The sequence below is a fragment of the Misgurnus anguillicaudatus genome, chromosome 21 (genome assembly GCF_027580225.2).
Source record: "Misgurnus anguillicaudatus chromosome 21, ASM2758022v2, whole genome shotgun sequence".
Taxonomy (NCBI): domain Eukaryota; kingdom Metazoa; phylum Chordata; class Actinopteri; order Cypriniformes; family Cobitidae; genus Misgurnus; species Misgurnus anguillicaudatus.
The window spans coordinates 2,016,343-2,077,290 of record NC_073357.2 but is presented as its reverse complement, the minus strand read 5'-3'; the positions used below and the strand labels follow the sequence as shown (position 1 = coordinate 2,077,290).

Below are 60,948 nucleotides of genomic sequence, written 5' to 3'. Positions count from 1 at the left end.
CATATTATCATAAATTTTAATTTCAAGTTTTTGGTTTATATTTAATATTTAAGTACATTAAACATCTAGTACATTTTTTACTTAAGTAAAAAGTACTTTCTTACTTCTACTCAAGAAAAGTAAAAGTACACAATTTTTATGTATTAAATCAATTTTAATAAAAGGAATACACAGTATGCTTTAGAATGTAGTGAACATTTTTTAGTAAAGTAAAGTAAATTTTTTCCCAAGACAAACACTCTGATAAAGCACAGATGCTCGGAGAATCTAACTAAAATACTCAAGTAGTGTCCGTCTCTGGGCAGATTTTTTTGCTTGTTTTAAGCACTAATTTACTTATATTTTTGTCTAAAAAGCAATCTATTTAATTAAAACCAGGCACCAGAATTCAAGAAAATGGCATCTTCTCCAGTAAATACCACCCACATTTTTTACACAATCAACCATAGATTGTAAAAATAGATGGACGACGCCCGTTCGCTCTCTTCCGTTTGTGAAAAGTAAAGCCGCCAGTGTCCCGATACGGCGCTTACATCTTGGGTCTTGAGTCTGCGCCGTAGCAATTTTGGGACCAGTCCTGCGCAGGACTGAAGAGGAAGTAAAGCCGCAAAATCAATGCCCCAAATTCGCAGAATGTGCATATCACAGCTGTCAATCATGATGTGACACCACTGTTTATACAGCATTAAATAACAAACTTATTTTAAAAACAAACACTTGAATTTATATCAGCGTGATAAAACTACAGTAAATGACAGAAATCAGCTTCGGAAAAAAGATAATTAAAGTGTAATTAAATTGTTTAGTTGGTCTCAAGTCACATTGAATAACATGGGGGAGGCGGGGTTTATGACCTATACTGGGACCAGTCAATGGGGGGCAGTCAACATGTTTTGGCTTCACTTTTCAGGGCTTGTGCGGCACGCTTACAATCAACAGACACATCTCTGCTACAAATGAACACTTAGGGCCCTATTTTAATGATCTGAAATGCAAGTGCAAAGCACAAAGCGCAAGTGACTTTGTGGGTGGATCTTGGGCGCTTTTGCTATTTTCCCGGCAAGAGAAAGAACTTTTGCGCCAGGCGCAAATCAATAAGGTGTTGGTCTGAAGTAGGTTCATTATTCATAGGTGTGGTTTGGGTGTAACGTCAAATAAACCAATCAGAACGTCATCCAACATTTCCTTTAAACGCAAGTGTGCAAGTTCCATGGCGGGTTGCTATTATTATGACGGATTTACCAGGCGCACGCCAGGAGCGGTTCACAGCCGAGGAGAAAGACGTTCTTGTAAGAGCAGTCAAAGACAGAGAAGTTGTTTTGTATGGGGATATGAGTAACCCGCCCAAATCAGCGTCGGTTAAACAGGCGTGAGAGGAAATAGCCACAATTGTCTCATCAGCTGGCATCTCCAGGACATTGTGCCGCAAGCGCTACAATGATGTCAGGAGACGGGGGAATCCCAAGCTTGCCAGCATAAATCGGGCACGGCGTGTAACGGGAGGTGGATCTGTCTCTACACAGGACCTGACGCCAGCAGAGGACATCGCTGTATCCACCCTCACCGCTGAAAGCCAAGAAACGCAAGCAGTCCAACCCCAAAGTACACTTACAAATCAAGTTCACATACATTAAGGTTTCTTATGAAAACATTTTAATTATTATTTACATAAAATAAATGTAATACAGCCACACAACAAACTTATGAAAATATTGTAATAGTTATTTGCATGAGAATTTTTTAACGCAGCCACACAATAAATAAAAACTATCGCCACAATGCTCACCACAATGATTTCCCTTATCTCATGTGTTAATATTTTTTATTGTAACAATTTATGATTTGCAAAAATAACTGTTGCATCTGTGTAGATTAGATAAGCAAAGTGTGTGCGCGTTGTGCACGCTATACATTATGGTCAAACATGCGCCCTTAAAATAGCATAATGAACTACGCGCAACGCGCCACTGACTTTAGACTAGTTTTTTTCTGGTCAGTGGCGCAATTGTTTTTTGAAACTGCAAAATAGCATCAGAGTTGGTTTGCGCCGGAACAGGCCTCCTTTTTTGCGCTGAACCGCCCAGGGAGCACAAGTTCATCCCCTAGTTTGCCGACGTGCATCTGTGGAGGGAAAAACCCGCTGTGCGCCGGTGCAAAATACGAATGATACATGCGTCACTGACAAAGTCAATTGCACTGGGTGCAAGATAGGGCCCTTAAAGTTTGTTTGTTGGACTTACAATTACACCGAAAGTGACAAGAGTGCAAACGTTACAACTTTTTTGGATGTCTTTGCTTAGTGGGTAAACAACGCTATCTTCATGGCAATTCGTACGTATTTTACGAGGTGACTAATTCGTACTAATTTGTATAACCACATTTGTCAGTGTGTTAAAATATAGGTAAAAGTGGTTTACAGTGAATTTAGAAAAAATAAGGGGCGTTGTTAGAAACAACATGGACTACATTCAGTGTAAAACAAGGCTTATTGCTTTTATAAAATGGATATTTCATATACATAGCAAGTACTTGCCAACCAACACAGATGCAGTGGTGCAGTAATACTGATGATATGCCGTAACCACAGCATAAACCACGCAGTAAAACCATCAAAGACCAGAACTAACTAGTTTGTATTAACGAGGACATCTACAGATCTAGCAAAGGTCTACACAGATTTGTCTCACTTAAGAATGAGTTTAGTACACACTATTTACACACATTTGCGATACCATTTTGGAACCTCTAAAGGGTTCTTTCTAAAGCATTTATTTGAATACAAAGAGCCATGTAAAGGGTTCTTCACAGACATGTAAATTCTTCATTGATTGTTTAAATCTATCACTGCAAAAATTTCAGTGAGAGAAGGTCTGCGCTGAACTTGCAGATTCCTAAAAGTAATTTGCCTTACAAATGAACTGGAACGACAGCTTCTTTGCATAAACTTGAAATGATCCATCAAGACAAGATAGACATTTCCATTTGGTCACGGACAGTAGCTGAGAAAAAGACACAGAGAAGGGCAGAGGAAAGAGGGGAACAACGAAAACAAAGGTAAGTTGTTTTTTTGGGGGGGCATACTTGTGGGTAAAGGAATGGATACAAAACTGTTAACAGACTGTTCTTCCGTATTCCTCTTTTGTCCAGTAAAATAAATAAATCAACATAAAATACTCCAACCTGAATTGTATATATTTTTCTTATCCCACTTTAATAATAATAATGCCAATAAAAATAATATTAATAATTAACATTTAGTATTTTAGCATTCTCTCAAATCTTTCTGATATAACATTTACTGTATTTGATCGTTTATGTTACAATACTGATGATGTAATATATATTATACAACAGTTCTTTCTGGTTCTCGAATCTGATTGGCTAAGAGCTATACGATATTGTGTTGATAACAGCACTGTAACCGCTTCACCTTTAGTATTATTCCGCCACCTAGTGAATGGAAAAACACAGACGCGCTGTTTGAATCACTCTCCGTGTGTCTCATTAGTTTACTAGCTCATAAATCAGTCTGTGAATCCCCAATCAGAAGTTATTATTCCGTCAAAGATCAGCGCTCTTGTATGTTACGTTAAAGTTAATGGGAGAAATGTCTTGTCACATCGTGTGGACGATTAACACTTGGAAAGAGGAATATAAACACTCGTTTTTTTCTGGAGCTATATCTTTTATCAGAACGCGATAACACCGTGGAACTGCAGGTAAACCCCGCAGCTTTTAAATGTGGACATTGATCATTTACTTTATCGTGACGTGACTATTAAAACATGTTATGAGATATCGCCACTGGTATATTTATAAGCAGCATGCAAAAACATTTCTCTGACACTAAAAAAACGTTTTGTATAGTACTGACAAGAACAAAGTTTAATAATAATAATCGAGTGCTCGTATCGCGTTAAGAATAAATGAGAAAGCAATAGTACCGTTATACAAGTATATTTTTATTAACTTTTACCTTGCGCCAAAACAATAACAACACAAAAGACACTAAATATGAATAAAAAACAAGTACTAGATTGATCATGACACCAAATACTGCTGATTTGATCTCATTTTGACGATCATAAACAAACAAGGCCAACATGAGAGCCAGGGAATCCCTGTCAGAGATGTAGCCCAGAGAGGGCGGTGGACAGCGGGGCGAGTGAACACTGACGTCCGCTCATGCTTTGGTTCTCATTTGTACCGAATCTCACTAAGCAAACGTTCAAACAGGCGCTATCTTTACTAATCGACTGCAGATTTAAATATAATACAGATACATTCTCGACTGAACTAATCTTAAAACTACACTTTGTGACCAAGAAACGGTAATATAAAGAAACGGCTTTTCCGTCCATTGAGTTGTTATGAGCTTAAAAGCAGCCGAAAGTGTTACCTGTCATTCTGGCCGCCCTCAAATCCGTGGCGGAAGAAGTAGTTCTCAAACAAAGAGGCTTTTAAAATAACTCCGTTGTTGTTTTCTAGTTTTCGTTTTTCAAACGTGTGCTGTCGAACTGTTGTATAAAAGCAATATCGCTCTGGGAGTCGTGTGATATAGCTCTATATCATCACGGCTGTGATTGCCTCTGGCCTAATCACAGCCGTGATGATATAGAGCTATATCACACTCCTATTGCTTAATTATGTTTAACTCATATGTGTCTTACATGTTAGAAGAAGGCATCTGTGTGAGATCGTGATCTGAACAGTAAGATGTGGATGTTGAGTTGTCTATATGTCCTTTTCGGTAAGTTATACTGATTTATTTTATTTAAAAAATCCCATTTCTCATTTGACTTATTTACATGTTAAAATGACATGATCTTAATAACGTTATGTAAGGAATAATTGACGCCAACCAATTGATAATGCACAACCACGGTGTTCATGTGGCAAGACGCACTGCCGGAGTTAATTATTCCTCTTATACCAAAAACATTGCTCTGGTGACTATTTTTAAGACATTTGACAGGTTAGGTGTGCGGTTTACAGAAAAATACATGAAACATTTCTCAGCCAGAATACAGCATTTAACAGACCCGTGGTATAAGATGTTGTAATGTTATTTGATACCATATACGTTGCTCAATTATACTTCACAAGTCATTCTTTGCACATCCTTTTGTCTGTGTTGGGGGAGAGCAGGGGCAAAACATGTAAACACGTCATTTTAACATTTTTACACAGATATATATTCAATTACTCACAAATGTGCTCTATCAATACCAGGTGGAATTTTGAACAAATGTGAAATGAATTCAGTATAATTTCACTTTGAACATAAGTAGTGCATTGTTACTTATAAAACGGGCAGTTCTGGTTCTTCATTCTGATTGGTTGAAATGCGTTCTAAACCGTGATAAAATACCCCGGTAAACCCACGGTTCAGACCGCATTACATAAGTATCACTGCGCCACTGTTGCTGCGTACTGATTTATGAAAATAAACACCACAGTCTTTAATCATATTTTTAATTTGTCTACAAAAGTAATACCATAAAAATGCACAATTAATGGCGATATCCAGATAAATTTCAATATGTTGAGTCATCTCGTCAATAAAGAGAAAACGCTCCCTGAGGAGTTTATAAATCAACTCTGTATTTCCGATATTATCCACTGGGTGGCGATCTTACCCAACTTAAACACTGACGCATTCACTCAACACTAAAAACATTGTGTTAGTTTTGATCAGGCTCTGAATCTGATCTCTTACAAAAGTTCTTCACAAAAATGGAATTATCTCCGCTTCTAGCTGAAAATTTGAGAGGTGATAAGAGAACAAATGAAGGTAGGATGAAACAGGTTTTTTTTCAAACGGAGAGTCTGTTCTTTACTATTACTACATGATTTCAGCGCATAGCTGCAATGTTTATAGCAATTGTCTTGTGGACTGAATAAAGTCTAAGATTGGCATTTCTTTTCACAACAAACCCCAACACCATGTTTTTATTTTTGAGGTGATCTTTATAGGCTACTGTGATTATAAGTTCAAAGTAGACCGGATTGCCACCTTGAACTTGAAAGCACGACGCGCATCATACCCACCGATAGCACGCGTGCACAGCCAGTGTCACGTACTCTAACTAATACAAAATACACCAACGATGACGAGGAAACAGGATTCTTAATATATAAACTCTGGAACTTTATTCAAACACATAACGGAGACAAGGAGCAGCATCACACTGACATTCAACGACCGATAAAGGAATAAACACGAGGGCAGAATATAAAGGGTAGTGATAATCAAACATAGCAATGATCAGGTGTAAGAACTTAACTAACTTAACACAGGTGTGACTAATAATGATGAAATGAGTTACAAGGATAAGTAAATAAGATGATTAACAATGAACTGAAACAAATTCAATAACAAACACAAAACCCTGACAGCCAGAGATAAACAACTTTTTATTTGCGTCTTTTTGGCCTAAAATGCGCATATGTCAAAATAGTGATTTCATAGTAAACAATTTGTTACTGTATGTGTTACCAGCCGGAGCGGGCTACTAAATGCCCCTCCGGCACGTTCCACCTCGAGGAGGTCCCCAAAAGCACCCCAATGACCAATCAGACGAAACAGGTAAGTAAAGTTAAACTTTTTTAATTTAAGTTATTTAAAATGCTCTTGAGCAAGGGGAAAGGGAAGGGGGAAATTTTAAAGGGCCTCTGCTTCTGTCCTCACAGACTCTTCGGGGATGAGTGGCCAAGTGTCGGGCCAGGCACTACTTAGCGAGGGGGGGGGGAGACGGAGCTCCTCTCCTTGGTCCTTGTACCCGTGGCGCCCTCCTTGGCTCCTGGAGACAGAACAAACGGTAGTTAAAGGATTTAAAGGGGTTTGTGGCAACTAACTGCTCGGTATTCCTTCAGCTGTCCCAAGACTAGTTCCAGCGGTTTTCCCGTCAGGGAATCAGGTGAGTATAGGGGGATTTCTTCCACGTCCGTGAACTAACTCTCCCTTTCTTCTGCTCCTTTTATACAGGGCGACGAGAACACTCCTCTCCGTCCGTAGCCGGTTGAAGTCCACTCTCGTACCAAGCGTCTACAACGGTCACGTACACACAGGGGACAGGTTAGAGGGGAAACTCACTGTGTGGCAAGGCCTCTCGCTAGCACTGAAGAGTGGCGAGGACAGGTTGCTGTAGTGACCACCACTCTACTTTACCCTGCAGGTTACCTCGATGGCGTCACTCTCCTGGGCCTGTGGATGTGCCGGATGGACAGGGACTTTGCTCGGCATGCGGGACTGGACGTACAGTTTACTCAGGTAAGGTTAACTTTTGTTTACTCTAGAGTGGCTCGGCAATCAACAGAACGGTTGCAGTTCCTCAGGTAAGTTTAGCTCCTACTCACTCTGGGATGACTCGACAGACTGGACGGTTCAGGTATGTATGGCTCTCGATGGACAGCTCTGTGATGACGAGGCAGTTCAGGGGCATATAGCTTTTAGCTCGGACTCTGTAACTCAATGGCGTGCAGATACGTGTCAACAGGAAGGATCAGGTACGTATGCTTTTGCTTTAGGTTCTAATTCAACAGGTTCTTCAGGTAAGTATGAGTCTTAGCTTTACTTTTCCTCTCTCACTCTAGACACAACACAAGCGAGTATTACAGCGTAGGTGACAAAAGGATGTACATCACCTGACCTTGATCCTCAGCGAAAGTGGGTGGGACTGCGAGATGATGTCCGTGGCGGACCTGGCAACTTTGCTCCTTTCTCGAGGTCAACACAATACCTATACTGGTGAGACAGGCGGCTGGACTCTCTCTCTCTCTGCACAGGGTTGCACACAATAGGCAGTTGGTATCTCCACAATTCCTCTATTCCCCGTAATTTCCACTATGGTCTTTTCCACGACATGCAGATCCAGGACACGCAGGAGAGGGAAATAAGCAGGTACGTCCACGATGTTAATCACGCCCAGCAGCTCCACGGTGTGCCGCACGACAGGAGACACAGCACAGCAAATGCTTCAGGCGCACACATGTCAATAATGCACACTCACACACGGCACTTCACACTTCTATTAGTGAAAAATAGGGCCCATACCTCCATACTGGGTCAATACACTTTACTGGGGGAAAGGTGTTTACACTCGCGGCCACAGGCGCCCTGGACGGATGACACCGGTCCCCGCACAACGCTCCAGGTGTTTTCTGATCCACTGGCTCACCCACCGGCTTTGTTTTCCACGGTAGGGCCACTATACAACAACACACTCTTCACACAATAGTGACTGTCTGTAACTCCAAGTTTGCAAAGTAAATAAATGGGCCACTGGTACTCACGGTCTGTTAACGGTTACTTCTCCCCTTTAGTTACTTCTCCCCTTTAGGGTTGTCCTTTTTCCTCCAGCTCCCAAGAAGTCACCAGGCTGTGCACACTCTCTGCCACAGATCGTACTTCGTAATGGTCTTCAATGCAGATAAGTACATACAAGTGGACATGTACCGCTTTAATAAGATGTATTTTCTTCCAAACCTGTTTCCATAACTAGCTCCTCTGTTTTCGTTTTCTCCAACAGGTCCTCTCTTCAAATCCTCTTCGTCCACTTCACCACAACAACGCCACTTGCCGCTTCGACATACGTCAACAATGGGACAAACAATGCACCGGATGACTTCCTTACTTCTCAAACAACACGACTCCTTCCTTTCGTCTTTCTATGGCCCCGCACTCTTTCCGCTCGCTCTAGCGTCTGCCGGATCAACGGGGCTCGCGGACTCTTCAGCGGGGTCGTGTAGTTATGGTGCCCATGGTGGAAGTGAACTCGCCCGATGTCTCCCTCTCCTGTGTTACACACGCTTCTTTTATCCTCCCCAGCACATGTGAACTGTCCAATCAGCATTTGCCACCTCATCATGCACACCTGATGTGTATTTTCGTTGATTTTCGTCTCCCGGGGTTACCCGGAAGTGTCGGTGTTTGCAAAAATCCGTCCGGGCGGAACTTTTTTCCTGCCACTTTTAGTTCCGCCCTCCTTAGTCACTGGTGACATATGCCTTAAAAGAATAAACATTTTATTACATTCGGTCTTATAATAAAAGCCTAACCTCGTGAAGTCTATCATTAAAGTTAATTAAATAACAAAAGAAGAAAAGAAAATCACTCACTGCCCTAACTGGCTACTTCTGTAACTTCGTGAAAAAGATTAATCCATATTTACTTTAAAATTACTTTTTTGCCAAAAATCCTTTGTGTTGAGCTCTATTTGAAGGAGGTTTAAGGTTTATCGTTGAGTTTAGATTTCTTGAACAACTTTTACTGAAGGTTACTGCAGTTAACTTTAGATATTTTGCTTCATTAAAGGGATAGTTCACCCAAAATGAAAATTCTGTCATAATTTTCTCATCCTCATGTTGTTGTAAACCTGTATGAATTTCTTTTTCTGATGAACACAAAGGAAGATATTGTGATAAATGATGGTTCGCACACAGCTGATTGTAACCATTGACTTTCATAGTAGGAATAAAAAATACATGGAATTCAATGGGTACCATTAACTGTGTGCTTACCAGTATTCATCAAAATATCTTCGTCATTTATCACAATACTTCCATAATATTTTTCTTGCTATGGAAGTCAATGGTTATAATCAGTGTACCATCATTTATCAAAATATTGGTCTTAAAAAAAACTCGAACATTTTACAATAAGGTTCATTAGTTAACATTAGTTAACTACATTAGTTAACATGAACTATATAATGAACTGCACTTATACAGCATTTGTTAATCTTCGTTGATTTATTTTTTGATACATGATTACACATCATTTTCTTTCATGGACTATGTATCCCCTAAAGTAGCCATGGCAATCCCAGTTAAAAAATTCTAGTTTCGCCACTGGGCATACATCATCAAGACAGTCTTATTTCAGAATATTAACAATTATAAAGCTGACAATTATTCTTAGTTAATTGTAAATTGATGTAATATGCTTATGACTTGTAAAAGTAATGCTCAGTTAACTTAAATAAACTAGGCTTGATGACGTATGCAGCCTGCATATGCGACCTGTGTAGGCTGAAAGCCTTCGGATTGAACAATAGCCGCTCACAGTGAGGAACCCGCATTCTAATGCTTTGATTTGAGGCAGATTTGAAAGCCGGTTGAAGACTTATTCTTGAGGACATTAAAAAAAGTCACCAAGGAAGCGGATAAGAGATTCACGACAACACGGAAACGACAACGCGACAGGAAAAACAGCAAGACCAAAGTCAATATTGTAAACGTAAAGTAAACAATGACGTGGACTACTTTTCTTGGACTACAAAACACCCGGATTGTAGGCAACAGTTTACTTCCTGGGCCTGTTGACATGGACACGACGGTCATTATCATAATCCCACCCACTTCTGACACAGACTACTATGTTTTCAAATTTCAAGAATTTACTACTGACTAAACCATGACTTAAGCACAAGTTTTGTGCAGTGCAGAGTAGCGCTTGTTTGACGTTTCTACGATGAAAACATAGTATTAACATCCTTAGTATCCTTACCTTACCAATCTGTTACGTTCTGCTCAAGCCACGCTGGTAAAGTTGATCAATCAACTTGGTCATCTGCAAATTCGGCTCGTTTTGATAAGATAGTAAAGAAGATATTAACTCCTGTCAGCATTACATTGTGAGCAAGTCTTTCAAACATGATAAGGAGCGTCACATTTCTGGCTGACATCAGAGCCCATCACATCATACTGGTAAGCAAGCACACTCAAATATACACGCATCTGAAACAAAACTGGTGTTTAGAGCAAGTGGGACCGGTAGCAAAGGTGGACGGCGAGCACTTTGAACGACGAAACAATTCCCTTGGGGAAGAAAGAAATAGGAGGAGGTGAATGTTTACTGCAAGACGGAATTGATGTTCAGGATGACTGGGTGAAGAAGGAAAAGCAGTACGGGTTGACACGTGAGTAGAGTTGGAAAATTTGTGTACACACTGCAGAGGAGGAATTATTGTGCGTGTGTTTGGAATATCTATTTATAGTTCCGGGCCCACCGGAGGACGAAGCGTGGGTGAGCTGATGGACACTTAGTGGAGATAAATTACGAATTCCTACCGTTGACAGCAGCAACCAGCCACCTCAGCTTCACCCACGTTCCGCCTCTTTACCCATGTTTGGTTATTCGCGAGTGATGCGCAATGAAGCGCAGCCAAGATGAGGACGGCAGGTTCCGACAACTATTGGCTTCAAAAATGGTCTTCACAAACGTCCATATTTTTTTACAATCTATAGTCCTGACCCACAGTTTGAAAACCCCTGCGCTAGAGAACAGCAACATTTATGACTCAGAACCATAAGATAACTTCAACCATTTTGTGACAACTTCACCATGTGACAGTTATTTCCCTCCTAGATTAAGTGTTTACATGCCAGTTTATCATTTGCCTTTTGCTTTTTTAGGTGCAGTTCTCACTACAACACTTGCCACCACTGCTCAGGAGGAAGGTAACAACTACAACTCCTTAACTACTAAGACAAATCATTGCATTTCAGTGAAGATTCCTCATAAATGTTTCATGCTTAAAACATTGCTGGTTAGTTCAGATTTACTCTGTGAATTGTGAAGCAGAATTTAGATTTATAAGAAGAGTCTGTACAGTATGCTTTCATCAATTCAGACTGACTTTCTTTTTTCCTAAACTCATTCTAGGGAATCTGTCCTTAAAAGGAAGGGCTGCACAGTCATCCACAGCTCATAATTGGGTAGCAGCAAATGCCCTTGACACTTCAAACTTCACCTGCACCCATACTAACGTATCTGATAACCCTTGGTGGAGACTGGATCTTCTGGATTCTTACCCCATCTCTACAATTGTTATCATTAACAGAGCAGACTGCTGTGCGGATCGACTCGACGGAGCAGAAATTCGTATTGGAAACTCTTTGGTGAACGATGGCAACAACAATCCCAGGTAAAGTGATTTATGTAATTGTGTATTAGTATAAATTTAATGATTAATTATATAGGCTATGTTGCACCAACAAGGATTAAAGAATTAATTCACCCCAAAATGATCCCATGGGGTTTCTCATATAAAAAATAAAGTGTTCTTGAATGTACTAAAAATATACTTTAATATAGTGCTGGGTTTCGATTCAAATTTCAAGAATTGATTCCATTCTGATTCTCAAGATCTAGAATCGATATTTTTATTCGATTCAATTCGATCCGATTTGATCCGATCTTCAAAATTTAGATAAGTGTTTTTGAAAAAAGCATTTTTTCCAGCTGTTACCTGAATTACAGTTTTCAAAACAACTGCTTGCTCGGGGGCGTTTTTAGCATTGAAGGACATCCGGGGCTCAGCCCAGGCCATTTTATGTAAATACAGGAATCACTAGCCTAGATCACCAGCTCTAGCTAGCCTAGAACCAATTATAACTGCTGTGCATGTTTTATTATTAATTTTTTTTTAGAATTGTAATTAAATGATTTTTATTTTTGTGCGAACTATCCCTTTAAAGTGCACTTGCGCTTCCTGTACACATACAGTATTGCAGAACATTTAATGATGAAAGGGCAATAATAATGAAATGCATCTCTATTAAATTATTATATATTTCAGGAAGCATCTAGTTCTAGGTAACTAAAGCTTCTGGTTGCAAATCTGTTGGAGTTTTTGACTAAATCAATAATAATTTAGCACGAATTTGGCTTTATTCCCCATTTCTATCTCTCAGTGTCTTGATCAAAGGCAATTATTTCGTCCAGGAATCACAAATCAAAATGCTTTAAAATGTGTTATATCTACCGCATTCATGGGATCTTGCTCATCCAACTTCCACTCCATTAAATCCATGTTAGTAACAAACGTGCTTGCAGGCAGAATAATATCATTTAACCAGAAACAACTTCTCATTTCTTTCTGATTATCTGATAGGATGCATTAATATGTGTGTACGACTTCATGAGGCACTGCAAGAAACGACAAGTGGATGACATCAGTGTAACTCGAGCGATTTGAAATCAGCATCCTCTGGAAGATTTCTTGTGGCACTCTGATTTCATCTGCTTGTAAGTTCTTGCAGCGCTGCGTAAAGTTGAGTACACTTAAAAAACTCGAAGCAGCTGAACTCGACAGAACTGTCCTGCGTATGCCTGCGCCTCGTTCATTAATTGTATATAGCAGGACTATTTATCTCTTACCTCCCAGCGTGAGAAATACAAAGTGTGGCGTGTAAACTGACTGAAATGAGCCCAGGTCATGACGGAGTCACGGGGCTTGACTCAAAACATTCAGGGCTGAAGCCCCGGCAAAATCGGCTGGCGACGCCCCTGCGCTTGCTTAATGTTACTGACCGCCATGTTCGCTGTTTTAATGTCCTTCCATGCATGCGTGAATCCAATGACACGGCAAGTTTAAGTTATTAACTATTAAATCGATCCTCTTAGTTACGGGTCGATCTTTAGAAATGAATATCAAAATCGATTCAGAATCGGTGAATCGGTTTTTTCAACACAGCCCTACTTTAATACCAGCAAGTACATTTGTAGTATGTTATTTTTGTACTTAATAATAAGTCTACAAGGTATGCACTACAAATAACTTTGTGAATACGCTAACTATATTGTATGTATACTAAATACCAGTAATATTTAAATAGAGTTTTACTGGATTGTGAATAAATGGTGTCTCAAAATAGCAAATGCACTTAGATGTTCATAAATGTGCTATTGTAGCCTGTACACCGTAGGCTACGCTGCAGTTTTCATGTATACTTCTGTGTCATTGTTCACACTGACATGCAATTACAAATGCAAATTGCTAGTCGGCAATGTCCTCTGGCATGTTAGAATGTCAAGGCAAAAGCCAAAGAAGCAGAGATGCATCGGCAGTGATTGAGATAAATAGACAGCGTCTTTGTTGCAACTTATGTTGTGATCGCTCCTCAAATTGATTCATCTTTGTTTTTACTGTCGCAAGCAAAAATACCTCTATGAGGAAATGCAATGCATATTTTTTAACCTGATGGGAGGGGTTCTACCAATCAGAGCGCTTGAAGTCTGCAGAGAACCGATACGTTGTTACATTTTGGGAGAGGTGAACGCAGGGGCGTTGCTAGACATAAAGCTCTACTGGGGCATAGGCCCCCACTTTTTGCTGACTTTTTTTGAAAGCCTGCTGTGTGCAAGAAGTGTGCAACACTTCTAAACAATGTCCTTTGCTTAACCCACTATTCTACAGTGCAACAGTTACTGCGAAAGATACATATAGTGTAATCTTCATCATACCTAACATTATTAACATGTTTGGAGGCATAAATGGCATAGCATGTTTGGAAATAATGACAGCAGAGAAATATTTTCTACATTATACAATGATAGCAATGAATAATAACTTACTTTTACAAGAATATTTTAAGAAACCAGTTATTTTATGACTGCTATACTAAATAATCTCAGTCATAGTTACTGCGTACTGTTTATGTAGTGTCCTAGAGTTAAATATTAGTAAACTAAATATTAATTTCATATTTGAAAATACAGAACAGTATAACACACACATCTGTGGATTTTCTCAGCAACAATGCAATCCTATAGACATGACAAGAGGTTTTCCTGAGATTTTTCCTCTAATGTTTGAGACCTGACAGGGTGAGGATGTAGTTTGTCTTACCTCCCTTAAACTCATCATCTCTCCTTTCTTGTTCCCTTTCCCTGCTTTGCACAAAACATTTCTGTTGTCCATCTACAGAGCCAATAAAGATTGAGTCAAAATAAGATTAGCATTATTATTTAGAAACTTACTTTAGTCTCATCATGTTTTCATAAGCTAACTCACTCGCGTGGCATCACCTTTTGAATGGAGTTGTGCGCAAAGATGCGCGCAGACATGGATACATGTGTGCACGCGTCAATGCGAGTGCTTCGTCGCTTTTACAAACGCAAATTGGGTTTGCATAGAGTGCATTTGGGTGTGCACTACATTGCATATAGATCCGTTTTTGCCGCGATTGTCTTTGTAAAGGATTGCACTATAACTGCTAAAATTTAAACTTGAGATTTACACCGGGGCACAAAAGATTTACACTGGGGCACGTGCCCCAGTAATAGGGGTCTAGCGACGCCCCTGGGTGAACGTCAGTCTATGCTGTTCGCGTACAATCGACGCAAAAGTATAAATTGGACCTTAGACTAAGATGACCAGATGTTCCCGTTTCCCGGGGACAGTCCCGTTTTTTGGTGTTATGTTCCTGACTGGAGCTGTCCCTGTTTTACAGCATGTCCAAAACAACCAGCAAATACCAAAATAATTCTCCAAACGATATTTTTTGATCTTCAAATATCTTCATTGTATATGTTGCTCTGATTTGATTATAGTATTCTTCTAATACCATTTCTCTTCTCACTTGTACACCTTAAGCTAGACTCTTTAATGTCTTCATAATAGATCTAGAGTTTTTGTAGTTGATTTATTCAAAATTTCTGTTATAAAGCATTTCCTATTGAATTTTTCTAAGTCTATAATTCCGTAAGGCTTACATTTTCTTGTACTGTATCATTCTGAAATCTCTATCTTTCCTTTTTCTATGTTAATGTTTTTGTTAACATACTAACATTGACAAAAATTATCAAATTGTGGCCTACAAAATATATCTTTCAACTCAGAATTTCCCAAAAGACCTTAATATTCATCCCGACAAGTTGACCTTAACTTTTTCTCTAATCCATAAGAATTCCTGTTGAATTTATCACCTTTAACATATTTAGGTGGACTTGAAAATGTTATTACCTTATTAAAAGCTGATTTAGTTTAGAGCATAGAAAGCAACTTTGTAAACCTATTTCCTTGACTGTAAATATTGTCCATTTGTATCATTTGTCATCTTTGGGATGTTTCCCATAAAATGTCCACCTTATGTTCTCTGTTCAATGTGTCTGTGTTTTCAGTCTTTCTTTCAGATTATGTTCCTTTGAGATTGTTGCAGATCTTACACTGGGCCTCGTTTGAGGCAAAAGTCCATTGCCGAGAAGTTTGATTGACTGTGGCATGCAAATCTTCTGTAGAAATCAGCTTCGTTCTTTTCAATTTCTGTTGACAATTCCTCTTTTCCACTTTTCCTCTCGATGCTTAAAATTTTGTTCACCCGTCCGTCGGTATAGTTGAATTGCTTTTGATATGATTTTGATGTGTCTTCTTTCATATCATGTGTTTATCCTCCTCCTCAACTGCCATCCTACGAGCTCTGATGCATTGGTTGCTCCTCCCATTTGGACTTCCACATACAGTTGTGTTCAAAATTATTCAACCCCAACTGAAATTGATTGTTTTGGCCGGTTTGACATTGATTTTGATCATTCAGTCATCCTGCTTACAATTACTTCTAAGAGGCATGTTTAGGTCAGACAAATATAACATAACATTTATAATGAATTAACCACAAATGTCTTTTCTGTGCTCACATCATTATCAGTTTTATTCAACCCCCAAGTGACATTCAATCTTAGTACTTAGTACAACATCCTTTTACAGTTAAAACAGCTTTTAAACGTGAAGCATAGCTTGCCACAAGTGTCTTGCAGCGATCTACGGGTATCTTCGCCCATTCATCATGGGCAAAAGCCTCCAGTTCAGTCACATTCTTAGGCTTGCGCACTGCAACTGCTTTCTTTAAGTCCCACCAGAGGTTCTCAATCGGATTTAAGTCTGGTGACTGCGATGCCCACTTCAAAATGTTCCAGCCTTTTTTCTGCAACCATGCTCTAGTGGATTTGGAGGTATGCTTGGGATCATTGTCCTGTTGAAAGGTCCAACGTCTCCCAAGCCTCAGGTTTGTGACGGACTGCAACACATTGTCATCCAATATCTCCTGGTACTGAAGAGAATTCATGGTACCTTGCACACGCTGAAGTTTTCCTGTACCTGCAGAAGCAAAACAGCCCCAAAGCATGATTGACCCCCCACCATGCTTCACAGTAGGCAAGGTGTTCTTTTCTTCATAGGCCTTGTTTTTCCTCCTCCAAACATAGCGTTGATCCATGGGCCCAAACAGTTCTAATTTTCCACAGAACACTATCCCAAAACTTCTGTGGTTTGTCCACATGACTTTTGGCATACTGCAGTCGACTCTTCTTATTCTTTGGAGACAGCAAGGGGGTGCGCCTGGGAGTTCTGGCATGGAGGCCTTCAGTACGCAGGGTGCGCCGTATTGTCTGAGCAGAAACTTCAGTACCCACATCTGACAAATCTTTTCTCAGTTCCTCAGCAGTCACACGGGGACTTTTTTCCACTCTACGCTTCAGATAGCGCACAGCAGTCGCAGTTAGCATCTTTTTCTGCCACGACCAGGAAGCGTTTCAACAGTGCCCTTTGCCTTGAATTTGCGAATGATGCTTCCTATGGTGTCTCTTGGTATGTTTTAACATCTTTGCAATCTTCTTATAGCCATTGCCCTTCCTGTGAAGATTAATCACCTCTTCTCTTGTCTTCCTGGACCATTCTTTTGACTTCACCATGTTTGTAACCACACCAGTAAATGTTTAGAAGGAGTTGAGTATCACAGTCATTTTAAAGCTGCCTTATTGGTGCTTATTAGGCTTTATTGCTGTTCCCTGACATCCATAGGTGTTTTCAATACCTGATTGAAAACACTTCAATGAACCTCTGTTCTTCAGAGTGGTAGTTCTTTAAGGGGTTGAATAATTGTGTCAATGAAGAATTCACAAAAGATACATTTACTACTATATTACAAAACCAATTGATGTCATTTTAGTTGCATATGGTTCTTTAAGAAGTCATTGTAGGATTTCATTCTGAATACAATTACAAATGTACACTAAATTCCCTAAAACCCTTAACAGCATTGGGGGGTTGAATAATTTTGAACACAACTGTAGAGCTGCTCTCATCACTCTGCAGCCCCCTTTGACTGTGTTTGGTCCCTTTTGGCAGGTTCGCTCCTTCCGCATTCTCCTGCAGCCCCTCCGACCTTTTGACCCTCAGATAAGCTAGATCATCTCTCCCAACGAGGCATGTTGTCTCATCTCCTCCTCCTCAGCTCCTTTCAATTTTTTCTGTAAACAAATAGCTCAATAGATAGACAATTAGTTTCTTCATATAACACTTAATTCCAGATGGTTTTTACTATACGCATAGGTCGATCGGCGAACATTTCATGCAGTGTTAAAGGTGTACTTTTGTTAGTTTACATGCTCATTAATGCAAGAGGTAAAGCATTGATCCAGTTAAGATTAGTATTTTAACACATTTTGTTAAGTATGGCTTTGAGGATCATTTCTTTTATATACCATTTTGTCTAGCATCACTTGTGATTGTAGATGATAGTCAATTCTTCATTCTTATGATAGTCAAATCAAATTTTTCATTCTTATTACAAATTAAATTTTCGTTCTTATCACAAATCAATAATCACATTTTTATTCCAATTCTTTGTCCCATGTGCATCTATGATAACAGTATTTATGACAGATATTTTCACTTCTGTATGATCTAATAGGTTTTCCTTACACTCTGAGGCCCTTTTAGCTTCCACATATGTTATGTATTTGCCCATGCTGGCAAAATCTCCTGTTCTCCTGTGAGCCTACTTTAATGGAAACAAATCACTATACATTTTAGCAGCAATCAACCAGACTAACCTTTCAGCATATTGGAATGGTGTTTCATCAATTCTAAACCTGTATATTGTTTTCCTTCATAAGTAAATGCAAACAAGTATCTATTTCCAATGCAAATCAAAAACACAGTAAAAATGTTTATCAAATGGAGAAACATTTGTCAGCAAAGTATGGTTTTTTTGAAACATCAAATCTTCTTGTCACTAATTGCTCTCAAATTGTATACTAGATACAATTTAGATTTATTTGCTTTACTTATGGTAATGCTAAGTTTGTCACAATAATTAGTTATTTTCTTTTCTCTATTTTCCCATTTTTTTCCTATTTTCTTGTTTACCTTTTATAATAACCTTTGGTGTTATTTCAATTTATTTCTTTGAATCTATTTTATTTTCCTTTCTGCCATAGCTGTTCTATTTGCTTTTTAGCCTAATACAGTCATTCAAGTTCTAACTTCCTCTGTAGAACACCAAATTTAAAAACCCCAAATTTTCATCATGCATTTCTTCCTGTCAGATTAATAGGAGTCTGATTTGATTTCAGAAAAGGTAGTCACACCTAACATCATAAATTCTTTATAAGCCTTTAAATTTGTCTAACTGATTTCCCCCTAAAGATTGTCTGGGTCCCTATAGTTACACTGAAAAAAATGATTCATTGAATTTAATCAATTTTTTTAAGGTAAGTGGTTGCAATCAATTTATTTAAGCTACATTTAAACAAAAGTTTTATATTTTATTTTACGTTACTAATCTTTTTTGTTTAAATGTAGCTTAAATAAATTGATTGCAACCACTTACCTTAAAAAAATTGATTAAATTCAATGAATCATTTTTTTCAGTGTACAAGGTCCTAACTAAACATTGAACGGCTGTTTCCTCTTCTCCTCTTTCACTCAAATACTTGTATGAAGATGAAAAAGTGTTCAGTGTCCAGTTTTTCTCTTGTCTTCAAGAACAATATTGTCTTTGTGGGTCTCCTTCTGGATTCCACTCAGTCTTTTTGTTTTTCATCTTGTAATTGTCTCTGAACATATGCACAGTGCCCCCTTCACTGCTTGAGATCAATCATAGTCCCATTCAGATAGTATGTGTCCTCAGTCCAGTTTATGAGTTGCTCCTCTCTTTGCAACTCCAACACTTTGATGTCACAGAGTTTTTGCCATTGTCTGTTTAGTGCCAGCTTTTATTCACGTTCTTGAATGTCAAAGGATTAGAGTTTTCAGCCATCAAGGTTCAGCTGACCCATGCAAAATATTGCCTTTCAATTTAAAATAAAATTTATTTTGTGACCACCTTCCATCATCAGATGAAGCCTCCTCTTCATTTTGTTAAGTCTTTTTTTAATCTTTATATAATTTATCTGTGTCATTCACCTTTTAATAGTTTTTCTGTCCTTTTAAATTTTTCTCTTTATTTCCACCTTTAATAACTTGGTCTTTACTCTTTTTTTTCTAATGTACTTTTCCTCCTTCAAGGCTTCATCTCGTCTTTCTACTAGACTTTGCTTTAAAACTACAATTCCCTTGAGCATTGGAATTGGCCTTTACAGGTCACATCTGGTGATCATCAGTACCCCCTCCCTTTTCCTCTTCTCCTTCTCTCTCTCCCTTTCTCTCTGTCTCTCCTCAAGCATTTCTCTGTTTTTAAACTCTCACTTTTCTTTCTTTTTAGTTTGTATTTTTATGTAGTTATATTTTTTCTCACACAATGCCACATCAAATGTTTCCTCATTTGAATATTTAAGTTTCTTATCTTCGAATTCTCCACACAATAGTTGTTAATTCCTAATTTTTCCATTAATGTGACTGCCATGATCTTTTCTTGCAATATAACAAACCTTATATATATTTTATTTCTCATTCTAACCACTTCACAAACGTATTGTTTTTATTTGTCCAATTTATTTATTCTCCCAAATAGTTAATCAGATTCTCAATGTGTCTTTAAAACAAGATTCTTTCAAATAATGTCAAACTCCATCACACACTTTTGTGCTTTTTTTGGGCAAGCTATATTTTTCCTATCGAGCACACTTATTTATTTTAATCAATCATTTAAATGAATTATTCAGATTTTAGAAGTACCTGTGTACTTTAATATAATAATTAATATTTTTGGTTACAATAACTCCACAATACCTTAAAATATCATATTTATTACCCAGCATTTATAACTGTCTCTTATTCTTATTCTTATCATATTCATATTCATACTTATATTCTTACTCATATTCACATACTTTCACAAACTGTATTCCCTCTTCACAGTTTTAGACATTAATTCATTCCACTTAGTGTAACACAACACCTCTCTGTGCTCTCTGCAGAGCCACAGAAGAAAGACACACCCACTGTGTCTAATACCACCAAGTCCTGTTAGTAACAAAACAGATGAGTGCATGCACATATTTCCTTTGAAAATGAACCCCTTTATTCTTATCATTTAGTCTAATAATCATTAATTTCTTCTTTTTATTTTTAAATTTGGAAGAGCAGTTGTGACTAATCTTACCACCACGAGCCATCTCAGGTGAACAATACAATCTTTGATAAAGCAAAACGCTTACCTCTTTTAGGTGGCCACCTGATTGTATTGCCCATCGAGAAGCCAGCTGTGGTCTCTGGTTCTTTGCTCTTTTCATGTCCCATCTGGGTTGCAAATTGTTGTGCTCTTTTCCAGCCCCACGTTGGGCGCCAATTGTTGTGGTTTTCCTTCTTGGGTTCTTTAAGAATAAAATACTCAAGCCGTAGGTTTCATTTTCAAAAGATAGACTTTTATTAACCAGACAAATAAAAGCAGAGCAGTCCTGCAAAATCTCCAAGACTCACTGAAAACCTTTTCACTGTACCCCAGTATTTAATCCTGTCTTCACACGCAATCCTATTCCCAAGGGTTTGTAACATGAAGAAACATATGGTTCATATCATATAGAAAAACATGGTGATCTCATTCGCGGGACTGTAGGTCTTTTGTCTGTTACCCTCGCCATGTAGCTACCTTCAGCATGTACTTTTTGAACAAACTGAAATGCAGTTTTCCTACACACACAATGGTTTACTATACATAGAACTGAACTGGTTATCTTCATATAGAAAAACATAAAAACACATAAAAACATAATGTAGAACAACATAAAAACATAATGGTAAAGTATTTGATACACATATTCGGATTAAAACAAACCACTTTACATGTAGCCTTTGTAGTACCAGACTGGAGGAATCATGTAATGATTCTTTTTACCAGCAGAGGGGGCCGCAAACTACACTGATTGCTTAGTTGCGCGCCACTGATTTAGCGAAGAATAATTTACTACGAGACACACGAGAAAGCGTCATCAAGTTATCATCAATCAAGTTATCATAAGATATGAAAACAGTCAAAGTTATCGCGGCTTAACTACTCGTGTTAAAGTAATAAACCAATGAAGTAAACTGAACACAGCATGGAACTGAGCATTTGTTTTGCGTGGGCTAAATATGTTTACATTTTGCATTATTCCTTCTGTTCTTCACGTTTACAATGCTATGAAATCAGCTGAAGTAGTACCTTTTTGATGAGGTATGTCATATCTGTGCACGAAAAAATTAAGAAAAGAAGATTTAGACTACAGAAATTGTTCAATAATTGAATTGAAATATTTTTTTGTGTTTTCAGTACAAATATAAAAAAATTCTTAAAACAGGATTCATTTCGACCTAAGAAAATAACTCAAGTTTTTAGGCCAAAAATGTCAAATTCGTGCTTAAAACAAGCAAAAAATCTTACCCCATTTGAAGATTTTTTTGCTTGTTTTAAGCACAAATTCACTTCACTTCAAAATTTGATACATATCGATAGTCACGACGATAGTTGGCGAATGGTTATTATTATTATTATTATCATCATAGTTTTATATTAACACCCACAATGCATGCTTTTCCTCACATGAGGGTTTGGCTTCACTTTACGTGGAGAGCTTGTAAAGAGAGAATTCCTTCTTGCACGTACATGCATAAATGTGCGCGTCTTCGTCTCCTTCTACCACTAAAATCCAGCGCGCCGCGTCATGAGCAGCTGCGCTTCTCTCTGTCTCACGTGCACGCGCTCTCACGTCTGTCCGAAGTCTAAACATACACTAAAGTAGTAATCCTTATGTATTTGTTCAGTTTAATGCGTTTCATGCGAGCTGAGACAAACTTTACTTTTTGTTTAAAATATGACCCGCTGCATATTAGCGCCTCTCTCTCACTCGCGTACGTACAGAAAGCTGCGCTCTGTCTGAAGTCAGATCACTAGGTATTAATCCTGTTTATATGCATTTCAAGGAGTTGTAGAAACACGTCCTTCGTGTTTAATATATGATTGTGTTTAAAATATGATCGCGTTCCGCTGGACCGATGCGTTTAAAAAGGCACCTCATGAGAGCACCACTGCTTGACACGTGTAGTCTTCTGCAACAGCACTAAACCAATGCATTGAATTGTTTATGTGCGCGCACGTGTGTGCGTGCGTGTGCAGATGCATGTTTTTGCAGTTATTAAGTAATCATGATAGGGTCTTAATGACGCGCTCGCATTAATGGCATCAGGTTTAAGAAGGTTGCGGTCATGACGGTGTTGCTCTTGTTTTTTTTGTCCACCCATCAAGTGACTTGGTATAATGAGTAAAAAATTAACAAATAAAAAAAATGAGTAAACTACTGCCCCGCCCCCCGATAATATCGTGTATCGCTGATCTCACAGGCTGACGATAGACGATCTGAAAATAGGGCATATCGCCCAACACTAGTGTGAATAATAATAATGTTTTTCTCTCACAGATGTGCTGTGCTGTATGGTGTGGGATTGGGTCAGTCCGTATCTGTGTCCTGTAATAACATGGAGGGACGATATGTGAACGTCATTGTACCTGGAAGAGCGAAAATTGTCACTTTGTGTGATGTGAAGGTGTATACACATGGTAATATTTGCACATTCGGCTTTTAAAGGTAAACATGAAACCTGGTGCATTTGCAACCAAAAACTACACAAGGCAGTGGCGGGCGGTGACTTCTTTTACAAGAGTGCACGATGAGAAGTTCTCACAATGTGTATGTAGCCCTTATGTAGCCGTGTATGTGGTTCGTAATTTCAAAATATGTCTTCTGCGCTTTGAGCGATCCTATGTGCAAGTTGGGAACTTGAGTGGCTCTTTTATCATAAACGGTTTTGATGCATGTGCAGCAGGCACTTATTTTGACAAAACACGCGGTGCACATGGATCACATGACATAACAAACACATATTTTAAAAACATGAGCAAGACACACGACACTCTGAACACATATTTTGACGAGTCACGAGTCGCCACTGGCACAAGGAGATGCATATCAACCATCCCTTACAAATATTTACTATGGTATTTCTAAAAAGTAAAACCATATACACTTAAAACAGTCGAAAACACTGAAAAATTACCCAATAGATAACCCAATGGTGGATAACAATAGCACCGACCCTTTGTTGGGTTATTTAAGCAAGTTCTACCCAATCAGTTGGATTATGAAATAACCAATTAGTTTGGATTATTTTGCCATGCTGCTTTAACCTCATTATTATAGAGAACAGATGTAACAGAAAAAAACTAGACAACAGCATTTTTGTACATGAAATTGTGGATATATTACTATGATGATATTACACAGAGATAGATATTTTAATATTAACGTACCTCTCTTCTGTCAGCGGTGGCACAGGTGTCGACCGTTGAAATGTAAAATGCCTTGTGACGTGAGACCAATTTTAACTCAACAGGCTGGGTTGTTATAGAAATAACCCAATACACGTTAGAATAACCCAACAGAATGACCAAATGTGTTTCACCCAGTTTTTGGGTAAAACAAATAACAAAACATTTCTTAGAGTGTAGTAACCACATAAGTACTCATTTACTTACACACTTGCAGCCTTGTTTTTGAAGTCGGTGGGTGAGATGTAAATGGCGGGGTTGTCTAAAGGCAGTCATGCTAGCCCAGGGGTGGGCATCGAGGGCCACAGTCCTGCAGAGTTTAGCTTCAACCCTAATCAAACACACCTGATTGTCATTTTCAAACAGTCCTGAAGACTTCAATTAGATTTTTCAGCTGTGTTTGATTAGGGTTGGAGCCAAACTCTGCAGGGACACCGGCCCTCAGGACCAGGAGTTGCCCACCCCTGTGCTAGCCCAAGTTCAAAGTCCAATCCTGATGCAAGATTGGCCAGCTTTAACTATCTTTAATTTTATGTTTTATTTAATAGTATGCAACATGTAAACATTTATTATTAAATATGCTCTATATGACACTTGTATATCTTTTATTATTTTATTGCATCTGTTATTTGGTATGTGCAAAAACTAATTGTGCAAAAATGTATTTGTGGCAATTAAAATTTTGTGTGAAATAAATGTATGTATGGCAAACACTGCTTTATTTTGACAATTGAACCCTCTTGGGAAATTTTTTTTATTTATAAACTTTACAATAAACCTTTAATTTGTTAGTTTGACCTAATGTATGTGTTTGTTTGTTTGTGTTTTCCAGTTTATAAAGCAGTTATGAGGATGAAATTTACCTCCATTTTCAATCTGTCAGATCCAGCAGAGAGCAACAAAGTTCTTAACCAGGTTAGAAAGACATTTTAAGAAATGTTTAAAAGACTTTTTACAATGAGTTACCTTTTAGTTCCTTGCAAAAGACCCTATACTAAAAAAAAGATCTGTTATTTTTTTTGTGTGTGTGTTTTGCTATGTAACATATTATGGGCCAGATTTACTAAACGGGGCAAATTAGCAAGAGAGCGCAACTCCAAAAAAGCGCTGATGGGAGTGGTAATATCTGCTATTCTTTTTTGTAATTATTGATTATTATTCATTTATTCAAAGTGACATTTAATTTGGGAAAAACATGTCTGGATTATTTTGATAACATATTTAACAGGAATTATTAGCCTATTATTATTATTAGTTAACTGTTACTGAGAAAGTATTAACCACCATTACGTCAAAATAAACCATAAACTACTGCTCAATATCTAAAGAAAGATAATAAAGAACGTAACCGCTAGCTGGCGTCAGTTATTGGCAAAATGCATGCATAGGTAATGTTTAACAGTAAAATCTTAATTTAGCTTGCACTGAAGTTATAACAACATAGTGTGTTAACATTAACATCAGCAAGTTCGAGGCGCGATTGCGCATTACGATTAGCAGCGGCACATGCTCATTTCCCATGATTAAACATGGACTTACCTGCAAGTGATACAAAGGCATCATCTCACAGTTTCTTGTTCTTTCTTTTGTCAAATCCTGACTCCTGTTGTCTTTTCGGAGCCATTTCCATAAAAGTTGCCTACTGTCTGTCAAACTTCGTCAGGCGTCCGCGCGATCAACCAGCACAGACCATCCAATGCAAAGGGGGGATACTTTTTAGACTAGAGCAATTCAATTATCTCCTACCCCCCTTTTTTGTTACATATACATGGCTAAAAAGTAGGGGTGTAACGGTACGTGTATTCGAACCGGACCGTTTCGGTTCAGGGCTTTCGGCACGGTCCACACGTGCACCGAAAGGCCGAATGCATTTTGTGTGCGCCTGTGCGGAACATAATACGTGCGTTTCCGCACGAACATATTAAGTGGCGGAAGTCTCCGCGTTCAGCGCAAGTCTTCTGTCAAACATATAACATAATTCGGCCCGCAGAAAGATTTTTATTTACTTAGTTGTATATCCGTTTGATTATTGATGTAAACGTTTACGTGTCGTATCTAAAAGCGCATGTTAAACGCGTGTCAACGCGCTGCTTTGTTCTTTCAAAGGTGCGTGAGAGGATGCACGTCTTTCGTTGCTACGCATTCATGAGACGCGCTTTCTGTGACAGCGAGAATAAGGAATGCGTGATCAGATTTTTCATCTGCACATCACGTCAATCATATCATTGTGCCAATGCGATCAGCTGGTCGGGACAGAGAAGAGCTGTAACCCGGGCTTACTCAGCTGTCACTCAGCTGCGGAGGGGTTCGTTACAGCTTACATTGACGACACAAGCAAAGATTAGGAGAAACATGCAAAAGATCAAAGATGGCTAGGTATGCAACTCACTAATCTCAAAATGAGTGTATAATAAGTATATCATCATGTTGCTTGCTATGCAGTTACACATAGAGCAGTAATATTATTTTTATACAGAGATGGTACATAGCCAATTCAATTCTGTGAGTTAAACAATCCAAAATAAATCAAAACAGAAAATTTTTGGTGGCAAAAATGTAGGCTAATAGTTCATAAATGTATTCAGAAATTGAATTTGTTAGTTCAAGGTTTTAGTAGAAAAAGTTTAAGAGAAGGTTAAGAAAAGAGTTACCTTCTGTTATAAAATAATGTAAAAAAGAACTTTGCAGTAGTATTTTATTTATTATTTTTTCATTTTATATATATTTTATATGTTATATTTTAATAAAAAGTGTTTAAAAAAGTGTAAACAAATTGTAAAAAAAAGTTTATAGTAATAAACAACCTGCAGTTTAATGTTTGCATTTCTCCCTTACTGTACCGAAAATGAACCGAACCGTGGCTTCAAAACCGGGGTTCGCACCGAACCGTAATTTTTGCGTACCGTTACACCCCTAATAAAAAGTGTTTAATAATATTTGTATAGGCTTATGAAATAATATCGGCATTATAATTGTTTTTCATTAGGCTATTATTTTTGGTGCCCCCTCAGCACTTGGTGCCCTACGCACAGTGCGTGATGCGTGTTATGGGAGTAGCGGCGCTGCATGTATACTAAATGTAGCATTGCTGTAGAGTTACATTCAAGCTGTTTTATGACAAAAACGTTTACATAAGTTATTTTGATCATCAAAGATGAGTTTCAAGGTATTATTAACCACAGGGGGACTTTAAAGTCTGTGTAAAGTGTTATACAATATGCTTCTCAGTTTGTCACAAACCACAAAAAAAATTGTTATTATCCACCCGGACAAATTTGAGTAAATTAAATAAGTTATCAAAATCAGGCAGGATTCTCTGATCTCAAACGCTGTGGGCGTGTCCTCGCATTTTGCTCCCACCTAAAAGGGTCATTTTGGACATGTTATAATAAAGTATCTGTGGGGTATTTTGAGCGGAAACTTCACAGACACATTCTAGACACACCTGAGACTTACATTACATCTTGTAAAAATGGGCATAATAGGTAACCTTTAATAGCAATACTAAAACTGATCATTATTAACACATTCAGTATAGACGGTTTCATCGGACGCACATGATACACATCTGGATCCGAACTTTACTTCTGGTGTCGTTTTTTTAATGGTCTGACTAGTTGCTAAACTGATCTCTTAAACAAATGCCTCGTCGAAAATAACAAATGTTTTGGTTTCCTAGATAATCTGTGTGTTGTTTTTTTTGTTGCTTGTTATATAAATAAACTACGTTTAAAGTACTTTGTTGTTATTTATTATTAACAGAGTTTACCGGAAGTTACGTGCGGACCACGACAGCCGCTTGTTTATCTTGTTACTGCTGAAACCGTCTACAGAGTATACAGTATACATTTTAACAGTACTGTTTTCATTTTAGATGAAGACCGCTCTGACTTCTAGAGGATTCTCAGATTTCTCAATGACCTGGACAAAACTCCCGGTCAGACAGAAGACAAAACTGGTTACTGATGGTTAGTATGTTTACACAATATGACAAAGAAAAACCTTTCAAAGTCAACATTACACAAAATAAGTGTATTTATGATTCAGACTGTCTTATTGTTTTATTCACAGGTCCATGTTTTAAAGGTCCATTCAGGCAGTTTTAGGGGCATCTAGCGGTGAGACTGTGAATTGCAACAAAGTTCTCAGTCCAAAGGCACTCATTCTTTTCAAAGACATAGTAAAGCTATAGTAGCCAACGGGACAAACACATCATTGTCTGAGACAACATTGTGACAAAACGCACTCTATAAAGCAGTTTGTCGGTTTAGGGCAAATATCTATACATTTTTAAATAAGATGAATTTTCTTGATGAGCAAAATAAGTTCAAAATAAGTACAAAAATACCAATTTTAAGTGCATTAAACAAGTAAAGAAATGCTAATTGGGTAAAAAAATCTGATTTTTTTTTTCTTAAACAATTCAGGAAAAAATCTAGAAAATTTTGCTTACCTCATTGGCAGATTATTTTGCTTCTTTTATGCAAAACTTTACTTAAAATGTATATTTTTATGTCTAAAAACTAGTTTTATTTTCTTAGGTCATTTTCCTCCTCAAGAAAAAGCATCTTGATTTAGTAATTTTTAGATATTTGTACTAAACACAAATATAGACAAAAATAATAAGTAAGAAAGTCAATTTTGCATTGTACCTTCTGCCACTGCCAGGCAAAAATAAAAATAAAATCAGATGAAAGCTGTTGTTAAACACAATAAAAATGAGTGGACTCCACAGAATGATCATCAACACTTAATACAATGTATGTACCCTTTTAACTAATTCCCCCCCAGCCATTTTTTTTTTAAGTTGCCCGGCAGCATTTTTTGTGACTTTTACAAAAGTTTCACAAAATGCCTTCCAGGAAAATTTTCTATATATAATAATACAAATATATCAAATGAAAGAACAGACGCTCTGCTTTCAAACAATCAAACAAAACAGGGAAAAACATGTTTCATTTCATCTATATTTTTTCTCTGCTTATAAACTCTTAAATATGGGTATTTTTCTTTAAACATTTTTTTTTTTTTTGCAAAAAGCTAAAAGAATTGTATTTTGTTAAAGAATTTTGTTAGAGATCATATTCAGAACGATTAGTTTTTGATGATCAAAATAACGTATGTAAACGTTTTTGCAATAAAACAGCTTGAATGTAACTCTACAGCACTGCTACATTTAGAGTGAAGCTTCTGCATCGCTCCTCGATCACCACCAGAGGGAGACATCTCATGATTACTAGTCTTATCATACAGAATTCATTTCCCATGAGCCCACATACCTGGACTGATTTCACAATCACCTTTTGTGCATTAGAACTGCCTATTTAAACCCCTCAGTCACTCACATGGTTGCGAAGTCTTGATTTTGTTCTGGCATCATTTCTGAGTGTTTATTCAATCTGTTTACCTGTATCTGTCTTTGGAGTGTTTACTGACTTAGTGATTGTTTGCTGCCTGCCCTGATTATTTGCCTGTTTACTCACTACAAGATTGCATCGCCCTTATTAATGTGTTTACTGAAGTTTGTCCATGTCTGTACGACTACGAGTTTATTATTAAAGATTGCAAATTGATCCTCAGTCTACTGGATTATCATTACACATATATTTGTGTCAAATGTATTCATTTCTTTCATTTTCAACAAACATTTAAAAAAATAACATACCGAATATTGAAGAAAAAGCAGCCAAAAAGAACAGATGTAAACTTTTTTAATAGACCTCAAGAAATGTATACAATTATATAATCAAATGCAACACTAAAATTTGGAGTTTTGGATTTCAAAATCAAATATGAATATTGGGTGCTTAACCTTAATGGTGTGGTAAAAATATAAAAACAAAAGAATGAACAACTGTTTCCAAACTTTTGATCAATACTTTATATCATTCTATAAAAAGTTTTTTAAACAATGCAATATTCAAACAATTCAAACATTGCTCAATCAAAATTAAGTACCAGAACTATGTTTATAAATAGTTTTATAAAATCTCCTGATGTCCTAAAACAGATGAAAGAATGAGTTACACACAAATACACACTGCAAGTATGGACTGAAAACTGAAAAGAAACAAATACAGTATGAATTATAATTACATCACGCTGAAAAAAGGTGCTGGCCAGACAAAAATCTGATCGTTTCCCCCACAATCCAGCAAGCTTACAATATTATATGGTCTGGCTCAAGTGCACTGTAGTAGACTGAAGTCCAAAATTTCTTTAACATTTGAATTCCAAAATGTCTAGTTTAAAGCTGCACTATGTGCAAGGGGTGTTTTACATAGTTTGGGTTACACAGAATTCTCTCATTGTTAACTCATCCTCATGCCATGTCATGTAAATGACGTTCTTTTATCAGCTGAACACAAACACAAACATCCATTAAACAAACCATCATTAAAGTAATCTAAACATCTCCAGTGGGTTTTTAAATGTCACCTGAATCAAAATTATTATAATAATTTATAAAAATACAAACAAATATATAAGTACTCAAATACACAAAAATTAATGAGATTTTCTCATTATATTTACTCACCTACATTTTGAAAGAAAAAGCTGGGTATCATGGACAGCCTGTGTAGTGGCAAAAAGTCTAAGCTTAAAGGGACGCTCCACTGTTTGAAAATATGCTCATTTAGTTAAACATGTTAGAGATAACATTAGATTTTTATTGTTTTGGAATCCATTCAGCCGATCTTTTAGCCGACTTTTAGCATAGATTAGCATAATCCATTGAATCTGATTAGACCATTAGCATTGCGCTCAAAAATGACCAAAGAGTTTTGATATGTTTCCTATTTTAAACTTAAATGTCTGAAAATAGTCCCCTTGGTAAGACTCAATACCTGGGGACTATTTTCGGGCACTGCGTAATATCACTACGCCTGCTGCAGTCCTGTTACAGCAGCAAAGTCACTGATTATTACACCAGAATGAGAGTATAATCCTGACCATATCTGCCTAGAAAATCACAACTTTTAATTTTCTGTCGGTCTTAGTACATGATGTAACTAAAGAAGGGTCAGAAGTTTTAAATAGGAAAAATATTGGAAGTCTTTGGCTATTTTGTCTAATCAGATTCAATGGATTGGGCTAAGCTATCCTAAAGTGGTACCACCAGACCCGGAGATCGGCTGAATGGATTCCAAAATGGTCAAAAGTCAATTGTGGGGAGCTGGAAAATGAGCATATTTTCAAAAAAGTGGAGTGTCCCTTTAATTCTTTATAAGAAAAACTCAGAAGCAAAGGTTCCAGGTGCCAACCAGAAATTACTTTATTCACTCTAGCCAACAAAGTTCAGATAATAAAAAAAATACATTAGCATACATTCAAAGATCATCCCCAACTGTTTCATCCTCAAACATCTGAATTTATTTTTTATACAGTAACATCAAACATTTATCTGAAATGACGTACGCTTTTTTATTATCTTGGCCTTGATCAGCCAGTTACTTTTTTATTGTGCGAAAGTGCCGCTGGACTCTTTTGTTAAAATAAACTGATTAACTGAATTAAAATAAATTAAAACGCAATAATCAGTATTATATTTAGTGCTCTGTGAGAATATACCAGTGATAAAAATAATTCAGTGTAACATATTGTGCCAGTGTATTTTCAACATTAAAACAAATGAATCCCACCAACAAACTAACATCAGTGTAACATATCACACCAGTGTATGATCATTGATCAAACCAATGACTCCCACCAACAAACTACCACCAGTGCAACATATCACACCAGTGTATGATCAATAATAAAACCAATGACTCCCACCAACAAACTACCACCAGTGCAACATATCACATTAGTGTATGATCAATAATAAAACCAATGACTCCCACCAACAAATTACCACCAGTGCAACATATCACACCAGTGTATGATCAATATTCGGAACCATGATAACCTGGGGTTTGCTGACTGGATTATGCTTTGCCCTGGTTTATCGAGAAATTAAGAAAACGGTGACAGCTGCCAAAAGTCCAAAAAAGCTGCCCGGGATGATTGAAGCGGTGGGCAGAGCGGTCAGCGCTCAGGCTGGGACTATTAACCGCATTTTGGATAACAACTTGGAAATGACCCGCAATATGGATACCATCAAGGAGATGCAAATGGATTTGAAAAACATCAAGGAGATGAAAAAACAGATGGACCAGAATGGACTAAGAGAGTAGTCGTGTAAAGGAATGCGGCTACTCGCCCCAAGACAAAATAATTGCAATCTTATCTGCTTTCGGCACCCTTATCCAGCACTGGCCTCGACCAAGGCCGCTGCTGGAACAACAACTCCCTCGGAAGAGCACTGCAGCGAGACGCTCTTGCACTCCCTTACCCCTCTCCCAAAGACACCTAATGATTGTTGACTCTGTTTGGACCTAATCAAGGTCGTCTCCATAGCAATTTGCTGTGTTAACGCTTTAACATCTTGCGGACTGAGGCACCGAGATTTGGGATGCCGGGCAAAGCGACTCTCTGAAGGCCTACACACACACAAACTCTTACACAGACTCACATATATATGCAATCACCACCCAGTACCCAAATCCCTCGCCTTCGCCGCTTCGTACCCCCCAGCCGGACAGACGGGTCTGAGACCAGCGCCTAACATGGCTGCAGGACCGGATGGCTGCTTGCCTGCGCTGGGCTATCTCCAACCCCCATTCCCCCCTATCGTGTTGCAAGTTGTGTGTTGTTCATGTTGTAAGATGTACTGACTATGTGCTTATGTTGCTGAGGTGTTTTTTTCCCTGTTCCCAAACTGTACTCCTTTTGGAGCATAGTCTGGGGGTTTGTTTTTTTGTTTTTTTTAACCTACCCTCCCTCATGTAATGCTGTACTTCTTCTCAATGCTCTGTCAACCTGTTCTGTCTACCCCCCATTGTTTTTTATGTATTGTATGTATGGACAGGTTGATGGCTGTAATTTCGTTGTACTTGTACAATGACAAATAAAGCTCCATTCCATTCCATTCCATTCCATTCCAATAATAAAACCAATGAATCACACCAACAAACTATCACCAGTGTAACATATCACACCAGCAGTGTAACATATCATGTCAGTGTTTGATTGATAATAAAACCAAGGAATCCCAGCAACAAACTACCACCAGTGTAACATATCACACCAGCAGTGTAACATATCATGTCAGTGTTTGATTGATAATAAAACCAAGGAATCCCAGCAACAAACTACCACCAGTGCAACATATCACACCCGTGTATGATCAATAATAAAACCAATGAATCCCATCAACAAACTACCACCAGTGTAACATATCACACCAGCAGTGTAACATATCATGTCAGTGTTTGATTGATAATAAAACCAATGACTCCCACCAACAAATTACCACCAGTGCAACATATCACACCAGTGTATGATCAATAATAAAACCAATGACTCCCACCAACAAATTACCACCAGTGCAACATATCACACCAGTGTATGATCAATAATAAAACCAATGACTCCCACCAACAAATTACCACCAGTGCAACATATCACACCAGTGTATGATCAATAATAAAACCAATGAATCACACCAACAAACTATCACCAGTGTAACATATCACACCAGCAGTGTAACATATCATGTCAGTGTTTGATTGATAATAAAACCAAGGAATCCCAGCAACAAACTACCACCAGTGCAACATATCACACCCGTGTATGATCAATAATAAAACCAATGAATCCCATCAACAAACTACCACCAGTGTAACATATCACACCAGCAGTGTAACATATCATGTCAGTGTTTGATTGATAATAAAACCAAGGAATCCCAGCAACAAACTACCACCAGTGCAACATATCACACCCGTGTATGATCAATAATAAAACCAATGAATCCCATCAACAAACTACCACCAGTGTAACATATCACACCAGCAGTGTAACATATCATGTCAGTGTTTGATTGATAATAAAACCAAGGAATCCCAGCAACAAACTACCACCAGTGCAACATATCACACCCGTGTATGATCAATAATAAAACCAATGAATCCCATCAACAAACTACCACCAGTGTAACATATCACACCAGTGTAACATATCGTGCTAGTGTTTGACAATAAAACCAATGAATCCCACCAACAAACTAACACCAGTGTAACATATCACACCAGTGTATAATTATTAATAAAACCAATGACTCCCACCAACAAACTACTGCCAGTTTTACATATCGTGCCAGTATATTTTCAACAATAAAACCAATGAATCCCACCAACAAACAACTGCCAGTGTAACATATCACGCCAGTGTATGATTGATAATAAAACCAATGAATCCCATCAACAAACTACCACCAGTGTAACATATCACACCAGTGTAACATATCGTGCTAGTGTTTGACAATAAAACCAATGAATCCCACCAACAAACTAACACCAGTGTAACATATCACACCAGTGTATAATTATTAATAAAACCAATGACTCCCACCAACAAACTACCGCCAGTTTTACATATCGTGCCAGTATATTTTCAACAATAAAACCAATGAATCCCACCAACAAACAACTGCCAGTGTAACATATCACGCCAGTGTATGATTGATAATAAAACCAATGAATCCCACCAACAAACTACCACCAGTGTAACATATCACGCCAGTGTATGATTGATTATAAAACCAATGAATCCCACCAACAAACTACCACCAGTGTAACATATCACGCCAGTGTTTGATCGATAATAAAACCAATGAATCCCACCAACAAACTACCACCAGTGTAACATATCACACCAGTGTTTGATTGATAATAAAATCAATGACTCCCACCAACAAACTACTGCCAGTTTTACATATTGCATCAGTGTATTTTCAACAATTAAACAAATAACTCCCACAAACAAACTACCATCAGTGTAACATATCACGCCAGTGTTTAATCGATAATAAAACCAATGAATCCCACCAACAAACTACCATCAGTGTAACATATCACGCCAGTCTATGATTAATAATAAAACCAATGAATTCCACCAACAAACTACCGCCAGTTTCACATATCATGCCAGTGTATTTTCAAAAATTAAACAAATGACTCCCACAAACAAACTACCATCAGTGTAACATATCACGCCAGTGTATGATTGATAATAACACCAATGACTCCCACCAACCAACTACTGCCAGTTTTACATATCGCGCCAGTGTTTGATTAATAATAAAACCAATTAATCCCACCAACAAACTACCAGCTGTTTTACATATTGTGCCAGTGATTTATCGATAATAAAACAAATGAATCCCACCAACAAACTACCATCAGTGTAACATATCATGCCAGTGTATGATTGATAATAACACTAATGACTCCCACCAACAAACTACTGCCAGTTTTACATATCGCGCCAGTGTTTGATTAATAATAAAACCAATGTCTCCCACCAACAAACTACCACCAGTTTCATATATCGTGCCAGTGTATTTTCAACAATTAAACAAATGACTCCCACAAACAAACTACCACCAGTGTAACATATCACGCCAGTGTATGATTAATAATAACACCAATGACTCCCACCAACAAACTACTGCAAGTTTTACATATCGCGCCAGTGTTTGATTAATAATAAAACCAATTAATCCCACCAACAAACTACCGGCTGTTTTACATATTGTGCCAGTGTATTTTCAACATTAAAACAAATGAATCCCACCAACAAACTACCATCAGTGTAACATATCACGCCAGTGTATGATTAATAATAAAACCAATGACTCCCACCAACAAACTACTGCCAGTTTCACATATCGCGCCAGTGTTTGATTAATAATAAAACCAATGAATCCCACCAACAAACTACCAGCAGTTTTACATATTGTGCCAGTGTATTTTCAACAATAAAACCAATGAATTCCATTAACAAACTACCAACAGGTTAACATTGTGCCAGTGTTTTTTAATAAACCCAATGACTCCCACCAACAAACTACCACAAGTGTAACATATCGTGCCAGTGTTTGATTGATAATAAAACCAATGTCTCCCACCAACAAACTACTGCCAGTTTTACATATCGCGCCAGTGTTTGATTGATAATAAAACCAATGTCTCCCACCAACAAACTACCACCAGTTTCATATATCGTGCCAGTGTATTTTCAACAATTTAACAAATGACTCCCACAAACAAGCTACCACCAGTGTAACATATCACGCCAGTGTATGATTGATAATAACACCAATGACTCCCACCAACAAACTACTGCCAGTTTTACATATCGCGCCAGTGTTTGATTGATAATAAAACCAATGTCTCCCACCAACAAACTACCACCAGTTTCATATATCGTGCCAGTGTATTTTCAACAATTAAACAAATGACTCCCACAAACAAACTACCATCAGTGTAACATATTACGCCAGTCTATGATTAATAATGAAACCAATGAATCCCACCAACAAACTACCACCAGTTTCACATATCGTGCCAGTGTATTTTCAACAATTAAACAAATGACTCCCACAAACAAACTACCACCAGTGTAACATATCACGCCAGTGCATGATTGATAATAACACCAATGACTCCCACCAACAAACTACTGTAAGTTTTACATATCGCGTCAGTGTTTGATTAATAATAAAACCAATTAATCCCACCAACAAACTACCGCCCAGATAGCAAAAAATAGCAATGAGTCGGCGGACAACCGGCGGTGCTCTGGCGGCATTAAGCGTCATAAGGGCGTAATCGCAAACAGGTCTGACGGCGGACCGCCGCGGCAGCCGCTTTTGCATAAATTAAGAAGTCGGTCCGCCGGCTGCATGCTGGCGGCATCTCGCAACAAATGAGAGTGACGTATTCGGCGGCAAAAGTTTCATCCCAGCCAGCGGGACGCACCTATAGCCGACAGCTTGGGGCTGGCGGCATATAGAAGCCATGCGGATATTTTTTGCTATCTGGGCGGCTGTTTTACATATTGTGCCAGTGTATTTTCAACATTAAAACAAATGAATCCCACCAACAAACTACCATCAGTGTAACATATCACGCCAGTGTATGATTAATAATAAAACCAATGACTCCCACAACAAACTACTGCCAGTTTCACATATCGCGCCAGTGTTTGATTAATAATAAAACCAATGAATCCCACCAACAAACTACCAGCAGTTTTACATATTGTGCCAGTGTATTTTCAACAATAAAACCAATGAATTCCATTAACAAACTACCACCAGGTTAACATTGTGCCAGTGTTTTTTAATAAACCCAATGACTCCCACCAACATATCGTGCCAGTGTTTGATTGATAATAAAACCAATGAAATCCAAAAAAATACCATCAATGTAAAATATTGTGTAGAGATGAGCCGGATACTCGGCTGAAACGAGTATCCGGTACGGATAAAGCACTTCTGCCGAGTACGAGTATTATACGAGTAATACGAGTCAATATCTGTGCTCGGATTAAATGAAAAATCATCATTGGGTAGCTGATTGTGTCAGCGTTCTGTGATAGGCTAGTAGTAACAGCGCCGCCCCTCCCCTACACAAATACAGATGTATTGTGTTGCTGTGAGTCCCACAGCTCCGCTCTGCTCATTCACACACAGAAAAGCTCTCTGTCTCGCTCCCTCAGTCACTCGGGTTCGCGGTTCTTTTCTGTTAAAGTTTAGGGTTTCTTTAGCTTTTTACTTCGGGTTGTAACGTTCAAATACGTACTAACCAGCAGAGTTCTGGTAAACGTGGGTTCGTTCAGACGTGAATGGGACGCGCATCGCGTCTCTGCCTGTCGGAGATTTTTTTTCTTTTTTTAAACCTTCAGCTGGGAGCTGTCTGTGTCCCGCTCTGCACACTCATATACACAGAACAGCTTTATGTCTCTCTCTCCCTCAGTCTCTCGGGTTCACGGTTCTTTTCCATTAATGTTTAGGGTTTCTTCAGCTTTTTACTTCGGGTTGTAACGTTAATACATACTAACCAGCAGAGTTCTGGTAAACGTGGGTTCGTTCAGACGTGAATGCAACTCGCATCGCGTCTCTGCCTGTCGGAGAATTTTTTTCTTTTTTAAACCTTCAGCTGTCTCTAACCAGTAACCAGACACTGAGTGTCTGACACGTATTTGCTGTATTTCATACAAAAATAAAGGTATTAAGCTATAATATAAATATTACAAATTCATTTAAGCTACTCTCTCTCTTTCTCTCTCTTGTCAGTTTTTTCTCTCTGACACTTTTTTGCTGTATTTCATAAAAAATAAAGGTAGTAAGTTAAAGTTAGTGTTATAAATATTACAAATTAATTAAGCTACACACACTCTCCCTCTCTCTTCCTCTCTCTGCCAGTCATCTAAGTTTTTTCGTTTTAACCATCAGCTGGCTTTAACCAGTTTTTTTTACTCTGACACTTTTTGCTGTATTTCATAAAATATAAAGGTAGTAGTGGTATAAATAATAAATAATATTACAAATTAAGCTACACACACAAACAAACACTCTCTCTCTCCCTCTTATGATCAGTGATACAGAAATATAACAATTTCTGATCAACCCATATATTAATTGCATGCTTAAAATAACATACCGGTTAAAGCCCCGCCCATTTCAAGACAAACCCCGCCTACTTCCGGGTTAGGCCACACCCACTCCGAGTACAGATACAGATAATTCATATGGTTTACAGATACAGATACAGATACAGATAATGCTCTACTCGCCCATCCCTAATATTGTGCAAGTAAATGATTGATAATGAATCCCACCAACAAACTACCATCAGTGTAACATATCATGCCATGTGTATGATCAATAGTAAAATCAATGACTCACACCAACAAACTACTACCAGTTTTACATATTGTGCCAGTGTTTGATTGATAATAAAACCAATAAATCCCACCAACAAATTACCACCAGTGTAACAAATCACATCAGTGTATGATCAATAATAAAACCAATGACTCCCACCAACAAACTACCACCAGTGTAACATATCATGCCAGTGTATGATTGATAATAAAACCAATGACTCCGACCAACAAACTACTGCCAGTGTAACATATCGTGCCAATGTATTTTCAACAATAAAACCAATGAATCCCACCAACAAACTACCACCAGTGTAACATCACACCATTGTTTGTTTGATAATAAAGCAAGGAATCCCAGCAACAAACTACCAACAGTGTAACATCATTCCAGTGTTTGATCTGTAATAAAACCAGGTTAATCAATTAATTCATCAAATTAATTCACAGGATATTCAATTGTCACCAGTAAAAATTCAATTTAATATCAGCAAGGCAATTATTGTGAATAAAAATTAGAGAAAGCCGTAAAGACATTAACTTAAATCCTGGTTTAAATCCTCGTGTCAGAAATTGTGTTGTCTTGCTTATTTAAAAAAAAATCATTTGCTTTACAAAGAAGCTTGAACAGCTAGTTTTGCATGAACTTAATTTTTTTAGATGTCTTGTTGAAAGGAATATTTACATTTGGTCATGGAAAGAGAGTAGAAAGCTAAAACATAGAAAAGGACAAATAGAAAAGAAGACTTGAGGTAAGTTATGTTTTTTGGATGTATAGCAAGCAAAACATATATTGTTTATCAGTATTTCTGTCTTGTTTAAGATAAAGACTCTGTCAGGATTGTAGTTATTTTCTTTATCCCACTCTTTATCACAATGATAATGATAATAATAATAATAATACACTTTATCTCAAAACAACTCCTTTATGCTAATTACATTATGTTGTTTAGAATAGTTTTTGCCGTTTCGTACAACATTTGATCATTTGGTACTCTCTCTGTGAAAACCTAGATAAAGTAATTTATTTAATTTTCTACATAAACTCACCGTACATGTAAAAATGTAACCTTGATATCTTTAATATTAACTGATTCCGTTCATGTCAGAGATAGAAATTAAACTTTGATGGCTCTCATCGTTAGATTAGAAACATTTACCTGGATTTCACATTATGTTTAACTCATGTGTGTCTTACATGTCAAAAGAATCTGTGTGAGATTGTGACCCGTTTAACACTGAGATGTGGATGTTCGGTTGCCTCTGTGCATTTCTCGGTAAGTGTTACATGCAGATTTATTTTGTTCATATAAAGTAATTTGAAAATAATTTGACTGATAACACAGTTTTATTGATTCATTTACCTGTTGAGTTGACATTTATTATCTTAGTAGTTAGTAACCCAAGTAATTGTAAACTACAAAACATATTCCTACAAGGGTATTGGTAAGTTGTCCACTTCTGTATACACTACTACAGTATATGGGCAAAAGTATTGGAACACACAATTTTTCAAGCAACTACCCTTAAGGAAATTAAACATGGTTTTACAACAGTTAAAACAAACCAAAAAAATGGTTACTGTAGTAAAACCAGAGTTACCACAAAATAACCATGGATTTGACTATGGTATGTGTAGTAAATAAATGCACCAAAAACATGGTTACTTCGTAAAGGTATGCAATAAACAAAAGCAGGCAGAGGTGCCGGATCCAAATGCAAGTGTTTTTTTCAACCCCCAGGGAGTCAGTTGACATTGGCTTAACTTAGATCCCTCTTTTATATGTTGCATTTTTACTACGCTTGCTAGTAGGCTACGGTTTAATCTTAGCCACTGTATTCTGCTGCTTATGTTGTCCATTGATTTGTCTGTGTTTTCTCCTGCGTCTATTAATGTAAAGCTGCTTTGAAACAATTAAACAATTGTGAAAAGCACTATATACATAAAATTAAATTAAAAAAATGTAATTGAACTTTTAATAACATGAAACAAAGTGGTACAGAACAATAAGACTGGAAGTATAAAACATAAACACGAAAACTTGTTGACATAAGACAACACAAGGGCAATATATACACACAGGTTAACAAGATAACAAGACACACATTAGAAACAATCAAAACGAGGAGCAATGTACAAAAGAACTACAAATGACTACAGACCTCACTTACGAAAAGTAACCATGGTTTTATTGTGGTAAAAGTGTAGTAACCATGTTTTTTTGGTGTATTGATTACTATCAGCAAAACTACACTACTACATTTACCATGTTTTAACTATGGTTTTTGAAAACCATGGTTGTCAAAACCATGGTTATTTTGTAGTTACTATGGTCTTACTACAGTAACCAGGTTTTTTTAACTGTAGTAAAACCATGGTTCATTTTCGTAAGGGATGGCAAAGACATAACTTCAAAATAAGAGCACAGGACAGGGAAACACAGAACATGATCGTGACATATCCCCGTGACATATTTAAAACTTTGTAAACTAAAATAAGTAGCTTCCGATAGAGGCCACCGTGCATTTATGAGAGAGTGCATTTCCAACGTAGGACGTAGCATCTCGTATCATATCCACTACATCTTATGTCATATGTAGTTCACTCTCTCGTGCATCGGTCCTTATACCGGAAGCTGATGGTTTTAGTGTTTCAGTTCCAGTTTATCATTTGCCTTTTGCTCTTTTAGGTGCAGGAGTTTTCTCCACCACACATGCACAGGACGAAGGTAACAACTACAAGACTACTGAGACGAATCAGAACATAACAGTAAAGATTCATCATAAATGTTTCATTGTTAAAACGTTACTGGTCCAAATGAGCTCCATGAATCTACTGAAATATAAAGCAGAACTAAGAGTTACAAGAAGAGTCTGTACAGTATGCTTTCACTAATCCGGAGTAACTCTCTTTTCTTAAACTCATTCTAGAGAATCTGGCCATAAGAGGACAGGCTGTACAGTCATCCTTATATTCAAATTGGGTAGCACCAAGGGCCATTGACTCTTCACCCTTAACCTGTACCCATACTGCAGTCAGTAGTAACCCCTGGTGGAGATTGGATCTTCTGGCTTCTTACTACATCTCCAGAGTTGTCATCACTAACAGACCAGACTGCTGTCCAGAACGACTTGACGGAGCAGAAATTCGTATCGGAAACTCTTTGGATAACAATGGCAACAATAATACCAGGTCAAGTTATTATTGTAACTGTGTATTAACTGTATATAAGGTTAAAAATGAAGGATAGAGGGTGTGTTGCACCAAGGAGGATTAAGGGTTAGTTCTGTTAGGAACGACACAGAGGAATCTGATGCAAAAGAAGATTTATTTAGAAAAGGGATTGCAGACAAAAGGCAGCAAAAAATCCCACAAAGGGTCTCAGGTATAGACTGTAGAAATCGAACTTCTCAGATGTCAGGTGTAGCCACGCCCACCACGGGTCTCAGAGTTAAACTGTAGAAAGCAAACTCCTCAGAAGTCAGGTGTAGCCACGCCCACCATGGGTCTCAGGGTTAAACTGTAGAAAGCGAACTCCTCAGATATCAGGTGTAAACTCTCAGTGATCCTGTCTAAAGGCAAGACACACCGATGAGCAGAGCAAAAGACAACAGTTCACAGGATAACACTGTACCGGGAGAGCGTGATGTAGAAGGAAACTGTGGCGAGAAAAGCCGACAGCGGGAGAGCGACCACAGAGGAGTAATCCACTAGACAGACACAAAAATCCAATGGAGAGAGAGGAGATGCGAACCGAGGGCTTCACACAAGTCTTTACCGAGTCCTGGGAACAAACAGAAGAAGAAAATAAAGCAACAGGACTAACAAACTCCAACCAGAGTCGGGCAACCCATGGCAGCGAACACCCGGAAGTATACAACGAACGCACACGGAACACAAGACTTCCGGACCTTAAATAGAGGGGAACAAACACAAAACAGCTGGAGAAAACAACCAGGGATAACAAGAGAGGAGGAGAGAGTGCACACATGGGATACAAAAGGTAAACAAACAAAAGTGCAATCGATCACACAGGGGTCCTGACAAGTTCACCTAAAAATGAAAGGTGTTCTGGATGTGTTCTCTGGCCTTATTTCAGGGACATGTTAGCCATGGATATGTTTGTAGGCAACTGAAAAAAGGACAAATCTGTCGGGCATGACAAAACTTCTTCGGGGCCCCAAAATACCCTCAGACCCCAGAAGGATAAACCCCATTTGGCTTTGTTTGTTCTTCTGAACAAACTTTTGTGATCTGTTGTTCTTTGTTTTTTATTCAATGTGTCTGGATTGTGACTGCCTCTTCTCAAGCTTGAGAAGGATGCAGAAGCATTATAAAAGAACACCATGCACTTCAAGTGTCCTGAAGGTGATCAGTTAAAAGTGTGCCTGTGCCTCTTCTCTTCATAAAGGAACATACATCCCCGCTATCCTGTTGTACACTTTACTATTGTTACAAATTATTTAAAAGTAAATGTCCAATCGGCATTGATCCAGTTCAGGGCGCACTGTAACTGTCAGGATTATGAACTTGTGTTGGCCACTAGAGGCTCCCATTGTGACTCATTTTCAGTTTTTTCAGCCCTTGTAATGAGTCATTTTTCATTTGTCCAATGTCTTTTTGGAAGTTTCCTTTTTTTTTGCTGAGAAGCTTTATGGAATTACTTATAGATTTATTTTGTGAAGACTCTTGGATTTAACCCCTTGAAGGTTTTTGTAAAACATTTTGTGGATTTACTTTTTGTGACTTTTTTTGTTTGCATTCCTTAACTGGCTTCTCATTTCTATATTTGGGTCTCTCAAATGTTCATGTGTTCACCCTCTCTCAGTCTGACCTGAGTCAGCCAAATCATATACCAAAGTGACTTACAAGAGGGCAAGAGAGAGGGCAAGATGGCGCCAGTGTACTCTGCATGCCGTCTCTCCTCTGTGTCTTGGTCTGCAGTTCCTGTTCGTTTAGTGTCTGTTCTGTTTGTACTGTGTGTAGTTTTGCACTGGTATCTGGTAGATTCAGTGCTGAATTATGATCGCCAGGCTTTACTCTACATTAAATCCTGCATGGAAGTAAGTTACTGGCAAAATTGTCCCGTTTTTTACTTTGCACTCATTGGCTACCCTGCTGCGTTCCTCCGCTACGGAAACGCCGTAGGAAGAGGGGTTGTCGTGGCGGTGTTCGGGTAAGAACCAGACTTACTATTGCTTCTACTTTGCAGTCTTCAACTTAGTTTCCCCTGGGTACAATAACCCTGACGGATTATAATATGGTGAGACGTTCTTGGAACTACAGGGATGGTTTTCATCTCTCAGTCTATCTGTTTCTTGGTGAGCCGTCTATCCCTGCGCTGCCGCGTTTACAACTACGTCAGAGAAAAGTGGAATACTCAAATCTGCGCCAACTAGAGTTCGTTCGGTTGGATCCGAACTTTTCATCATCACAGTCTTATCTCAACATGGCTCTAGTTAATTCTAGGTCAGTGTGTAATAAGACTTTTATTTTAAATGACTTTTGTACCGGCCGTAATCTGGACATGTTATTTCTGTTAGAGACTTGGACCTGTGCAGGTCAATTGTCAGTCTTTGATGAACTTTGTCCGCCGGGTTACTGTTTTATTAATGCACCACGTCATACTGGAAAGGGTGGTGGGGTTGCTGTGGTTTTTCAAGAATCCCTCAACATGCGACCCGTTTCTTTAGGGAATTATTCGTCATTTGAGTTACAGTGTGCCGTACTGGACTCGGACTCCACTCCGGTGCTTTGTGCACTTATTTATAGACCACCCAAATATGACAGTGCTTTTATACAGGAGTTTTGTGAGTTTTTAACTCATATAAAGCTATCTTATGATCGGCTGTTATTATTAGGGGATTTTAATGTGCATGTGTGCTGCCCAGATCGACCTTTGGTCACATAATTTTGTAACATTCTGGATTCTTTTGGTCTTGTACAACATGTTAATGGAGCAACACATGTTCACGGGCACACTTTAGATCTTATTCTCTCAATTGATGTTGCTGTGGACACTGTAAATATAGAAGATGTCTCTTTTTCTGACCACAGTCCTATTGTTTTTAATGTTTATGTGAATTCAGTAGTGTTGGGAAAGAATCCGGCATATTATTCACGTTAAGTTTAGTGAAATCTATCTTGCTAATGCGAGTGAAGGTTTAACTCAGAATGCTGCTGACTCCTCGATGGGCCCTGATGAATTGACTTTGATTTTATATACAACCTGTTCTGATATTTTAGATACCATTGCACCTTTTAAATTAAAATTACACAGGAAGAAATCTTATTATTGGCTGGATGACAACGCTTGTTCTTTACGTCAGGCTTGTCGTAAAGCTGAGAGGAAATGGAAACAGGATCATTTAACTGTGTCACATGAGTTTTTTAAAATTAATTTGTCTGATTAATTTTCAAAATGCTGCAAAATCAGCCAGGTCTACGTACTTTTCAAACCTGATTACTGAGCACTCTCATAGACCTAGGAATCTGTTTTCCACAATAACCTCAATAATTAACCCGGCATGTCAGTTTCATCTGGAACCATCAATTGAACTTTGTGAAAGCTTTTTAAAGTTTTTCTCTGATAAAGTTTCAGCTATCCATTCCTCTTTCACCGTGCAGTTAATGGATCATTTAAATGATACGCTGGCTAGCCCGGCTTCTATTTTTTGTTTGCCTGATGTTTCTCTGAGGGAACTTTCAGAGTTGGTCAATAAGATGAAGAAAACTACCTCCCTTGATATTATACCCTCACAAATTATTAAGGCCTCTTTTTCGGAGATCGGCTCCACTATTCAGTCACTTTATCATTATCTGTTGGGATAGTTCCGAAATGTTTTAAGCATGCTGTTGTCCAACCTTTGCTTAAAAAACAGGGTTTGGCAGAAGATTGTCTTGAGAATTACCGCCCGTCTCTAAATTATCTTTTTTATCCAAACTTTTAGAGAAGGTTGTTTATTCTCAGCTGATCTCTTATCTGAATGCAATGAACCTTACAGAACCTCTTCAATCTGTTTTTTCTGCACCGAGTATGCTTTGATTAAAGTACTTGATGATATTTTACTAGCAGTTGATAAAGGTAAGAATGTAGTTCTGCTCCTACTTGACCTATGAAGCAAATTAATAATGTAGTTAAAAACAGTTTTTATCAGCTACGGATTATTTCAAGACTAAAACCATTTCTGGAGTTTCAAGACCTCGAAAGGGTTATTCATGCATTCATTACTTCTCGTCTTGATTATTGCAATTCTTTATATTTTGGTTTACCTCAGTCATCCATAAAACGTTTACAGATGGTACAGAATGCTGCTGCAAGGCTGCTGACCGGGGCAAAGAAGTCAGATCACGTTACACCAATTTTAGCTTCTCTTTATTGGCTACCTGTTTATTTTAGAGTTCAATTTAAAATTATTTTATTTGTTTTTAAGGATCGTAATGGTCAAGCCCCATCCTATATTAAGGATTTAATAACTCCCTGTTCATCCTCCAGATCACTAAGGTCCACGGATAAGGCTCTTTTAGCACTTCCTCGGTCTCGACTGAAAACAAAGGGTGATAGAGCTTTTTCAATTGCTGCTCCCCGTCTCTGGAATCAATTGCCACTGGACCCCAGCCAACATTGCAAGGTGGGGCCCATGTGGGCCCCATATGGGCTTCCTATGTGGGCCCTATATGGGTTTGTCCATGGGTTCCACTGTGGCCCCACGTGGGTTGCCCACATGAATTTGATATAGAAACTGAGTGGGGCCTATGTGGGGCACACGTGGGCAACACACATAGGGCCCATATTGCACCCACGTAATGAAGCCCACGTTACATATCAGGGCCCAGAATGGATTTTTAATGGGTACTGGACTGGTCCCTTATTATGAAATAATTATACTTTTAATGCTTAATTGTAATTTACTTAAATAATATATTTGTTTTAAATTGAAAACCGATAAAAGCAAATCATTTCAGTTCGGTATATATCAGATTTCAGCATAAATATTCAACAGTTCATTCATCTGTAACATCACAAAACATGAAGGAGGTGCAATATGAGAAATCAAATTAAAAAACTGTAAAGGTTCAATATATCAAAATACTTTATTGTCAATTTATAAAAATACAATGCTAAAATAATCATGAACATTTCAAAACTGCTAAGGCAGGTAATGACTAACAATTTAACATAACACTTAAAATAAGCATTGAAAGAAGTCAAACTCTTAAAATACTTCGAACTCAAAAACAACACAAACATTGCTCACTCTTCTGGAGATGGTCTTCTGATCATCAATTTATCTTTGCTCAAACGTTTTATGAAGAACTTCCAAAGTATCCACAGCCAAACTCATTAAATGTCCTTGCACGTTTGCTTTGATTCATCCCTGTGCAGTCCGTGAACTTGTACCGTAGTATTACATTTTCTAAAAACACAATTCAGGATAAATTACAAGTGTAACAGTTGTGAGAGACTCCTGCTGCTCCGATAGAAACCGTATCCTTGCGCCTGAGCGGAAATTCTTGTAGTTTAAATGTTTATCATCTTTATAGTTGTTATTTTAAAAGTGTGCCTATTTTAGCAAAGATTATTTAAAATATGATATTATATTATGTGATAAAAATCACAATTAAAAACATTTGAAGCAGGACTACTTTGTCAAGCGTAATGTGTCGTTGCAGTGAGCAGATCGTAATGAGGTCTCCTTATATGAAACACCTGACTCCACTAATCAGACTCCTTTCAGAATGTTTGAAACATTTCTTTAATTAACACACTTATCAAACTGATGAACTTTCTGACATTTCTTATTTTCACTCATGCTCAGCTGTGCAAATTAAAATTAATAATTGGCAGGTAAACATTACAAATATCACAAATAAATGTTAACAATAATGCATTTTTATTTAAAATGTTTTATAACGATCATATCCTATCTGTGATATTATTTGCTCTTTGTATAAAAGTGACTATAAACCAAAAGTTATAATTTTAAGAGTTTAAATGTATATAAAATGTATTTTAAGCATAAAATGTTTTGCCCACATAGGTGCCATGAGGGCCCCACATTATTATCCCACATGGGCAAACTTATATGGGGCCCACATAGGGAAACCCACATGGGACCCACATAGTCAACCCACATGGGACCCATATATATTGCCCATGTTAAGCCCATGGCCACATGAAACCCATGTTGCCCATATGGGACCCATGTGGGGCCCACATATCAATGTTAATTAAATGTAAAAAATAATGCATTTTTATTTAAAATGTTTTATACTGATCAAATCATATCTGTTATATTATTTGCTATTTGTTTAAAAGTGACAATCAACCAAAAGTTATTATTTTAAGATTGTAAATGTATAAAGATGTATTTCAAGCATAAAAATGTTTTGCCCACATAGGTGCCATGAGGGGCCCACATTATTATCCCACATGGGCAAACCCATATGGGGCCCACATAGGAAACCCACATGGGACCCACATATATTGCCCATGTGAAGCCCATGCCCACATGTAACCCATGCTGCCCAGATGAGACCCACGTGGGGCCCACATGTCAATGTTGGCTGGGACATCCGCCTTGCATCTTCTGTTCTAACTTTTAAAACACTGCTGAAAACATACTTGTATTCCAGGCATTTTAATTCACTGTCATCTTAACTAACTGTCTTTTAATTTGTTGTTTTAATGTTGTTTTTGTCTGTGCTCTCCGTTTTATTTCTGCTTTGTATTCTTTGCTTTGTTCAGCACCTTGGTCAGCGCAGCTGTGATAAATGTGCTATAAAAATAAACTTTACAAATCAGTGGGCATTTAACATTTTGTCTAAATAATGTTTCACTATAGTTTACCTGCACATTCAGTCTTAAAGGAAAACAACACAGTTTTTAAATATTTTACTATGTTCTTACGCCAACTTGGACAAATTAATCCATACCTCTCTTTTTTCAATGTGTGCACTTTTTAATCTTTGTACAGCTCCTCGTATTCCTATGGCTTAAAACACGGATGAATTTAGAAGCCACCAAAACTTCCATGTTTTCACTATTTAAAGACTCTTACATGAGTAGTTACACGAGTAAGTATGGTGGTACAAAATTATGTCTCGTTTAGGAGCATTTGAAGCTGCTTTGAAACTGTTGAGGACCACTAAAGTCCACTATGTGAAATGTAAGTTTGTTAGAACAGAGTTTGTAACAAATCTTGATTTAATCAGAAAAGTTTATATGAGTATATGTACAGCGGGGAAAATAAGTATTTGATACATCAACATTTTAATCAATAAGGGGATTTCTAAGTGGGCTATTGACACAAAATTAATTTCCACCAGATGTAGCCATCAAGTCAAATATTGAATTCATACAAAGAAATCAGAACATTTAAGTATACAAGTTGAATCATAATAAATAAAGTGAAATGACACAGGGAATAACTATTGAACACATGAAGGGAACAAGGTGCAAAATGGCATAGAAAGCCAGGACATCACCTGAAATCTGTCAGTATTGAGAGAAAAAACCTGCCAGTAATTAATAATTGATATCAGCTGCTTTAGTCCTAATTGATGGCCTATGAAAGACTTTATGATGGGTTAAAGCAAATAACTCTCTCAATATCTTTATAATCTAATTCTTGAAAAGCATTTTGATGGGAATGGTTATAGGCGCATTTCCAGAATGCTGAATGTTCCTGTGAGCACTGTGGGGGCAATTATCCGGAAATGAAAAGGGCAACACTTCACCATAATCCGGCCACGATCAGGTGCTCCACGTAAGATCCCTGTCCTAGGTGTCCAAAGAATAATCAGGGGAGTTCTCCAAGAGCCAAGAACCACTTGGCAGGACTTCAGGAAGATGTTGCATCAGCAGGTACTGTTGTTTCAAAGAAACTATAAGCAATGCACTGAACCACCATGGCATCCATGCACACTCACCACGCAAGACTCCATTGCTGAACAAAAAGCATGTTGAAGTTTGCGAAAGAGCATTTGGAGAAGCCTGTGGATTATTGGGAGACTGTAGTATCGTCAGATAAAAGCAAAATTGAACTTTTTGGCACTCATTCTACACACCATGTTTGGAGAAGAAATGGCACTGCCCACCACCCCAAGAACACCATACCAACAGTTAAGTTTGGGGTTGGAAGCATCGTGGTTTGGGGCTGCACTGGGAGACTTCATATTATTGAAGGCAGGATGAATGGACATTCTGGATAAAAATCTGCTGTCAGCTGAAAATGAAAAGAGGGTGGACATTTCAGCAAGACAATGATCCCAAACACGAGGCCAAGGAAACAATGAAGTAGTTTCAAAGAAAAAAAATAAAGTTGCTTGAATGGCCCAGTGAAAGAACTGAAGATCAAAGTTCATAAAAGAGGCCCAAAGACCATTTGTGTGGAAGAATGGGCCAGAATCACTCCTGAGCAATAGAGATGACTGGTCTCTCCATACAAGAGGTGTCTAGAAGCTGTAATCAGCAACAAAGTGTGTTCAATACTTGATCCCTGTGTCATTTCACTTTATTTATTATGACTCAACTTGTATACTTAAATGTTCTGATTTCTTTGTATGGATTGAATATTTGGCTTGATGGCTACATCTGGTGGAAATTTAGTCAATCATCCCCTTACTGATAAAAATGCCTATGTGTCAAATACTTATTTTCCCCACTGTATATGTACATTTAACACTTATGATTTTGCTGGGTAATCTATTTTGGTGCAAGTGTAATGTTTCTGATGCTTGAAGTAAAAACTATTTCCTATGCATTGATTTATTTGTTGCACTCTGAAACAATATGTTGGGAGACACTTTAAATAATCATCAAACTGTGGATAATGAGACTGTGGAAATGTTTTTCTCTTTCAGATGTGCTGTACTGTATGGTGTGGCAGCAGGTCAATCTGTATCTGTGTCCTGTGGTGACATGAATGGACGATATGTGAACGTCATTATACCTGGAAATTCAAAAATGGTCACTTTATGTGATGTACAGGTGTATAGAACCAAAGGTAGTTTTCCATAGGCAGCTTTAAAAGTTAAGCATAATGTCACTCTGTTCAATACTCAATACATTTCAAAGCAGCTTTACAGGCACTGTATTGTCGTTAATTAACCCTGACCCCAGATCAGTGCGAGGTGAGCAACACTGTGTGTCTTGCGTCCTTAACATTTATATTTAAGCATTTAGCAGAAGCGTCTGGTGTAAACGACAAAAGTAAAATCTATTATTGAAACATCTCTAACCTGAAGCAGTTCTGTTAGGATGAGTGGGTAAAGTTCCCATTTGCTTACAGTTATTACTGTTAACCTGTTAACCTTTTTTCATTTTCTGAACCCCCCCACAAAAAATGTCATAGCCAAACTAAAATAGATACAGTTTATGAAGTCTTTGCACTAAAAGCATAAGTTTGGTCTCATTTGAAAGCAGACACTTGGAAGTTTATTAAGAGGTGAACATTAGTTACTGTCATAATGAAAAAAGTTGTTATAGAGAGCTTAAATTATACTTGTTTATTAACTCCACCAAACATTTATGAAATATTGTTATGAAAAACTAAATGAAAATGGCCTTGGAGCAATCTAGAAATGCTCTGCAGATAAAGCCACAGGTCTGACCATGTTCTGTTTTAAATCTGAAGATGATACCTCTAAAACTCTGTATTTTATTAAATGTTTTTTAGACCCATGTCATGTAAATTTATTTAGAGAAAACAGCAAAAATGCTAAGCTAATGTTTGTTTATTTATATCTCACAACATCCTTTCAGTTTATTGTCCTATTGCTCCGGATTTTAAACAGACTCATTAAATAAGCATCCGGATGAGTCATTAACAACTTTTAATCCGGGATATGGCTGTCTAAATGTTTATTTTATTATTATTATTAATAATTGCTCATAATTTCTATTTAGTGTTTTATTTCCTCCTTTTGTCTCAATTCACTTTCTTTTTATTAAAGTCCTTTCTTACAAAAAGAAACTTACCTTAAAGAAGCTTTACCAGTCGAAATTATTCCTAGAAACATATATCTCATATCTCCAGACAGCAGATGTTTACAGAACAGCTAGTACGTTAGCTTAGCATACCATCAAAACACGACAAATAAAAGCATTTATAATAAAATTCACTTTATAACATCAAAAGTCAAGTGCTTAAACAATCATGCGTGATCTGATGTGGCTTTGGATCATAAAATAAGACCGAAAATAAACAGTTTTATGCTATTTATGCTGTTAGCTTAGCATAGCATTATAATATACAGTACTGTTATGAAAATAACACACATAACGTTAAAAATACAGACAAACCATATATAATCTTAATCGTGTTTATTGTCTCCATGTTTCAAAACATCAAAACATCTTTATTTGCATGTTATTATAAAAACAGCGATCGCTCGTTGCAGGTCACTGTTCAAGTTCACGTCTGACTGACAGCTGCTGCTGAGCTCTGACGTCTTATTCTTTCTATGAAAGTTTATGAAAGAGTTTCAGACTTTAGCGCCCTCCGGCTTCACGTATGAATGAAACAAACTGAGTGTGAAGGACTGCAGACTCAAACTTGCTCATATCGCCATTTTTGGAATAAAAATGGGTGAAATATTACCCCCCTTGCAGAAATTTGAAGTAAACATATAAAATTGAAGTAATATTTCTCCAAATATGCATACTTTGAATTAAAAGCCCCGAAAGATGTTGTTTTATCGAGTGCTTTCATGACGATCACGGAGGAGTATTTTTATCAATGAGTGCGGCTGAGGGTTATATTTCAAATTAAAGGTATGTACCGTTTTTCATTTTCATAACGCCTGACAAAAATGTAGAAATTGCTGTTACTAGGATTCTCAGATTAAAATAAAGGTCAAAAACTAAATCTTAAATCAAAACACTTTTTAATGATGTATAGTTGTTTAATGTAAGTACATTTAAACTAACAGTAATTTAAATTATGTAAATAAATAGCTCTTCAGTACATCCACGCCCTCGCGCAGGTTATCAAGTTTTTAATATAATCAGTTATTGGTACACACAAGAATCATTTTTAATAAACACAAGAATGCTTCAATAACGGGTGTATACCCCATATGACCTTGTTTATATTTATAAGCATGATTTATTCAGCTGTTTATTATCATCATCTAAGATGTTTAAAATGTATCTTTTGTATACTGTTGACAAGTGATTTAGATCCTCTTGAAAACTTTACAATCTGTGTTTTGTTTCCCAGTCAAAATAGGTTTCATGAGGATTAAGTTTACCTCCAGTCTCGATATGTCAGATCCAGCAGAGAGCAACAACATTCTTATTGAGGTTAGAAAGACATTTTAAGAGACTTTAATATGTAAACCACTTTTTTACAATGTTTCATTGCTTTACAAGAAAGATTAAGAAAACTGGGTAATTTGAATCATTCACTGTGCTCTGAATGATTCTCTGAAGTCTGAATCATTCACAGAGCTCTGAATCATTCTCTGAGCTCTGAATGATTCACTGAGGTCTGAATCATTCACAGAACTCTGAATGATTCTTTGAGCTTTGAATGATTCCCAACATGACAGAGAAGGAGTTTTACTTACCGCTTGCGACTCATGACCCATTTGGGACTTTCAACAAAATCCAGCATTAGGGGTACCCATGTTTAAAAAAAACTTTCCAAAACTTATAGGAAAGAGGAGGCGTGAGTTTGGCCCAGAAATATTCAACCAACTGCTTTTTTGACACTTTGCATTTGTTTAGCATTAGGATTACAACTCTTATCTGTGATAATAAGTCAGAATGCCTGCACATGAAAGAAGATATTTTGATAAATAAAGGCAAACACATATAGACGGATAGACGTAATCTTAATGATGACACTGTACTTTTTAAGGCATAGTGTTTCACTTCAATGATCAAAATCGTCACTCATTTTCGTTCATTCATTCAATCATGAACAAATGAGCAGTTTTGGACACAGCGTATGACTATATTTTCCCCCCACTTCATGTTTTAATCAGACGTGAAAAAAAATGGCGTTACAACCAGCTTGCAATTGTAACATTAAAGAGAGGCAACACAGGCGGGCAAGTAGAGAAAAGAGATGTTTGATTTAAGAAAATAATATATTTACCAAAAAAGAACCAACCAATCAGCAGTCAGTATATAAACATCAGTAGTGAAGATGGAAGAAGGCTGTGAGCTGAAAGTCTGCATGAATGTTAACACAAATAATAACAGGAAAAACAAATTAAGCCTTTCGTCAATGGCAGTCACATTATTGCGTGCTGTGCAAATCCTTTCTATTAAATATTTTATCTAAAGGGACTCAGGATACATAGTGACATCCAGTGGAGGAATCACATGAATGTCACAGTTACTGATTCAGTATAGTGTGTGTATATATATTTGAACAGTCATGTTTTTATTTTAGATGAAGACTGCTCTGATTTCTAAAGGATTCTCTGTTTTCACATTGACCTGGACAAAACTCTCTCAGAAGGTCAAACCGGAGACTAAGCTGGGTAAGTATGTTTACACAACAACAATTAAAAACTTTTCAAAATTCACATTACAAGTGAATTTATGATTCATAAGGTTTTATGTTTTATATCCACAGGTCCATGTAGTAAGGGTAGTTTCTCAATGAACTGACTATCTTTGGAGAAGGAAAGTAACGTAATGTTATTTTCTTGTCATCGTTTTCGATGATTTGTACTCAACAAATGTGTATAATTATGAGTAAATATAAATGATAATAAAATAAATATGTCTTCTGCACAGCATTGTTTTCTTTCTTTCTTTCTCCTGAATATTTAGTAAACCAGGCAAAGATACATAAATAAAGCAAAAAAAAATTTCATCAAGGCAAAGTCAAAAGGCACAACACCCCCTAACAGTTTACTTTTACATTTTTAACAAACTTTGTCACATCTGTTTTTTCGGTGAGCTGCAGGATGATCAGTATTGAGCCCAGTGGCGCAAAGTAGACTTACCCTGGATTTCCACCGACTGCGGAGCAGCTGCAGATCGGCTGCGCTGCGTTACGGCTCCGCACTCCGCCGTCCGCCAATACCCACCGTATCCGTATTTGTTGCAAAGCGGCTGCGTGCTGAAGTGACGAGGACCCGTGACTTCTCACAAATTCACATGAAGATCGCGCAATATCTAGTTCTGTCTCCGCCCATTATGACGTTGAATTATGACGTTATTACAAACCAGCCCAGATCACAACACGAGATCTCCCTAATTCAGGTATGATCACGCGATAAAGTCATGGCTCCGCCCTGCGGAGCTGTCCGGCATCCGTCAAAAATAGAAGCTCTGCGTATTTGTGCCGGAGGGCTGCGGATGGCCGGAGCTGTGACGGATTCCGAACGCAGTCAGTGGAAATACACACATTGAATTGAATGGAAACCGATTGACTCCGCCGCCGTTCCGCAGCGGATCCACAGCCGCTCCGCAGTCGGTGGTAATTGAGGGTAAAAAAACGAGGACGCACATTTCTTCCATTACAGCTTCTGGAAAAATGAAGCGAGCACTACTGGCACAAGGATTTATGTCAGTGACACGCAACTTCAATGCTGTGTCATGAAATGACACTTTGGGAACGAATTGCCCACTATGCCATAAGGATTGTGTTTGTCCTGTGTAAAGTTGTTATGCACAGATCCGGACATAAGAATCTGGTTTCCAGGTAAGGATGAGAGGTACAAGCTGTAGTACCTCATCAACGTATCACACACATATTTCATGTGGGCCCCAGATAGAAGGGCATGAGAAGATGTCATACTCCTAATAGAATGTGCCCTGACTAACAGAGGTGAACACTTTGATCTTGTTTAATAAATCTGTGTCCACCGGCTCTCCCTTATTTATTTCCTCCAGTAAATCAGCCTGGTATGTCTTAAAAGTATGCATGCATACACCAGCCCGACTTGCCGCCTTGCTCTAAACTAGATGTAATAATTTATAGGGTAATGCTGCATATGAGCGTGCTCCGTCCCCAAACACGGTACACATAACTTACGATTGTCCTTGTCTGTTGTGAAAGTTTTGACTAAGAAATAGTTTTGACACACAATTTTGACAATTTTACATAGAGCGCTAACTGAATGACAGAAAGCTGTAATGAGATGTATGTTTTATACATTCCGGTTCTGTCGCACTCATGAGCCGTGCTAGTTTTACAGATTATTCTGATGTGCGAACGCTGTGACGTTCTTCCCCAAACTGTAATTTCATGACGCAGCGTCGACCTACTTCGAAAGGGAACTTAAAGTACACGAACAAATAAACTATTATTTACAATTAATCCTGTTAAATGTTTTTATTCTATGTAAAGTTTTTTATTCTTATTTTCATTTCATTCTCTTGTTTATCATTTAATTTTTTTTCATTTGATTTTGATAGTAAACGGATTGATTATTTGCATAGCAAACTTTCTCATTCATTTATTTTTATTGCTCATACATTGCATTGTTCAGCAACTGAAGACACTTTAGGTTGTCCAAATTAGCAAATCTCTGTTTGGTTTGCATCATCTGGTTGTCAATTACTGACATGTAAAGCAGTCAATAAAATCCTTTCACATTCACTCCCTCTTTTGTCACGGACTAGTCAGCTTTGGAGCACAAACAATCAGGGAAATGAGCAGCACTGTCATGCACCTGTGTAAAGTGGCCTTCAGGAACCCAGATTCTTCAATGTGTAAAGAAGACTAGGCTGTTGAATTATTCGAAAGTAAGGTGACATGACGCGAAGTCTAGTTACACCACAGGCGTGCATTATTTTCAAATAATTCAAATGACTGAAGTCAATTATTCCTCTTATACCTGTGGTGCCTATTTTTAAGACATTTGACAGGCCTGGTGTGGGTTTTACCAGAAAATAATCAACACCCATGGAACATTTCTCAACCAAAAGCATTCAACGGCACATGGTATAAAGACCTAACATTTATAGACAAAGAGCCACATATCTATAGGGCTTTGTTATAACCTTTATAAAGGAAGATGTAAATTCTTCACTGAATATTTGAATTTCTCACTTCATTAATGTTTGAGTGAGAGGAGGTCTGTGATTTGTCATTTGTTTTACAAAGAAGCTGAATGAGATTGCTTTGCATAAACCTACCATGGGATCAACAAAACATGACATTTCCATTTGGTGTCAAATAGAGAATAGATCAGAAATAGACACAGACAAAGAAGGAGAGAAAAAACTAAAGGTAAGCTCTGACATTTTAGATGTATTTTATGAGGGAAATTTACATACAAAAATGCATTGTTGACCAGTATTTCTTGTTTTCCAGTAAGATAAATAGAAATCTAAAAATGTAATCAAAAAATGTTTGTCTGGTACAATATTTATTTGATTTATTCTACAATACTGATGTTATGTAAGATATTTCTGCTTAAGTCATGTGTGTCTTACATGTCAAAAGAAATCATCTGTATGAGATGTGGATGTGCAGTTGTCTCTGTGTACTTTTTGGTAAGTTTAACATGTTTATTTTATTTAAGAAGTGGTTCGCTTCGTGAAGCATTACCAATTTTCAAATAATTTTAAGGACCAGAGCCAATTATTCTGCATATATTCCACGGTTACCACAGACATTACTCTGGTGCCTATTTTTAAGACATTTGACAGGTTAGGTGTGTGTTTTACAGAAAAATAATCAACACCCATGGAACATTTTCTCAACCAATCTGTTCTCAACCAACAAAATGTGTCAATAATAAATCTTTGCTTACTCAATCTTGAAAAGGCTTAGCAATATATTCCAATGGTTTTGAAATTCCAATAGATTAAACTAAAAATATAAACTTTGTTATATTGTGAATTTGGCGGGGCTGGGTTTCCCGATAACGATTGAACTTAGCACTTAGAGGGCTTTCTACGAGCTACTTAACGAACATTCGTTGTTCATTTACGTGCGTTTCCCAAAGATGCACGTTAAACGATCGCTCGCAGCTGGGTTTTAAGTGCTACTTCAAGTCGCTATCCGTTTGTCAAGTGCTAAAATGTCACCAATAGAATGACTCGAATTTGTAGCAAAAGCTTGTTTAGGCTAATGATCTGCCGATGTGCACTAATATTTTTATAATATTTTGTATTACTGTTCAACGATTTTTTAAATGTTTTTAAATTGTTCATAATGAAATATTCTTTTCCGTATTTAGTTAGGACTTGTCCCACTGCGAAATGCCTTCTGAATTTTATATTATAGTTTAGATTAATATTATTATTTGTTGTTTATTATGTTTATTTATTATTATGGATTATTGCATTGTACCGTAAATATTTATTTGGTTTCTTTAATCAGATGCCATACCCTTCAAAACATGTTTAGTCATTTAAATTTGAATTCTCATTTGAATTTTAAATATATTATTAAAGTAATTTAAACAAATGAACAAAGAAAACCCCAATAAATAAATATACATTTAAAACATTACATTATCGTTATTGCAGGAGTGCAATTTGCTGGTTGTCCTGCAGGTAGTCTCAGCCTCAGACGTCACGCCCACAAACTGTTGGCTGAACGTCTGATGTTTTTCGTACACTTTTCTGGAAACCCTGTGAGAATGTTAAAGTCGTCTTTGATTGGTTGGAAAAAAACGGATTTCCAGGAGACGCGAGTGTCGCGATTAGTTTCGGTCCCTGGAAAACAAAGCTCTGACGTTCCATTGAGGAAGAGAATCAGTCGTGTTCACGTGGATAATAATGAGCAGTTATCATGATCAGCTAAACATTGGATTCTCAAAAATATGCAAAGTTCGCGGCATCGACTCTCTAAAAGACGTCCAAGAGTTTTCTTTAAGGCAGTAAGTGGAGTTTAAAAGTTTGGTTCTCCTGAATTGCTTATGTGTTAAAAAGTGGAGAGATACGCTTCAAACAGACGTTTAACAGGATCGTCTCATTGGTGTGGCTGTTGATGAAGTGCTCAACGTTGTCCTATGGTGAGTAATGTTGTTTATTTAGATACTATTTGGTTGCGGCTGGTTATTTCAATAACTGACTTGTTGCCAGTGTTGTGGTTTTCCTTTTCCTCAAATGAAACAATCTTCAGTCTGAGGTTCTGATTTCAAGAGATAGACTTTTATTTTCCGGACAAAATAATAAGCCGAGGCCGCCCAAAGATTTCCTCCCAAACCCAGTCTGCCGGCCTGGGAGGAAATCTCCAAAACAGTCTGACCTTCCAAGCCAGGGCCTGGCAAAATATACAGGTCCTTGTCCCCTCCCCTCATAGTTAAAACAATATGTTTCTGTTCAGGCAAGACCCACATGACATTCCTCAGACCAGTGTCTTGTTCCCATGACCTATTTGCCCTTTGGCTGAAAACCCTTTGTGCCTGTCCGAACACATAAGACACCACACAGATGGCTTTTAAACTCCTGACCCACACAACATAACACATGACCTGCATAACTTCATAGTAAACAAATTGCGTGTGATTATAATGGTAAACTCATATTCATCATATTCATGTAGATTGGGATTAAAATAAAACTTCTTCATAATCCCCGCTCTGAGGCTTAATTTAGCCTCACCTTTCCTGTTTATTTTAATCCGGAGTGCAGTTTCATAATTCAGCGTTTCAATTATTAATATCTTTTGGCTAAAGAAAGCCACTATACCTTACCAATTACTAAATTATGCCACTGCACTTCGAACTATGGACAATAAGACAAACATCTTTCCATTCTCATTTTGACTTGAATGTAAAAGTAAAAGTACTTAAGCCCTAAACAGTTTGTGCGCAATTGGTTCTACGCTTACAGTTATCGTTTTAGCTATGTAGAGTATATGATAAAGCATCGTAAATGTAAAGTCAACGTTAATGAATCCAAGTAAAAAATAATAAAAACACAAGTAAAGTATGCATAATAAACACAAAATAAATGTTAAAGATTAATGTTCAAATTCAAAACGAGTAAATATAACTAATTGATACTGAATTGAAGCATAAAAACTCAAAAATTAAGTATAATAAACAAGTATAAATGTAAGTTAATTCAAATAAACAAAGTAAAGAGCAATAACCAATAATAAAACTAGGTAAAGATGGCATCAAAAACACAAATAAATGTAGATTTACTCAAATAACATAATAAAATGTGAACCACTAATATACTAAGTAAAGATTGCAACACAAATGAAAGTAACATACTCCAAATAAAACAAATAAATGTAAATAACCAATAATAAACTAAGTAAAGATTGCATAATACACACATGAATGTAATTAATTCAAATAAAACTAGTAAATGGAAATAACCAATAATACAACTAAGTAAATCATGCATAATAATTCTTGATAACAATTTAAATGAATTTTTCCCATCCTCATCAGAGGTGCTTGAATTCTCGTTTACTAGTTGTAAATTCATTACTGTCTTGTAACGTAAGTCCTGATAATATTCTTGTTGATTTCAAGTAAATTTTCCATCATCCTGATATTTTATCTTCCATTTGGTTCTCTAACCAGACACCTACACCTCATTTACCCACTAACCGTTAATTAAAATTGATTCAGTATATGTTATCATGTATTTTCTAATGGCTGCATCTAGTTGTTATCCTCAGATAAATTAATGCCTTATTTGTAAACTTAATAATCTACTTTTTGATTGTAGTACTGTACATAATTTATTTATTCTGTATTCTTATTCTGACAAAACTTTATTAAATTCCTTATTTAGCTTAATCCCATGCCTGAATCTAATTTGGTATCCATTTGGTTGATCAACAGAATCTACATATAATTGATGATTAATTGTTGTGTTCATCCTTTTATAAGGATTCTAAATACCCTTCTTTTGTAGTGATTTCTTGTCTCCATCCTATTTAAGTACTTTTTCTCTCCCTCCTAATTAGGTC

The 60,948-nt window shown here is 37.4% G+C and overlaps 1 protein-coding gene across 1 annotated transcript; it reads left to right on the top strand.

The window, feature by feature from the left end:
- Positions 1–395: 395 nt before the first annotated feature.
- Positions 396–29,869, top strand: LOC129414175 (fucolectin-like). Its single transcript, XM_055168159.2, has 8 exons — positions 396–3,054; positions 4,678–4,750; positions 11,419–11,463; positions 11,669–11,930; positions 23,402–23,541; positions 25,142–25,224; positions 28,184–28,277; positions 28,381–29,869. Exons 2-8 carry the CDS (start codon positions 4,717–4,719, stop codon positions 28,413–28,415), a joined length of 693 nt encoding a protein of 230 aa, XP_055024134.2. The 5' UTR covers positions 396–3,054; positions 4,678–4,716; the 3' UTR covers positions 28,416–29,869.
- Positions 29,870–60,948: the final 31,079 nt, after the last annotated feature.

Bases quoted from the DNA above. Each gene is read 5' to 3' on its own strand.
- LOC129414175 (XM_055168159.2), top strand. From the start codon at position 4,717: ATGTGGATGTTGAGTTGTCTATATGTCCTTTTCG. The intron at 11,464-11,668 runs GTAACAACTACA...AACTCATTCTAG, and splicing joins CACCACTGCTCAGGAGGAAG to GGAATCTGTCCTTAAAAGGA. The intron at 25,225-28,183 runs GTTAGAAAGACA...TTTTCATTTTAG, and splicing joins GCAACAAAGTTCTTAACCAG to ATGAAGACCGCTCTGACTTC.